At 42.3% G+C, this 72,089-nt stretch overlaps 3 protein-coding genes across 5 annotated transcripts; all 3 read right to left on the reverse strand.

Moving 5' to 3' along the window:
- Positions 1–11,471: 11,471 nt before the first annotated feature.
- On the reverse strand, positions 11,472–18,554 carry LOC127291801 (uncharacterized). Its single transcript, XM_051321124.1, has 3 exons — positions 18,064–18,554; positions 12,607–14,398; positions 11,472–12,489 (listed from the first exon to the last, which is right to left on the reverse strand). The coding sequence occupies exons 1-3, from the start codon at positions 18,157–18,159 to the stop codon at positions 12,002–12,004; spliced, it is 2,376 nt and encodes a 791-aa protein (XP_051177084.1). The 5' UTR covers positions 18,160–18,554; the 3' UTR covers positions 11,472–12,001.
- Positions 18,555–25,968: 7,414 nt separating this feature from the next.
- Positions 25,969–32,284, reverse strand: LOC127291802 (cyclin-dependent kinase F-3). The gene is made up of 18 exons (XM_051321125.2): positions 32,147–32,284; positions 30,722–31,026; positions 30,551–30,632; positions 30,216–30,284; positions 30,033–30,122; positions 29,496–29,634; positions 29,308–29,410; positions 29,184–29,236; positions 28,856–28,922; positions 28,634–28,742; positions 28,495–28,560; positions 28,018–28,086; positions 27,875–27,935; positions 27,688–27,780; positions 27,065–27,099; positions 26,927–26,972; positions 26,507–26,594; positions 25,969–26,418 (listed from the first exon to the last, which is right to left on the reverse strand). The coding sequence occupies exons 2-18, from the start codon at positions 30,727–30,729 to the stop codon at positions 26,292–26,294; spliced, it is 1,305 nt and encodes a 434-aa protein (XP_051177085.1). The 5' UTR covers positions 30,730–31,026; positions 32,147–32,284; the 3' UTR covers positions 25,969–26,291.
- Positions 32,285–36,723: 4,439 nt separating this feature from the next.
- Positions 36,724–38,219, reverse strand: LOC127291803 (uncharacterized). 3 transcript variants are annotated; one of them, XM_051321129.2, is made up of 5 exons: positions 38,040–38,219; positions 37,750–37,933; positions 37,580–37,649; positions 37,187–37,385; positions 36,724–37,070 (listed from the first exon to the last, which is right to left on the reverse strand). In XM_051321129.2, the coding sequence occupies exons 2-5, from the start codon at positions 37,881–37,883 to the stop codon at positions 36,829–36,831; spliced, it is 645 nt and encodes a 214-aa protein (XP_051177089.1). In that variant the 5' UTR covers positions 37,884–37,933; positions 38,040–38,219; the 3' UTR covers positions 36,724–36,828. The 3 variants fall into 3 exon arrangements, with proteins under 3 accessions (XP_051177089.1, XP_051177088.1, XP_051177086.1); XM_051321128.2 differs by having other exon boundaries at positions 37,750–37,969; XM_051321126.2 differs by having other exon boundaries at positions 37,750–37,949; positions 38,040–38,218.
- Between the last annotated feature and the right edge of the window lie 33,870 nt (positions 38,220–72,089).

Genomic DNA, 72,089 nt, shown 5'->3' on the forward strand with positions numbered 1-72,089 from the left:
GATGCACGAGAGGTAATCCCTCTCGATACAAGGTTTAGGCTAGCAAGGCTTATTTGAAACAAACACAAGGATGAACCGGTGCAGCAAAACTCACATAAAAGACATATTGTAAACATTATAAGACTCTACACCGTCTTCCTTGTTGTTCAAACTCAATACTAGAAATTATCTAGACCTTAGAGAGACCAAATATGCAAACTAAATTTTAGCATGCTCTATGTATTTCTTCATTAATGGGTGCAAAGTATATGATGCAAGAGCTTAAACATGAGCACAACAATTGCCAAGTATCACATTACCCAAGACATTTATAGCAATTACTACATGTATCATTTTCCAATTCCAACCATATAACAATTTAACGAAGAAGAAACTTCGCCATGAATACTATGAGTAGAGCCTAAGGACATACTTGTCCATATGCTACAGCGGAGCGTGTCTCTCTCCCATAAAGTGAATGCTAGGATCCATTTTATTCAAACAAAACAAAAAAACAAAAACAAACCGACGCTCCAAGCAAAGCACATAAGATGTGATGGAATAAAAATATAGTTTCAGAGGAGGAACCTGATAATTTTGTCGATGAAGAAGGGGATGCCTTGGGCATCCCCAAGCTTAGACGCTTGAGTCTTCTTAGAATATGCAGGGGTGAACCACCGGGACATCCCCAAGCTTAGAGCTTTCACTCTCCTTGATCATGTTGCATCATACTCCTCTCTTGATCCTTGAAAACTTCCTTCACACCAAACTTAGAACAACTCATTAGAGGGTTAGTGACAATAAAAATTAACATGTTCAGAGGTGACATAATCATTCTTAACACTTCTGGACATTGCATAAAGCTACTGGACATTCATGGATCAAAGAAATTCATCCAACATAGCAAAAGAGGCAATGCGAAATAAAAGGCAGAATCTGTCAAAACAGAACAGTTCGTATTGACGAATTTTATCGAGGCACCAGACTTGCTCAAATGAAAATGATCAAATTGAATGAAAGTTGCGTACATATCTGAGGATCACTCACGTAAATTGGCATAATTTTCTGAGTTACCTACAGAGAAAACAGCCCAGATTCGTGACAGCAAAGAAATCTGTTTCTGCGCAGTAATCCAAATCTAGTATGAACTTTTCTATCAACGACTTTACTTGGCACAACAAAACACTAAACTAAGATAAGGAGAGGTTGCTACAGTAGTAAACAACTTCCAAGACACAAAATAAAAACAAAGTACTGTAGTAAAAACCATGGGTTGTCTCCCATAAGCGCTTTTCTTTAACGCCTTTCAGCTAGGCGCAGAAAGTGTAAATCAAGTATTATCAAGAGACGAAGTGTCAACATCATAATTTGTTCTAATAATAGAATCAAAAGGTAACTTCATTCTCTTTCTAGGGAAGTGTTCCATACCTTTTTTGAGAGGAAATTGATATTTTATATTACCTTCCTTCATATCAATGATAGCACCAACGGTTCGAAGAAAAGGTCTTCCCAATATAATGGGACAAGATGCATTGCATTCAATATCCAAGACAATAAAATCAACGGGGACAAGGTTATTGTTAACGGTAATGCTAACATTATCAACTTTCCCCAAAGGTTTCTTTGTAGAATGATCAGCAAGATTAACATCCAAATAACAATTTTTCAGCGGTGGCAAGTCAAGCATATTATAAATTTTCTTAGGCATAACGGAAATACTTGCACCAAGATCACATAAAGCATTACAATCAAAATCTTTAACCTTCATCTTAATGATGGGCTCCCAACCATCCTCTAGCTTTCTAGGAATAGAGGCTTCGCGCTCTAGTTTCTCTTCTCTAGCTTTTATGAGAGCATTTGTAATATGTTGCGTGAAAGCCAAATTTATAGCACTAGCATTAGGACTTTTAGCGAGTTTTTGCAAGAACTTTATAACTTCAGAGATGTGGCAATCATCAAAATTCAAACCATTATAATCTAAAGCAATGGGATCATCATCCCCAATGTTGGAAAAAATTTCAGCAGTTTTATCAGTTTCGGGCAGTTTCTCGCGCTTTGAATTAGAAGTGGAAACATTGCTAACACCAATTCTTTTATTATTAATAGTAGGAGGTGCAGCAACATGTGAAGAATCAACATTACTTGTGGTGGTAATAGTCCAAACTTTAGCTACATTCTTCTCTTTAGCTAGTTTTTCATTTTCTTCTCTATCCCACCTAGCACGCAGTTCAGCCATTAATCTTATATTCTCATTAATTCTAACTTGGATGGCATTTGCTGTAGTAGTAATTTTGTTATCTAAATCCTCAGGTTTAGCAGCCATTTTATTAATTAAAGAAGATTGTGATGCAGACATGTATGAGATTCGGTTTTCAGCATTAGCAAGTTTAGTTTGCAACCCCGAGATCTCCCTATTCAGATTTTCAAGTTGATTCCCTATATTCTTCAACAAGGTAGATTGCTCATTCATAGTTTTAGTAAACAATTTATTTTGCTCATATTGTGATTGCATAAAGCTCTTGGTGGATTTTTCAATTTCTAGCATATTTTCCTCATTAGGTGAAACATATCTACCATAAGAGTTACCATTAGCAGGATATGGCCTAGAATCATTGTAATTTTTATTTTTAATGAAATTCACATCAACATATTCTTTTTGAGCAACCAATGACGCTAACGGAACATTATTAGAATTAACATTAGGCCTACCATTCACAAGCATAGACATAATAGCATCAATCTTATCACTCAAGGAAGAGGTTTCTTCGACAGAATTTACCTTCTTACCTTGTGGAGCTCTTTCCGTGTGCCATTCAGAGTAATTGATCATCATATTATCAAGAAGCTTTGTTGCTTCACCAAGAGTGATGGACATAAAGGTACCTCCAGCAGCTGAATCCAATAAATTCCGCGAAGAAAAATTTAGTCCTGCATAGAAGGTTTGGATGATCATCCAAGTAGTCAGTCCATGGGTTGGGCAATTTTTAACCAGAGATTTCATTCTTTCCCATGCTTGTGCAACATGCTCAGTATCTAATTGTTTAAAATTCATTATGCTACTCCTCAATGATATAATTTTAGCAGGGGGATAATATGTACCAATAAAAGCATCCTTGCATTTAGTCCACGAATCAATACTATTCTTAGGCAGAGATAGCAACCAATCTTTAGCTCTTCCTCTTAATGAGAAAGGGAACAATTTTAATTTTATAATGTCACCATCTACATCTTTATATTTTTTCATTTTACATAGTTCAACAAAATTATTAAGATGGGCAGCAGCATCATCAGAACTAACACCAGAAAATTGCTCTCGCATAACAAGATTCAGTAAAGCAGGTTTAATTTCAAAGAATTCTGCTGTAGTAGCAGGTGGAGCAATAGGTGTGCATAAGAAATCATTATTATTTGTAGTTGTGAAGTCACACAACTTAGTATTTTCAGGGGTAGCCATTTTAGCAGTAGTAAATAAAGCAAACTAGATAAAGTAAATGCAAGTAACTAATTTTTTTGTATTTTTGATATAGTAAACAAGATAGCAAATAAAGTAAAACTAGCAACTAATTTTTTTGTATTTTGATTTAGTGCAGCAAACAAAGTAGTAAATAAAACTAAGCAAGACAAAAACAAAGTAAAGAGATTGGGAAGTGGAGACTCCCCTTGCAGCGTGTCTTGATCTCCCCGGCAACGGCGCCAGAAATTTGCTTGATGCGTGTGGTTGACAAGTCCGTTGGGAACCCCAAGAGGAAGGTGTGATGCGCACAGCGGCAAGTTTCCCTCAGTAAGAAACCAAGGTTTAATCGAACCAGTAGAGGTCAAGAAGCACGTTGAAGGTTGATGGCGGCGGGATGTAGTGCGGCGCAACACCAGAGATTCCGGCGCCAACGTGGAACCTGCACAACACAACCAAAGTACTTTGCCCCAACGAAACAGTGAGGTTGTCAATCTCACCGGCTTGCTGTAACAAAGGATTAACCGTATTGTGTGGAAGATGATTATTTGCAGAAAACAGTAGAACAGTATTGCAGTAGATTGTATTTCAGTATAGAGAATTGGACCGGGGTCCACAGTTCACTAGAGGTGTCTCTCCCATAAGATAAACAGCATGTTGGGTGAACAAATTACAGTTGGGCAATTGACAAATAAAGAGGGCATGACCATGCACATACATATTATGATGAGTATAGTGAGATTTAATTGGGCATTACGACAAAGTACATAGACCGCTATCCAGCATGCATCTATGCCTAAAAAGTCCACCTTCAGGTTATCATCCGAACCCCCTCCAGTATTAAGTTGGTAACAACAGACAATTGCATTAAGTATTGCGCGTAATGTAATCAGTGACTACATCCTTGAACATAGCACCAATGTTTTATCCCTAGTGGCAATAGCACATCCATAACCTTAGAGGTTCTTGTCACCCCTCCAGATTCACGGAGACATGAACCCACTATCGAGCATAAATACTCCCTCTTGGAGTTACTAGCATCAACTTGGCCAGAGCATCCACTAATAACGGAGAGCATGCAAGATCATAAACAACACATAGACATAACTTTGATAATCAACATAACAAGTATTCTCTATTCATCGGATCCCAACAAACGCAACATATAGAATTACAGATAGATGATCTTGATCATGTTAGGCAGCTCACAAGATCCGACAGTTAAGCACAATGGGGAGAAGACAACCATCTAGCTACTGCTATGGACCCATAGTCCAGGGGTAGACTACTCACACATCACTTCGGAGGCGACCATGGCGGCGTAGAGTCCTCCGGGAGATGATTCCCCTCTCCGGCAGGGTGCCGGAGGCGATCTCCTGAATCCCCCGAGATGGGATTGGCGGCGGCGGCGTCTCTGGAAGGTTTTCCGTATCGTGGCTCTCGATGCGGGGGTTTCGCGATGGAGGCTTTAAGTAGGCGGAAGGGCAGGTCAGGAGGCGGCACGAGGGGCCCACACCACAGGGCCGCGCGGCCAAGGGGGGGCCGCGCCGCCCTAGGGTGTGGCCACCTCGTGGCCCCACTTCGTCTCCTCTTCGGTCTTCTGGAAGCTTCGTGGCAAAATAGGACCCTGGGCGTTGATTTCGTCCAATTCCGAGAATATTTCGTTACTAGGATTTCTGAAACCAAAAACAGCAGAAAACAGCAACTGGCACTTCGGCATCTTGTTAATAGGTTAGTTCCAGAAAATGCACGAATATGACATAAAGTGTGCATAAAACATGTAGATAACATCAATAATGTGGCATGGAACATAAGAAATTATCGATACGTTGGAGACGTATCAGTGGCCCAAGAAACCTGGTGCGTGCTAACTCCATACGGGGAGTAGCAGCCCTGTAAGGAAAACGGGTCTCTTTTACCTGCGTTGGTAACGCTCTGGTAACATAGCCCCGGGAAGGCAAAGTACATCCTGACCATTGGATGGTTTGATTGGACGGTTAAAAGCTTCAAAACGTTGTGGAGGCTCCTAGGTGGTTCCATTATACTGTTAACTAATGATGTGTGTAGGACTCCTTCTGTGATGACTTTAGCCAGGCGCTTTTCTGCATTGGGGACTCTCAGATCCCTTCGCAAGCTCCTGATTCACGGCCCTCCTGTGACTCCAAGGTGGCGGTCACCCCTATGCATGTGTCTGACCTGGTGGCTCAGGTAGCGGCAGAGGTCGTGGCTAGGTTGGCCACCACAAAGAAGAACAAGAACCGCAGGGAAGCAGAGAGGGCTTTGAAGACCGGGCAGAAAGGGAGTTCCACCATCAAATGGCTTCCATTCATATCCAGCTTCGTGTTTGAGAAGATGTCCGGTTTGATCCTGAGCGGAGTGAGAACTGACAAAGGATTCAAGGAAGTTCATCTCAATTATGTGGCGAATGGCCTTTTTTTACCACTGTGGTGTGTCCGCGTGCTCCACTCAGGTGTACAACCACCTGAGGAAGTGGAGGCAGATGTGGCTCACCATTAGCAGGCTCCGCGATCCAAGCGGGGCTTAGTGGTGCGAGGATACCAAATGCATCATCCTTGAGGGTGAGCACTATTGCGGGCACGTCGCGGTGAGCACCCCACTAACTCAGCCCACCTCGCTAACTCTTTTGATCCGCCACTAGGAGAACTAACATCATTGTCCCTTTGTATCATAGGATCACCCAAAGGACGCGGAGTTCCTGAATGTGACCATTGCCAACTACAACGAGATGCATACCATCTTCTCCTTCGGCCTCTCCACCGGCATGTATGCCATGGGATCCAGTGAGCCCCTAGGCTCGGCTGCAGAAAATCCTGCACCTGAGGATGCTAAAACCCAGGAGTCCTACACGGTCAACCTTGATGGGGCACCTGAGATGGTTGTTGACGCGCCTGAGAAGGTGAGCACCGGCAAGAGGAAGAGAGGCGCCTTCGCCGACGACGAGTTGGTGGCCTTCACCAACATGTTTGTTGTTGAGAAGGACGTCGCATAGGCCATCAGGGACAACAAGCCCACGGACATGCACCCTGACCTTTACAAAGCGGTCATGGAAATGCTTGGCTTCGCCGAGGATGATCTCATGGCCGCCCTCAGCCACCTCATCGACCACAAGGCCTAAGGTTTCAAATTAGTCGGCATGATCGAGTCACACCGCGTCCTCTGGCTGAGGAACTACCTTGGCAAGTAGCACTCAAAGGTGTAGTGATGCCCCTGAGGGGGTGGTTCAGGGATGCATGCATGGAGTTGGTGATGATGATGATGTAAATTCTGACAGTAGCTAGGAATGAAAAACAATTGATGGCCCCCTTTTGTAACTATGATGAGGTGGTATATAGTGACCCCTCGGGTGATGGTGAACCTGCGGTGTTAGGATGACACCCACTTTTGTTGTGGTGGTACGATGACGCCATGGTAGTGTAGGATGAACTTGTGATCCACTTTTGGAATGATCATGCATGCCCCTGTTAGTTTATCATTTTATGTCAACACTTGTGTTGTTCTATTGTTATTTTCTGAATTGCTTTCATGGTTGTGATTGATTACTTGTTCTTCTTATGCCGTGCTAGTGGTATGTGGTGTTTCCCGGACGGGTTCGACGAATCTACAGCTCATGGAGGGTGTATCAAGACCAGGTCAGTGGCTACTCCAACATCTACCGAGGGTATGAAATATTGGAAGAGGCACAACAAGAATACCTCACCTTCCTGGAAGAGGAGTTCCTAGAAAATCAGGTCATCGATGAGGCATTAGCACAACTGCCGTCGGAGGAAGTACATGCTCTACAAGGAGCACCGCCGGAGCTACGTCTCAGTCAGGTCAAAGATTACATCATCGCTTTCCTCATCGTGGTGATCGTGAGAATCTTGTTCTTCTGAGTGGTCTCTGATCGTATGTAACATGCTATGGCATGGTAATCTCATCATATTTGAATTGTGGTAAGGATATGGAACTGTCATTTGAGCAACCAAACAGTTAATTCCTATTTTTCTGCATGCAAGTTGGGATGGAAACGGGCAACCAAACGATGGGGCATGGATTCCTTTTCCGGCGCGCAAAAGGCCTACAGGCTACCAAACGACCTGGCTTTCATGGTCCATGCCCCCTTCGCGACGCGCAGGTAAATACATCTCGCTGAGCATAGTGAACCACGAATTGGATGCAGGTTACCAAAGACGCGTATAGTTTCGCTTGTCACTCGCGCTCGCAAGGACGGGTCAGCGGTGGTTGTGGTGGGGGATAACCACGCGATCGCATCATGGAATTTGCACCGATCACACGACAGTGAGTAACCACCGCTTCGCCCTTCATTTTCTTCCTTCCTTTGTCTACGCGCGTGCGACCGTGTGTCCACGGGCGGGATCGGGAGGACAGGCCAGCCTTGTTTTTTAAACGGAGCAGAATCTTTACCTTAATCTATGAAATAAGAAGAAGATTTTGATAAGAAATTCATTGCAATCCTAATGATTGAAAAACTACTCTCCTTGCATAATTTCATCCAACCCATTTGCACCTGCGGTGACCCAAAGATGCGCTTCTTCCTTAATTTTATCTAAGGTAACAAAAGGTGGCACGTGTTTATCATGAATGACTGTTGTGTTGCGCTCGTCTCAAATCTTCTAAAAGTGATCATAGTGAGAGAAGCGATTGGATTACGATTTGGGACTGAGCCATCCTTCATCATCTCTTTTATGAAGCCCCTAAGTTGTACGGCACATCGGAAATTGACGAAGAGATATGATTGACCGGTCTCGTGGCTTTCTTGAGAAGAGCAATACAGTCCATAATTTGGACAACCTCTCTTTGCCAACTTACCGCCGTTCGTATTGTACTTTGTGTCGCATGCCATGTGAAGATTTTAACCTTAGCAGGTGCCCAAGCTTAGCCTTCCATATTATCTTGTACATGATAGAGATGATCATCAATCCCAAAATTTGCAACTCATAGGTCTCGAGTATTGTCCATTCAACGGGCCAAGCCTTTATGTCTTATTTCCAAGTCATTGAAGATTCTTAGATGTCGTTTAGTATCCATCATTTTGGCCTGAAATCCTGGAATTCATTTTGGAATTTCATAGGTGGGTTGTTTGGTTGCCACAGAATTGGACCGTCATTTCATTTAGAAAATCCAGCAAAATGACGCCATAGGTAAACATGATTCCAAGCTGAGACCTATCATTTGCATTTCTCTATGGAAGCCATTTACAAATTCAATATTGAATTATGTTGTCATTTGCAATTCATATGGCAACCAAATAAGTGTCCATTTCTGGAATTACAATGTAAATGAAATGAATACATGTATTCATTTCAAAATGCTACAAACGAAATGAAAGTCTGACTTCCAAACGACTTCTTAGTTTTCATGGATATAAATATGGTCCATAGAATCTCTAGCAAAGACAACGAAAAAAACAGTTAAGGATCATCAAATTGAAAAACGAAATAGAGTAAAGTACACCGCAAAAGGCAGTTGCCCGTGAGAATCATCACCTGAACCAGGGCACATCTGAACCTAACTTCTCGGCTAGGCGGCGGCACACCCAGTTACTTTGAATGTTTTTCGTGGCAAAATTTAAACACAAATTAGCATCTAAAGTCTATAAGGATTAAGTTTTGTCCAGGCTTTTAAATGTTCTTGGGTCAAACACTATCCCTCTCCCAGTTTTTTAATTGAAGTGTGTCGTCGGCGGTTCTAATCTCGGAGAGCAGTTTTAGTCGAGCTTTAACTGGTGCAAATCATGCATTTTCTCCTCCTTCCTCTCCTTTCTCTGACCATAAATAAATCGACCCTTCTTCTTTTCTCTCATTTTTTCGACAAAGGAAACATTTTAGTATAGTCTCCACAACAACGCAGTGTCCTAATGGCAATACGGATGCACAAAGCCAATGAAAGAAAAAAAATATAAAAAAGAAAAAGGTCCCACTAGAGTGACCTATTTCTCGTAGCAGCGGACCAAACACCACCAAGACAGTACCAGATATTTAACTTCTCCAAAAGCGACACCTCCAAGAAGGAGACAACGCAAAAGCACCATCATCGCTCTAATCAAAGATCATAGGTTTTCACCCAGGAGAACGTCCGCGCTCATAAAACTATACCCTTGACAAAATTATTACCAGACACAACCACTGAAGGCGAGACCTTGGATCTTCATCCTGCAAGTTTAGACTCTGAATTTCTCTTGTGATGCCACCCCCACTTGTCTATGCCATTTCTCCAAATCACGAATAACCAAGCCAAAATCTCATCGCCACCTGGACTCGAACCACCATCACTAGTCCATAGATTTCGGCTATTATGCGATTCTCCGCAACTGACTTCATCATGGAACTAAAAACATGTCCCATGATAGCAACAGACCGGAGATCTGCGCATCGCTCCCTCTGAAACCAAACGATCAGAGAAAAACATGGTTGCGCTTGACCGAATACCATCTGATCTGGAAATCTTTAGGCATGTCGTCCATCGGAGTTCGCCGGCGAAGCCTTCTGGGACTCGACACTCTGTCTAGATCAATGAAGGCAGGCATCAAGCAGATCTTCATCATGGCGTGAGAGGGGTTCTAGGATCGCCTCCTTTATTCAAGTCGTGCCAGCTGCCCCCACACCACCCGCCGGCAACTTGCAAGATCCATCGCACCAAACCCTGCTAGCGACCCAGAGGGCTAGGCCAGCAACGAGGGAGGTGACGACAGAGCAGGGTCGATCCCCATCGGATCCGGCCCAAAACCACGCAGCAAAGAGGGTCGGGGAGGAGGCACGGGAGACATCCAAATCGTTATCTAGGGTTTCCACCACCACCCGTCCGGCCCTACATCTCCACCGCTGGTCATGGCGCCACCAGAAGAGGATGTCCGCCACCGCCCCGACTAGGGGCACTACCCTAGTCGCTGCTCTATGACGTGCCGGCTATCACCGCCCTAGCATCCATGGCGGCCGTCCCCAAACCATGTTTGGCGGCTAGGCCCGTCACCGTGGTGAGGGCCATCGGCAATGGTGTCGGGGAGATTATGGCGGCGCTCGGTGACGCCACCGATGTCTCCCTAGGGTGCAACACGCGGGGATAACCTTCCCTTTTTCCTCTCCTATTTTCCTCCTAGACTATTTCTCTTGCTGCCATGGCTATGAGGACAAAAGGGAAGCATGTAATTGACAGCGAGGAGCAGAGCGGATTTGTGCCCACCCTATTCTCTAGTCATTTCTAGAGGTGTGTGCTCGAGGCCAGGGGCGTCGACACATGTTGTTGAGGCACACGTCGTTACGTGTAAAGCAAGATGTCTTCCTTGGTGTACCTCCTCCTCACTTAGACAACACCCAGACGGCGGCATCAAGGAAAAATGCTACTCTCTTCGTCTAAAATATGTATCTCAACTTTATCTAGATATAGATGTATCTATAACTAAAATACATATGTATCTAGATAAAATTAAAACACCTATTTTAAAATAGATGGAGTATTTGACAAGATAAGTTTATATGAATTGTACCCCCCTAAGATAGCCAGTAGGGTTTAGGGTTTTGTCTAAGATAGCCAGAGGATTCTAGGGGCCTCCATGAACAATATGCATGTTTTAAGATTATGATCAGTGCATAATGTCCCATTTTCCTCAAAATTACCAAATGAAGTGCCATTTTTAAGGAAGATCCGTAAAAAATAAATAAACAGGGTCTAAAGAATCTGCTAGAGTAGGTAAACTTTGAAGGTGATTTAAGGAATCTGCAGAGCTGTTTTCCACACATATGTCGGGGCGCTGAGATTATTATTCAAGAATCTCGCAATACATGTGCTACCAACGGTTAAGCACAAGAAAATCTTGATCAATCAGAAACACATCGTGCCCATGCAGAAGAGCACGGAACAAGCCACTATTTTACTTCGCCAATGATACCTCTCATACCGCGCAGTGACACAAATGCCGTTACAAACCTCAGGCAGCGAACACCACCACCACATCATCATCTATGTAAAACTAAGAGAGGGTTACTACCATATACACAAAGACAGGTCAAGGTAACGAGCCAACTTTCAGAACAAGAATAAATCAGGCAAGGAGCAGATCATGTGAGCGTCTCACCAACCAATCCAACTATATAAATGAATCTCTCAAAGTCTCTTCCTCCCTCTCCCCCTCTGTCTCTCTAATGTACATGTTGGTTATAAAAATGCTTTTACACCGTACAGATCAAAATTGTGCAGCGGCAGCAGCAAAGGATAGCTGTTGACCCCACTGTTCGCAGGATCGACGAGGACGGACAACCAATGAACTCTCTTCTTCTCCAGGCAGCCACTAGTCGGGATAAACAACTCTTCAGCTGCCAGCCATGCCAGACCAGACCAGCTCTCACACAAGTCCTGCAATTGTCATGCACCAGTCTACAGGGGTGCACACAAGCTATGGGGAAAAGCTACCCGTGGATGGGTGAGTCACCCATTCCTGCCGAGCTACACAAATTGCAGCAAAGCAGTGGCAGAAAGTAGTTGCAAACTTGATGTTCTGAGTACTGAGTTACTTCAGAGATATCTTTGCTCACTGGGTATTCAGGAAGCACCATATCAGAAAGGAATGACATAAGGCAGAGCAATGACATCGGCCTGGTCGATTCTCACAGCCTCAGCCCACACTTGGGGCACTCCATCGGCCGCAGCCTCTGTCTTGTGCTTCTCTGAATGGTTGCTAGATTGGTCGAACAGCCAGTCCTGGTCCTCAAGCTCACATTCCATCATTACTTGAGGGGCTTCAGGAATGCTGTATATCTGTCCCAGATACTTGAAGTCTGGGTGGGGCGACAACTTCCTAGAAGGTGCGCCATTCCTAGATGCTGCCAGAGGATCCCAAAGCCCAGCATCGACTGGAGGTCGCTGAGCTTCTTTGTTGCCATTGACCTTCTCTTCCTTCTTAGGGAGCCTTTCAGCCTTCTCAATTTTTATGGCTTCTGGCATGGAAGAGAGTGGCGCGGCTACATGAGATGCTGTACCATTCTCCACATGATTGCTGGAGGGGGCTGGTCTCGGCAACTTTGTAGGCCGCATTTCATGATGGTCTGTACATCATCAGAAGTCTTATAATATAAAGCACCATAAAAAGGTATAATGGTGTTCTACAAGACTATGTGTAATGCTGGTAAGTGCAAAAAAAATAAGAAAAGCTAGGAACTCACTTTGTTGGTAACCATTCATCTCGTGGTTCTTTCGCTTCTTCAGGTTTTCATCCGCTAGGATAGCTTCTGTGTCATCAGCTGGAGGGGCTAAAGGAGAAGTTAAGAGATCCGTGAGAATACTATCTATCTGATCATTTACACTCTTTTCTCTTAGCTTATCATGCTCTTTGTGATTATGTTCCCCTTTCTCCTTCTTTGCCTCCTTTTCTTTTTTCTTCTCTTTGTGTCTATCTTTATCTTTCTCTTTCCTCTTCTTTTTCTCATGCCGTTCACGTTTTTTGTCCTCTTTCTTCTTATCATCAAGTGTCGCGTCTTTGACCTTCTCCACCCTTTCAGCTCTTCCAACTGCAACTTTCTCCACTGCTGGGGGTTTAGAATCAACAAGTTTCTGATCAGTTGACACATCAGTCTGTAGCATTCTTCCGCCCAGTTCCTTTTCCCTGCCCACAACTGGGAGTTTAGAACCAACCAGTTTCTGATCAGTTGAAACATCATTCTGTAGCATTCTTCCGCCCGATTCCTTCTCCCTGACCACAGATGGGGGTCTAGAACCAACCAGTTTCTGATCAGTTGAAACATCATTCTGTAACATTTTTCCGACCGGTTCCTTTTCCCTGACCAAAGATGGAGGTCTAGAACCAGCCAGTTTCTGACCAGTTGAAACATCATTGTGTAGCATTCTACCACCCAGCTCCTTTTCCCTGCCCACAGCTGGGGGTTTAGAACCAACCGGTTTCTGATCATTTGAAACACTATTCTGTAGCATTCTTCCACCTGGCCCCTTTTCCTTGCCCATAGCAGGTGAAACACCTCCAGCATTGGGCTTATTAATGGAAATGGAATTGCTTTCAGATGGCCGAACCATACCATTTGGCCTACGGATTGTAATGCTTGGGCTTGGGATAGTTGGCCTTGGTAGACTTCTATCCATCCCTGTTGCTGCGCTAGATGTTGATGGACTCCCAAACCTCTGCGTGGATGTTGGTGCGCTATCCATTGGCCGACCAACCTTACCATTTCCCTTGTGCATAGCATTAGCAGGGCTTCGAAGCAACGGAGAACTGGTACCAATTTCTTTCTTCGCAATCTCCTTATTTGGGCTCTCAGTTCTCTTCTGCACCAGTATGCTAATGTTACTGATACGCTGCCCCGTCCCCTCTTTCCTTGGCGCAGAATCAGTAGAGTTGGAGAGAGGTCTTGTGACTTTGACTCTTCCCTTCTCCACCATAGGTGCTGTACCAAAGCCATCAGCAGCTCCTTGAGATGAACTGTTGAAGCTCTCGACACGTCGAATTGATGTCCCATTCCTCTGCTGATTGATACTGATGGTCTGTTGCCCCAAGCCCTCATTTTTCCCTGAAGTATCAATAGAGTGAATACGCATTCTATTAACTGCAGTCCTTTCCTTCTCCAATGCAGGTGCAGCACCAAAGCCTTCACGACTTCGTTCATTTGGAACAGGAAACTTGTCAACAGTTCGGTTCTCCACCCCTTTCTCATCTTGTGACTTTCTGACCTGTTCTTCCCTGAATATATGATCCTGAATTTCTTCGGACTTCCTGCTGCTCTCTCCAAGATTCTGACCAGGGATAGCATCGCCATGTCTTTCAGTCCCCTCTGATTCCCTACTTTTATCTTTGCTCTTGTCCTTTTTCTTGTCTTTGTGCTTTTCTTTTCGATCTTTTTTATCTCTGTGCTTATCTTTACTCCTGTCTTTATCCTTCTTTTCTTTACCTTCTTTTTTATCTTTGTCTTTCTTGTCCTTCTTATGCTTCTTCTCCTTGTGTTTCTCCTGAAAAAAGAAGGTTCACCGCTTCCAGTCAAAAAAATTGATAGAAGAGGTAGAGCATAAAGAAGTACCTAGCAAATGCCAAGCATAAAACATTATGATTGAATAATAAACTGCAAACAACAGTAAAAAAGAACTACCAACCAAAATATGAGCTGTTAAACAGTGAATTACCAGAATGGTCAATGCAATAAAACATCTACTCCACATGACTATTCAGGGTGAACTCCTAGAGGTGCAAACAATTGCTAACATAGGTGTCAATAAAAAAAATTGCTAACACTAACACATGCAATAAAACATCTACTCCACATGACTATTCAGGGTGAATTCCTAGAGGCATACTGCAAACAATTGCTAAAATAGGTGTCAAAAAAAATATTGCTAACATAGGTGTCGAAAAAAAAAACAATTGCTAACACTAACACGATGATCTTTGAATTACCCTACCTAATTGTCCTACAGTGCTCTATATTTGTTGAATATGTATCTGGAATGTTATTATATGTACTCCCTACATCCCACGAAAGATGTCTTGAATTTATCTAAACTTGTATGTATCTACACACTAAATAGTGCCTAGATACATCCAAATTTATATAAATCTGGGACATCTTTTGTGGGACGGAGGGAGTACTTATGAACTCACACTACATAAACACACAATAACGCCCTGCATGCTTGTGAATACTAACTAATTCGCCTACAGCATTCTGCAGTAGTTAAATATGTATCGTAAAGGTTATTTTAAAAAAATTGAAACTCATACTACATAAACAGTCAGTAAGACCCAAGCAAACAAGCTGGCTCTCTGACTGTAGCTTCTGCTTATTTTGCTAACAGCCTGACTTAAAACAATTCTGTACAGCTACAAATCCAGTATGCTAATACCATGTGCTGTTGAAGCTTTTGCCTTTGACAATAACCACATTAACGAAGTTGCCAATATATTCTATGCAGAGCATTGGATGGATTACTAAATTTTGGAAGGACATGCAACTCTATTTAATAAGGAAACAAATGCCTGAGTTAAAATCACCAACTTTCTCACATCTAAACTTGCGCCAGAAAACGTGATGTTATGGGCAAGAAAATGGCATATCATCATATCCATTCAAGGAATTACATTTGACGATGTAATTTACAGGCTATCAAACTTAATTCTCCATTTCCCCCTCAAGCTTGATAGTATTGGAAATTAAAATCGAGTGTTATAGAGCTATGTGGAGAACACATTATAACTAAGAAACGTAAAATGAGTTCTACAAACAAACATAATCATTCCCCAGATTTTAAAGGCCACCTAATTAATGTCCAGATATGATTTTCCATAAAACAATGATAGGAAAAATCTGCTGAAATGCTCAGGTCACAATATTCAATATATCTGATAAGCTATCAGAAAGTGTAAACAATATCTAGAGAATACAGCATTTGTCATATTTGATAATCTTTGGCTATACTAAGGGTTTTATACCAAGAATATGGAAGAAAATGATAGAACTAAATCGATGTGTCATATATACACATAAAAACATGCTTTACAGCAAACACAACCCAAAAGGCACACAAACATGCCACGCATATGCTTGTTTTAAACACCCAGGTATAAATACTTTCTACATATTTATACTATTAACAAACATGAATGCATGTTTACCCATAATTAGCATCGTCCTATAACAGAAGAAAATAGGGAACCAGCAAAATATACAAACAGATGAATCATGAAATGTCCTTCGAGTTTGATTTGACAATCAATCCAATCATAGGACACCAACATATATAGATTATATCAGGTATTAAAAAGATATAGTGGTAGAATGAAACCAGCTGTTAAACCAGCCATTTGACACAGAAAATGCAACTGAACAGGACAGTGAAGACATTTAATAGAAGAACTCAGAGCTTGTACAGTAGATAATCAGGTAAGAAAGACCAAGCAAGCTGTTCCTAAAAGGGCTGAGGGAGGGGATGAGAATGTATTAACAGCCCTACTAGTAGCATGGACATATAATGATGGTCATTGAGCAAGTTGCACACACATTAAGTGAACACATAATTACCAGTCCACCCCAAAATATCCCATCTTTCTCATAAGATTAATACTGCAACAAAAGAGGCTCTCTTTTGCACTAATGCTGTATTCCCAAGTTCCCAGCCACAATAGATCCTATGATTATTATGTATAATCTGGTAATAATTATAGGGGTACACTTGGAAGGGACTAAATTAAAACCATAAATTACACCTAACTGCAGAGAGATGATTCAAAAAAAGTAAGCTAATTAAATGTACTATACAACAAAATTCCTACATCAATCCAACCCACCCCCTCCTGTATGGACCAGACAGCACAAGCACAACAGATTTCACTGATGAGAAACAAATGGAATAAGACCAGCAATTAACAAAACTGGTTTCATCAGAGTGATTATCAACTTACACCGTACTGACTAATCCATATTTACACGGGCAACTTCACGCAAACCTACACCGTGCCCTCGTGGCAATTTTGACCAGGACCAGGACACATACCGACCGCATAGAAACAGAACGTTCTTGCTAAATACTAAATCATGAACCGTCACACAATAGGAAACCGGTAATACAGCCATCCAGTCAGGCCCCTCCTGTATGGACTAGACACCACAAGCACAGCTCATTTCACTGATTAGGAACAGCTGGTATGAGACCAGAAATCGACAAAACTTGTTTCATTAGAGTGATTATCAACTTACGATGTACTGACTAATTAATATTTAACAGACAACTTTACGCTAACCTACACCGTGCCCTCGTGGCAATTTCCACTAGGACCAGGACCCATACCAATCGCATAGAAACAGAAAGTTCTTGCTAAATACAAAATCCTTAGCACAATAGGAAACCGGTAATACTAGCGCCTAACATTAACTTCAACCATAGTAGCATGATATTCACGGAAAGTAGTCCTATGACAGACAAATAAATTTCCCGGCGATAGCTTCCAACAAAAAGAGAAATCCCCAAAACATTATTCGCGCCCTTTTTAGCAGCACGCAAACGGACAAACCAGAAACTCTACGTTTTCTCCCTAGCAAGCAGCAAGTAAGCCCCAAGCACCAACCCGACATATACACTAAATCTGCCGGCGCCTTTTAATGCAGCGGAAGCTTGCGGGAACGTACTAAGCGACAAGAACGCCGCAAACCAGCTAGCATTCTCCCAACATAAACCGCCCGCCGGCCTTTTCCCGCGCTACTAAGCGGAGGACCAAATCGGGCCAAATTTTGAGTTTTAAGTTGTGGAAAGCACCCTCTAGGAAAGCATTGGCTCAGCCCTAGATTTTGTTCTCTGGCTCCCTACCAATCAGGGAAGGAAACTTCCCTAAGCAGCGAGTATAACCGCATCACTTCTCACGCCTGCGGTTGGCTGAACCTGAGGAAGCAAGATTCCTCCTTGGCACCAAGCAGCCACACCTAAACGACCTGTATGTGAGCTATGAAAAATTCTGTCCCAAAATTTTGCAACCAACGAAATAGCAGAGCACACATAATGCCACGGCGCCTGCTCCCGCGAGACGGGGAGCAGCCAGAGAGCGCCGAACAACGGAGCAAGATGGGCGATCAATATGATGAGGAGGGAGGTGGTGGGGTGGGAGGATTCGGATTGGGGAGTGTCTGGACCTTGTCGCCGGCTCCGAGCAGGTGCGAGGCTAGCTGGCCGTCGGGGCGCAGAGTCTTGTGATATCCCGGGGGCGGAAACGGGAAGCAGCGAGACATGGCACGGCCGCCGCCGGATCAGCACCCTCGAGCCCTCCTCCTCCCTCCCTCCACCCCCAAGAAAACCACCTCTTTCCCCCTTGCCGCAGCCCTGGGGTCAGTGGTGGTGGGTGGGCGCCCGCGGGGTCCATGTGGCCGGGGCTCTCATCCCCGCCGCCGCCGGCGCCGGAATCGCGGGGATCTGGGGGCGGGGCGGCGAGGGGGGATCCGAGGATCCACCCGATCGGGGAGTGAGAGTAGATGATTCTTGCGGTGCGAGCGATCTCTCCCTCGGCTCGGCTCTGTTTCGTTTTAGTTTCTTTCTCCGCTGTTTCGCCGCTTTCGTGTGCCTCTGCCGGGTTGGATTTGGATTTGGAGAGAGAAGTAGGGTTGCGATGGCGGACGGAGGAGGAAGAAGAGGAAACCGAAGAGAGGAGACCCGGGATGGGTATATATAGCACAAGAAGCCTCTGCCTACTGCCGTGTTGCTCTTGGGTTTCACTAGGCCCCACCTGCAAGAGCAAACCTGCGGTGGACATCGCACATGGGGGTGTGGGTGGTGTGCTTATTTTTTTCCTCCTAATTTTTATTTATTTATTTTTGCTTGTTTATTATTAGGGTTATTAGTAGTATTCCATTTCTTAGGCTCATAGTTTAAGGGAGTTCTCTTCTCCTCTTGGTCTACCTTATTCATTGCATCTCACCTTATCTTTCCAAATTTTGTCGGTACCCGGCCTTTTACGGCTCCGTTAATGTGCAAGTTTGAGTAGCTTCGGAAAGATTCCAGTAACGTTACGCTTCAATAAAGTCGTCGCTTCCGTACAAATGTGGCATGAGTGTCGGAGTTCGCGTCGGAAAGGACGATTCCCAAATCGTCGGCGATCTGGTGCTGAAACTGTTGTGGATGGTCTTATCTACCGGGCTTCAAAAGCACAATACTGCATTCACGCACGCGTGATCGTGAATGGATAAGAACTTACGACCGTGTGTACTCGTAGCAGATGTCACGTGACACTATGATCCGGAGCACATTTTCACGCAAAAATCAAGTCCTCGATCGCCAAATGGGAAAAGTATAACAGAGACAAATGATCTGTATCACATTTTCACTATAGTTTAAGGGAGTTTTCTTCCCCTTTTGGTCTACATTATTCATTGCATCTCACCTTATCTTCTCAAATTTTGTCCGTAGCCGGCCTTTTACGGCTATGGCGTACAAGTTTGAGTTGCTTCGGAAAGATTACACTAACGTTACAGTTCAGTAAAGCCATTGCTTCCGTACAAATGTGGCATGCATGTCGGAGTTGGTGCCAAAAAGGACAATTCCCAAATCAGCGGCGATCCGATGTCATAACTATAGCGTACAGTTTTATCTACTGCTGTTAGAAAGCAAGATACCATATTTACACAACCGCGATCGCAAATGGATAACAACTTACGCCTGTGTGTACTCGCAGCAGATGCCATGTGACATCATGATCCGGAGCACATTTTCACGCAAAACTCGGGTCCTCAATCACCAAATGGGAAAAGTACAACAGAGACAAAAGAATACCCAAGGCTCCACGTAATGCCACGTAATTCATTCAAAAAAATAAAAAAATAGTGGCATATATACTACTATGGAAAAGTTATACAGTATAGATATAGATACTCATCCAAAACACGCGCCTAACACAACTTGGCACACGTGGTCGGTTATAAGCGTGTGAATGGTACTAATTAGGAGTACAATTTTCCTTTCATTTATGACGGAGTACTTGCTAATGTATGCTAATTGGTTACTATACTACTCGGAACGATTATGCCTGGCTTCGCCATGTTGGTTTTAGCCCCAGTCCCACCTGCAAGAGGAAACCTATGATGGACATGGCACATGGTGGTGTGCCGTCGTTGTTTTTTCCTAACTTACATTTATATTTCTGTTTGTTTAGGATTTCCTATTAATCCATTTCTTAGGATCATCGTTTATGGAAGTTGTCTTTTCCTTGTGGTCTACCTTGTTCGTTGCACCCCATCTTATCTTTATGTATGGGTTTTGCAACTTTTGTTCTAGCAGCCCGTTACGGCTTGACATGTGTGTTCTGAGTTGTTTCACAATTCAACAAAGTTATCTCTTCCATACAGATATATCATCCACGTCAGAGTTGGTGCCGAAAAGGACGATTCCTGAATCGCTAACGATGCAGTGATGTACATGTATCTTATTGTCTTATATACTGGATCTCGAAAGTACGATAACATATTTACACACGTATGATCGCGTACGGGTAAAAGCTTTACGCCCGTGTGTACGTGTGGTAGATGTCATGACATCATGATCCAAAGCACCTTTTCACCGTTGTTTCGCCGCTTTCGTGTGCCGGTTTGGATTTGGATGAAGAAAGAGTAGGGTTGTGAGAGGAGGAAGAAGAGGGGGAGGAAACCGAAGAGAGGAGACCCGGGATGGGTATATATAGCTAGCTGCCCTCTTTCGTGTTGCTCTTGGGTTCAGCCCCGGTTTTGGCACTACTAGTAGGCCCCATCTACAAGAGCAAACCTGTGGTGGACATGGCACATGGGGGTGTGGTGTGGTTATTTTTTCCTACTAATTTATTTATCGTTGTTTGTTTATTTGGATTATTATTAGTATTCCATTTGTTAGGCTCATAGTTTAAGGGAGTTCTCTTCTCCTTTTAGTCTACCTTATTCGTTGCACCTCACCTTGTCTTTGCAAATTTTGTCCGTAGCCGAGCTTTTACGGCGGAGCCGTATAAGTTTGAGTAGCTTCGGAAAGATTTCAGTAATGTTACGAGTTAATAAAGTTGTTGCTTCCGTACAAATGTGTCATGCATGTCCGAGTTGGCGTCGGAAAGGACGATTCCCAAATCGTCGGCGATGCGGTGTCGTAACTATTGTGTATGGTCTTATCTACCGGGGTTCGAAAGCACGATACCACATTTACACACACCACATAATTCATTCAGAAATAAATAGTGGCATATACAGTACTATGGAAAAATTATACCATATGGACATAGATACTCTTCAAAAGCACACGCCTAACACAACTTGGCACACGTGGTCGGTTATAAACGTGTGAACGGTACAATTTAGGAGTACGGTTTTTCTTTCATTTAGGATGGAGTACTTGCTAATGTATGCTTATTGGTTACAATACTACTCGGAACGGTCATGAACGGTACCGTCGTGTTGGTTTCGAGCCCGGTCCCACCTGCAAGTGGAAACCTATGGTGGACATGGCACATGGTGGTGTGTTGTCGTTGTTTTTTCCTAACTTACATTTATATTTTTGTTTGTTTAGGGTTTCTTATTATTCCATTTCTTAGGCTCGTAGTTTATGGGGGTTTCTTCTCCTTCTGATCTACCTTACTCGTTTCATCTCATCTTATCTTTATGTATGGGTTTTGCAAATTTTGTTCTAACCGGTGCGGCTCCGATATGTGTGTTTGAGTTGCTTGGGAACAATGTTACGACTCAACAAAGTTATCTCTTCCATACAGATATATCATCCACACCAGAGTTGGTGCCGAAAAGGATGATTCCCAAATCTTTGCGATGTGGTGATGTACATGTATCTTATGGTCTTATCTACCGGATCTCAAAAGTATGATAACGCATTTACACACGCATGATCGCGTACGGGTAAAAGCTTTACGACCGCGTGGTAGATGTCATGACATCATGATCCGAAGCACATTTTCACACGAAACTCCGGTCCTCGGCCCATTCATGCCTCAACCTCCAAATGGGAAGAGTACTAAGTAGGGGAAAAACATCAATGCTACGTATATATTGTTGTACAATTGATGCAAAATATTAAACTAAAATAGTGTCATATACAATGGAAAGGTTATACAGTACAATGTAGATGCTCTTCCAAAACACACGCCTAACACAACTTGGCACGCGTGTCTTCCATTATCAACGTGTGATCAGTGTTTATTGTGAGTACGATTTTCCTTTGATTTAGAGTGTAGTACTTGCTTAAGTATGTTTATTGGTTACTATATACTCGGAACGGCGTGCACCGGTTCTACTCCAGGCAGCAGCAGTGTGCTAGCTGTTCATTATTTATTGGTGCCTTCTTATCTTAGCTAATCGCAACGGTCCGAATCAGGCAAGGCAAGTGACGGAAGCTTCTGGTAGCGGCCAGCGACACGCCGAGCTTCACACTCGACACCACTCGCTCGCACGCGTTGAGTGCCAGTCCAGTACAGTACTACTACTCCTTAGCTTTCTTTTTTTACTTCGAATCGAGATATTCTCTTCCAATCTACTTTTACTTACGGAAATATTTACATGCCGCCAACAGTACGCTGTATATCTTTACAGCTTGCTGGTTTGCGGAATTTGTGTTTATCTCCACGTATTTCATTAGTAGAAAATCAAGTTACATGATCAAATAAACATAAAAACCAGAAAACAGATCAGAAAACTTTGCGAATAGACACCTAAAAATTAGAAACTTAGGTTTCGTGCACTCGCCTAAACTAGCGGCCACAGCCAAACTCCAACGCCGCCTAGACGCATGTTGGAAAAGACTTCAAATCTCCACCATTGACGGATCGAAGAAAACACCATCATCTGCAAGGTTCTTTGAGTTGATGAATAGACCTGTTGCAAACCGGCTCCAGACCATACCTAGGCAAAACTCAGGCTGGGTTGGGCTTCAGGCCGAGCCAAAAAAAAAACCAAGGATGAAAATCTAGACCCGAACCCGATTTGGTGCGATAGTCGGTCCTAAAAATTGGGACCGAGCCCAGCCTCATGCTCGAAAAGCCTGGCCCTAATGTGGCTAAAATCATGTTTCGTAAAGGCCCAAAGCCCAACCTAGCCGTGTCGAGCTCAAAATCGGCCCGAGCCTTACCTGACATAGAATCTTGGCTTGGCCCGTTCTGGAAATTTCAAGTCGAGATGTCTAGGCCGGGCTGCCCATGCCCAACTATTCCATACACATGTCTTTGTGTCAAGTCGTCCGGGGAACGTCCCCGTACTATTTTAGACCAAAAGTCACTACATCCCATTTGACGAATTCGTGAAAATAACGATATATCCACCGCCTCTAAACCAAAGGCCTAGCTCCAGAGCATCCACCTCGTCCCGATCCCAACGCCAATGTGGGTAGCGACGAACACCTAACGACACGCTACTTGCTTCTTTTAAAGCGTGCATTATCTAGTACTTCTAGTATATTATTTTTTCTTTTGGAAAAACAATTTTTTTCCTCGGTGAGATAAAAGCTCACGACGCCGGGATACACTACGGGTGCATATTAATTGGCACAAGTAGCACTCGTCCGCGTTGAACACATGTCCAGCTTTAGTTGAGGTCCAGTGTCGAACACGGAAAGATCGTCGTACTGGACACAACACAACTGTCTCGTTTCTCTCCACCGAGAGTTTGCTTCCTGGTACGGTTACTACCGGCCTCTACCAAACCTCTTTTCTTAAAAAAAAAGCTACAACTAGTAGAAACTAATAATATGATCATATATAATAAATAACTAAACTTGTTTTTTTTAATAAAAAACGGGTATAGATAAACTTGTATTTTGTTGGTTGCAGAAAATAGAGAAGGAATCGTGACACTGAAGCCAAGTGCAGTCTTCTTTTACCCGTTGTCAGTGACATTCACTGCAGAGTCGCCAGGAGTGAGTGCAAGCTCATTCAATGGTGGCAGCATCTTTACCGCTCGGCAGGCAGCAGCTTCCATCGTCGAACTTTGATGGTCAGGTCAGGTCAATTCAGAGTTTCAGACCACAGGCCAGCTAGGATACAGCTTTTTTTTTTCCTGGCTTTATTACTTGACCATCATCTACTGGACGTAGCTGCTGTCGAGCCAGAGTGTGATAGTGACACGCCCTGCTGAAAACTCGTTAGCACGTTTTCCGAAGATTTTGAAACTCTCACTTTTCAGTCTTCAAATAATTTCCAAAAATTATCGTAGCTAGATGTATACATCAAGAATTGTACACCAGAAATTTTGGTTAAAAATAGTTATACATTGCAAACACAAAAAAGATAAATTTCCAACAAAAATACGTGTATGTAGCTCCTAAATATTGTTAGAATTTTTTTATAGCACAACAAATTTAAATAATTCTACTAAAACTTCGCCCGGCTATACGAACCATGCATATGTCTCAAAATAACAAAGCTTAGATTTGGGCACCTAAATCCGCGTCACATACCCTGCGTGCAACATCCCATGCCCTTCATGCACCGTAGTCATACATGCCTAAAATGGGTCCCATACCATGCATGCATCATACATGCCTAAAATGACTAGAATTGACCATTTTCTGAACTTCAGCACAAAATAAACCAGATTTATAAAAGCATACACACAATCTGACTCTTTCGCATGTCGCCCGCTCGTGGAACGCCATTCTTATATTGCAAGGCACCATGTGGTAAGGTCGACATGGTTGCAAGACGCTATGGTGTATTGCAATTTTCGACCCAATGTGAACTTCAAGCTGCCAGCACCATGGAATGTAACCATGACGTCCTACCCATGGCACCTTGTGAAGAAAGGTCAGGTTATGAAAATTTTCATATTTGGTTTATTTTGTGTTGAAGTTTTTGAAAAGGTCAATTCTAGCAACTTTCACCACATAGGCGGAGCTACTTATACTATGAACAAAGTGCCTAGACTCACCGTGTAAAAAAAGGTGTGTACGTCACGTTATCACACATTAGGGCCTATATGATTCACATGATTGGTAAAACGTACGCACGGAAAATGTAGGATTGCAATGACATGCCTACTGCAATCCAAAATTTATATGAACCAATGTTTGTTTGATTCCATCACGGAAAAAGCAATGTACAAAAGATTGCTTGGAGAAAGTTCCTATAAAAACCAATCGTACAAATAGAACAACCATTATAGAGAATTTTCCTATAGAATTTTTAGTCCTGCAAAATTTCTATATAAATCTTTGAATCGTTAAACATGCCCTTATTAAGGTTTGGTAATTTCGACCGTGGTGAGCCGGGATCCTAATCCCTGTCAAAGACTCACTTGTGAGGTCTAGTGCGTGTGCGTACCTCAACGAGCATGTCTCAAACGGTCAATCCTGTGCAGGATAGACACACAAATGGAGCAGGATACGAGTTCCACGTGCAGCGCGGCGTCATCGGCTAGGCCAGACCAAAGCAGCGTGAACAGTAGTACCCACCACGCAACCTCGTTTCCTCCAGGTCAGGTTACATTACATCCGTGTCAGAAACTTTACTGCTCTCGTCTTGCTTTCCTCCCATCTTTCCACCGTCATGTCGTCAGGCAGGCGCCCATGCCCTGCAACACCGTACGCCGTCACCTCAATTCAATGCAAAGCGTTGCCTTCCACCATGAAGATCTGCCTCTGATTGTCAGGTGCACCAAGACAACATCAAGAATTCAAGACTGTTGTCAGGTCATAAGACTGCTCATAGTGGGAGTAACATAGCTAGTAACATCACACATTTCAAGGCATTTTGGTGACATGACATGCTAATAAATGAAGCAAGAGAGTGAGGTGGTAACTAGCTATGTTACCATAACATCACACACCCCAAGGCAAAATGAGTCTACAACATAATAAGTGACACAATGTATGACACCACATATAAGTTACTACCCACTATGAAGGTAGTAACATAGGCTAGTAACATGGCATATGTTACTAGTCTAAGTTACTCCCCACTATGACCAGCCTAACACGTACTTACTTCAAGCCTCAGACACGACCATCAGACTAGTATCAAAGAAGAACATGGAAGATATCACAGAATACAGCAAATCAAAGAAGCACATGTGCGTGGCTCAGGAAATCACTAACAATGATCTTCAACTCATCACTCGCTCAATGATATATCATATAAAATCGAGAAGAATCACGCTCGTACAAAACTGTTGTTTGGTGGGTATGTACAGGGAGGGAGGGTGTAACGGAAGTCTCGCAAGCTGAACTTCTAGTAAGAAGGTACTTGGGGAACCTAGGAACGAATATGTATGTACATTTTTGTTGTCTGCTGCCACCGCTTATTGTTCGAGTCTAGCACTCGTATAGAAAAACCAAGAAGAATCCAGGTGTATGGAGCGGAAAAAGAGCTCGCAAGGTGGATGATGATCTGTTAACCGCACCAGGTGTGCGGCCGGTCAGGTCAGAAGAAATTGACCTGCCGGATGGGCGCCGGCGCCAATGATCGGCTCTCCATCAGGTTCGGCTGCAAAGGGAACAGGCCGAAAGGAGAGCCTGAGAATCCTCCAACAGCTGGCAGCGATGCTTGGCTGCAAAGCACAAAAATCATTGGAAGCAATGAGTGGTTTAGTATTACAAGAGTAAACCGTTCTGTGTATAAAATATGCTTATGCTTACCTGTCAGCCATATATGCCTGTTGCCAGGATGGCATGGCCTGAACATCCCCCAAGGGGTGATGTGATGATGACATGAGAGGCCATAACCCTGTTACAACATGTAGAAACAAACCACGTTTGAGCAAACACGATTGTCTTGGCTGTCTCTAGAATAATAGAACATCTAAACACTTCAGAAAGTCGCTAATGGGAATCAGAGGAAGTCAAATAAATTCAACTAGCTTCACATTTGAAGTTCCTGCTAATCTTTTTCTTAGACAAAGTTCCTCCTAATCTTTTTTACCCATTTATTTGAGTCTTCTGTGTATAATAGATGCACTCGGATGTGGTAGGAGATGCATATATTTCTCATGTGGGGATATATAAGCAATAAATAAACAACCCAAAATTATGATACAGCAACAGAGGAGAATGATATACCTGGCTGAACAGGAGGATTCCCAAATCCTGGATATAGAAGATTTTCCTGCAAGTTTATAGTATAGCAAACTTAGCAAAACACCCATTAATTTTCATGCATGCAGATATAGGCTTCCATGTCACATAGACAACGCTTACCTCTTCTCTATGTTCTGGAACATGCTTATTAAGATCTACAAGCAAATATAAAATAAAAATTAAAGTCAGGGAAAACGGAACTCAAATACATCTGGCACATAGATTTTGAAATATAGACAGAGAAACATAAGTTAATAAAGTTGCCCGCGTATGACTGCATGTAACCTGTTTTCACTTGTAATTTCATACGATTTGTTTAAATCTCATGCGACTCTTTGATAGCAGGAGCAGGTCTAGCACATTTTCTTATCGTGCTTGTAGCACAGAAACTCTGAACCAAATAGTGGCTCCAGGCCGTTTCCATCTAATTGGGTTTTAACTATTAACATGCAAGAGCAAACATATAGTGCAGATTAAGATATTCCTTTCAAGTTCCTTAATGTCACACGACAATATTACTTTAGTCACTAATTTTGTTATTTCAACCAAAGGCCACCGCTGATATCTGTTTCATTACCTACATAGCTTTCACAACACTAATTCACATTGTCAAGTCCACTGTGCCGAATTTCATTATAACTAGCTAGCTAAGATTCAATGTGATCAATAATTATTGTGAAACAATTGTGGACACACAAAATAATAACCAAAGGAATTTGACAGGGGTGAAATATTGTAGGCACCTTTTAAAGAACTTGGCTTTAGACTGAGAGTTAGATCAAGGTCATCAGATTCTGTACCGAAGCCCAGGCCCAATTCCAGCCTTGGATATGATCCTGCAGAAGAAAAGGTAAGCTCGATCAGAAACCCTTCAATGTAGTAGCTTTTTGTAATAAAATCCCAGCCAATGAATTGTGATAGAGAACTCACTAGATTCATCCATCCTTGAGTAGGAATTATCATGGAGACCCCTTGGTGCACACTTGCCAACCTAGACCACTCAAATGTGTCAGGTATGCAGAGAAAAGCATAGATAAGTACCCACAGACAACCCAATGTGTAAATTGTATTACATTAAAGAATGGATGGTGTAGTGCTTGCTCAGCAGTTGGCCTTCTCTGTGGATCCCAGGAACAAAGTTGCTATCAAAATGAGAACAAAAGAGTGCCATGTTAAAAGGGAGAATTATTATCAGATAAATTACGTCAAGCAAAAGATGTTCAGTTTAAAAAGCAAGAAAAGCTTCACTATTCAGAACATAAAAAACTCCTAGTAGAACCATTTGTGACAATCTCACCGTTAATATAATTTATCAAAAACAACATGATACAAGTCCCAGTAAGTAGTTAACTCAGAACTGAAACTTATATGCTAGTGTTAACCTCTTTCAGTTTTCTGGATTAACAGCAGGTTGTTCAAACAGATGTACAAATAGCAGGTTGTTCATATAAACAGACATCAACACTTGGGGCATCTACAATGTTAATACTCATGCTAAAGACAACTTTCATCCAAAACCAAACAACAAGTAACAAAGTTCAGCACCGTACCTTAATCAAGTCAATAGCTTCCGAGGAAGCATTAGGAATAAGCTCCCACAGATTTCTGGTTTGATTCTTTGGAACAAATGAAAAATATTAGCGCCACAAAAGCATTCAATCCAATGAATGTAGACAGAACTCAGTTCACCTGGCAAAAACGGAATCTACTTGAGCCAGGCAGGTTCATCCCCTCTGGCCAGACAGAGTGATCTGGGGTCCCAAGCACAGTGCATATTTTGGATAGCTGATCAATCTCACTGGTAAAAACACAAACTAAATATTAGAAACAATGCAAATCACCATAATATCAACAGAATTAAAAGTAATCTGGTCTATGTTTATGCTACAAAAAGTACAGGTCAATACATACTTTTCACCAGGGAATAGTGGAGACAGTGTGAACAGCTCAGCCAAAATCGCACCAACAGCCCACATATCTGAAAAATCATGTTTATTCATTAATGATGATATCATTAAGTCGTAAAGGCTCATAAGGGGAAGCTATAAAAAGTTAAAAACACAAAATGATATCATACACATAAACACGACAAGATGTTGTTCATTTTGTATTATACGGAATTTGTTATGTGTTAAACTAAATAATGATTTAGAATGTAAGTGAAATTCTTTCTATGCATATTTACTAATTGAATCAACAAAAGCTTCAAAACTTAAGGGCCAGGGACATAAGTAATCACCTATAGAAGGTGTGTAAGCTGAAGCTTGCAGCAGCACCTCTGGAGCACGGTACCTTGAAAATAAAAGGTAAGTTTTAGGTAAATAATCAACAGAGTAACATGGCATTTTCATACAGAAACTCACCATCTGGTAGACACATAATCCGTGTAAGGAGGACTGGAACATACTTCTCTTGCCAACCCAAAGTCGGCAATTTTAACAACGCCATTTGTCACCAACAGATTTTCTGAAACAGAGGTCTTGTTAGATATTAGAAATTTTGATGATACAGAGGCAGAGCATAATTCAATCACAAGACAGCACCATATTACCAGGTTTCAGATCACGATGGAAATATCCATTATTATGCATATACACAAGTCCTTGCAGTATTTGGATCATAAGCTTCCGTATCTCCTCTTCAGTGAAAGGAACAGGCCTTTCTCTTATAAGATCATATAAATTACAGTCCTGGAATGGAAATAAAATCAATTACACTTAAGTAGCACACAAGTCCAGTTGAGAATTTTTTTTTTACAAAACTCAAAAGCGCCAGCCGACAAGTGAAAATGGATTTCTCACTAACAAACTAAGAAATAACGACCTAAGCAAATGTAGTGATGTTAATGACCCAACCAGTGAACAACATTCGTAACTAATGAGATGGCCACGAATATTGCGAAATGTCAAAAAAAGAGGATAGACACTACAGCAGATGTAGTAGATGTAATTATAACAATGATTATCCATTTATCTCTGAGGTGCATGTAGATGTAGTTATAACAGTTGGTACAAAAGTCCACAATAGCATAGCGCGGGGTGGAATTGCCAGTAATATTATGCAACTGATACCAAGAATAAAGACCTACCATGTGTTCAAAAATAAAGAACAAATGGTGATTTTCCATCGTCACCTCCTTAAGCTCCACAATGTTAGGGTGGTTGAGTCTCTGGAGGGCCTGCACAGTTCTCTATTTTTAAGTATACAAAATTCAAAAAAAAAGTGTGGTTTGATCACATATTGCAATATTCCCATTACTGAGAAATATTACCTTTACTTCTCGCAGATTAATGCACTCTTCCCAATGGTAAAAATTTCTCTTCATTCTTTTAATAGCAACCTGAATGTATTAAGAAAACATATTAAAATTGTTAATCTGGAAAAGGGGTGTATCCATATGTGCAATTGATGGCTCTTCATCATCAGTACATAAAGGTGCAAACTCAAATCAGAACAACAGGAATGAAATAGAAAAAGGCAAAATACTATATTCGGTAACCATCCACTGCTTGTGCTTTAGAAAAGCAGCAAAGTAAAGCTAAATTTGATATGCTGAAAGCATAGAAGCTACAAGCAGCCAGAGTGTCCTGACAAGTTTGCACTTACAATTTCATTTGTTTCTGTCTTAACAGCCCTAAAAACGTTTCCACAAGTTCCATCACCTATCTCCCTTATGACTCTATACCTGCTAAATTTCAGAATCCATGTTAAAAGTTAGTTCGTGCATATATATAAAGCGCAAAGCATATAATTGGCAACATAAATTACACAGCTCACCTGTCCATGGTCGCGAGCTTCACCACAGATGCTTTGCTAGTAATCACTGAACGCCAATAAAAGTCAGAACTGTAGAACCCGCACCACCCTTAGAACTCATCGTACAAGGTTGCATAAGGAGAAGAAAGTTCCAGACGGGGGAGTCAGAACATGAAGGGCTATGCATCCTTGTCTGCCCAACTGTCATGCTTATTGCAGCCTGCGCCAAACTTCAGCAACGCAATATCCTAGATCTGATGATACCATCTTTGGCCGCACAGAAAGGCCCCATTATTTCCAGACCCCCAGCGCTTTCAGCGGAAAATCTGCAAAAGGTAGAGAACTGACTTCAGAGCCTGGAGACAAAAATGCCTCCCTCCCTTGGAGGAGGCCTACCGAGCAAACCAACCATGTGGTCATGCGCGAAAACATGCAGACAGAAAGTAACCCTACTACACAAATCAGTGTTGTATGGAAATTCCCTACATACAAACACAAAGTTGACCTCCACACTCGGCTTGCTTTCTATTCCTTTCGAGACAGCACAGTTCCTCTATTGGGTACCCAAAATCATCCACAGGCTTTCCAGATGTGACTAAAGTCGAATTTACATGGTGAGACAGGCTATACAAACGAGAAGGTGCAGTTCACCGGTTAACGGACAGACGCGTGCGTGATCAACGCAGCAGCAACAGAAACTCAACAGAAACCACTAGGAGACAAATATAAATTTCCGGGAAACAAACAAAGCGTAATCGGAACAGACATGGCCATCCCTTGGCAGAGGGGACAAATCGACGCAGCATGAACAGTGGTTCATGTGCGTAGGTAGAGGCCCAGAGATCTGCTCTAGAAGATTCGAGAAGGAAGTGGTAACATAAGGACCAACGGATTCAGGTAGTACATTAAAATAGACAGAAGAATCCAGACGCGGTGGGGGGAGATTATGCCCTACGGAATTCGTTCCAAATCGGTTGAATCGCAACTGCGCCCCTGGAATGGAGGGATTGAGGTTAACCCGAGAAGGAAGCAACCGAACCAAACCAAACGCACGCGAAATTCCAGCAGCCCACAGATCACACGGCTGCGATTAGGCGCCGCGGGATCAAACGAGGAAACCCCGGAGGTACAGCCGCATTATACGATTCCGCACGCAACAGCAGAGGAGAAAGAAAAAAAATCCCCAACCCACAAAATAGAAAAACCGATCTGAAAACAAGCGATTCGGAGGCAGAGATCATCGGAAACCGAAACGGGGCCAACGCTGCCCACCTCAATCGGGAGCAATTCCTGTCTGCCTAGAACCCGGAAAATTCGTGCAGTACCCGACCAGAAAATTAAAATTCCGATTCGCTTCACGCGGTTCGTGAGGCGGCGGTGGCTAGATTACGGGGGGGGGGTGACGAAGGGCGGAGGAGGACGGCAGGGGAGGGGGAGGGAATTCACCATGATCGGGGCAGCATTTGCGGGGCGGCGGAGGCTCCCAGCGCGCCTGGGGATCGCGGGCGATACTCCGTAGGGAGGGAGATAAACTTGGGCAGCAGGAGGAAGGGAACGGGGGAGGAGAGAGAGAGAGAATGAGGGTTGGGGGAAAAAAGAAGGAGAAGATATCGCGACGCGGCAGTGCGAATCAGGGGCGCCGCGCGGGCGGAAAGACGCTCCTGCCCTTCACGGGCTCGGGAATTCACCAAGGAACCTCGCGGCCGGTGGCGGGCCGAGTGGATAAGCGCGCGCGGGGGCGGGGAGGTAATTTGGCCGCGCGCCCGCGCTGCAGCTTGGTGGTACAACAACCGTGGACGCCAAGCTCGCGAGGTGTGGCTGCGGGTTTGAAATTTTTGTCGTGTCGGGTGACTTCTGCTGCACGCCGTCGCTGCGCTCGGCTCGCGGTTTACGCCATCATCTTCTGCTGCTCTGATAAATTTCTGCACTTCCAGATTCGATGATGATTTGATCCATGTCCATCGAATCGGAGTTTCCATCTTTGCCATGATTTTAGTATCCCCCTCCATCGCCTGGCAGATTCCAAATTAGTTGACAGCGTCTGCTACAATACCTTGATTTGATCTAGTAGATAAACACGTTTTAGCATGCAAAATCTATATCTATATCTATATCTATATACCTACTAATAAAGGAAGGAAGGTTTCTCCCTAATTTTTTCGTCCGTTTTATTAGTACCCTTATTAGTCAATCAAAATTACTTATACTACCACCGCTTATACGAACGTGAAACGTTTTCCGTAGCGATTGGATTTTTCGGGACAAGGCGAAATCGTTTAGCGACCTCAGCGAGTTTGGCTTGTCCAGGCTAGCACCGTACTGGGCCATGTAGAACATAGCTGGGCTGCTGGGCCACAAGAGTTACTTGCGTTTCAGAAATTATCTAATGGTCAGCAAGCCACGCAAGTGCCGTTCAATAATCCCACCTCGTTTCCACAAGCTGAGTCATGCCAATTTATATACCTTACTTTCCTACAATCAACGAGCCATCCCAAGAACAAAAAAGCAGCCGATTGGTTGGTAAACGATAAAGGAACAAAAATGGAAGAGGATTTTACAATATGCTGCATGACGTTGGAACCACGCTGCGTGTAGTCGCCGGTCAAAAGGAAAATACATTTCGAGACGGGAGAGCCTTGGATTGCTCAATGCGGCCGCGAGTGGACCAGCCAAGAAAACGTAGCAATGTCACTCAAGTAAGTTTATATTTTTGTACAAATATTTTTTTCGTTCAACATTTTTTCTTACTTTTTTATACACTTCTAATTTCATTATACTTGAGAAAATGATTAAAAAAACAACAACCACATTTTAGGCACTTATGTCAGTAAGCTACCACTTTTAAATAATTTTTTGCACTTTTAAATAATTTTCTGATTGTCGACGTGGCAAATATAAACAAAGAGAGGCTAAATAGGAAAATTTAGGGACTTATGTTCAATTCATATACATCCGCAAACGATTTTGCAGAAACATCCCGTGCTACCGATCAGGTCGCTGGAGCCACCGCTGCTCCGAGGGGCGAATAGTGTCGTGCAGGCTCTTGGCTACCTCCTCGGGCCAGGGTCGCGTGCTCTTGCTGGCTGGCGCATCCAGACAGGCTAAGCGAGCAAGAGGAGAGGCGGGCGAGCTTGTGCCACCAAAAGGAGTCTGGCCTGGGGTCATTGCCGCATTGCATCTCACGTTTGCAGGGGCGTAGGCGGGCGGTGTTCTAGCACCGGTGGTCGTGCTCGTCGTGCTCACACTAGGGGTGCAGCCATGGGCTGGTGGGTGGGGAACAGCCCTAATACTCATGCTTATGTGAATAAATATTTTCTATCCCGGTGCAACGCACGGGTATTGTACTAGTTATTTTAAATTACAAAAGGCCGTGTCGACCGCTACTCCCTTCCGAAACGCAGTTGAATGAAACCACCTATTTTTTAAACAAACTAAAACCTAGCCTAATCATCCTCACTCGGGGCGCAGCCTCGTCGTCGATCTTCCCTTGCCATGATGTGCCTACTCGCCCCGGACAACTTCATCTGACTCATCATTGTTGAGTTGTAGGTGCTGGAAGATATCATCTACGTCGTCGTCGTCCCCCTTACTAGCCGATCCAGTCGCCCCGCCATATCCCATCGCCACCATGTCTAAGCAAAACAGTTGGTTTTGGATCCCGGATTTTCTCCACCCAAACTCACCAAGATCAAGGCCAGGCAGATAGGCTAGCTATCCCCTTTAGGGCACGTACATATGATGGAGTGATGTCAGCCTTCCCACATAGTATGACACTCGCTGAGTTGGAGAAGAGAGAATGGGGAGGGGGGGGGGGGGGGGGGGTGGGGGGTTGTCTTCTCAAAGAAGATGATTTCTTCCATTGCACCACATGCCTTCCTTTAGCAGCCTAATTTCCTACCCAAATTTAATTGATTCTCATTAATTATAAATGATAACACTAAGAGATAATGCATTGTACATGGTATAGTTGTTGTTGTCTTCTCTAGGTGACGTGGAGGGCTAAGAGAAGATATGCCCTCTCTATCATTGCACACGCCCTTAATCAACCCAAATCGAAGGCCGCGAGGGAGATGATTCGCCAGAAGCCACCAGAAATCTCAAAGTGGGAATTAGATCGCCACAGGAGCACTAAACCCTATCAGAGAGGGTCAAATTGACATGAATGGCTGGACGTGCAAATTCCTAATCAGGTCATTAAGACTTGAAGTTTCTGTCACGGTGAGGATGTAGCCAAAACGAGCTAGCAAATGCGCCTCATCATTGGATTCTCTCCTTTCGTGACTGAAAATAACTTCAGTAAATTGTGTAGCCCAGAAAATGACCTTGCTGTGTTGAAGTCTCCAGCTACAACCCATGCCCCATCTATCGTGGGCTGTATTTGGTTAATGCCCTAAAAAAAATCATCTCTTTCCTAGTCATCTGGCAGCCCATAGACATTGGTAGCCCATATATGAAACTGTGATTTTTCTGAATTTAGGTCTACAGTCAAAGAAATATCTTTAGCTGAAACTTCCAGGCAACAAACAAAGCTGAATTCCAGGCAATTAGAATACCACCCGCAGTCCCCACAGCATGAACATGCTCGAATTCATCCATGTAAGCAGGCAAGAAGGAAGCCAGCTGAAAAGAGAAGATGCAATGCAATTTTGTCTCTGTTAGGCAAATGACATCAATCTTGTGCGAGGACAGAGATTAAGTGACTAACTCACATTTGTCATCATCGTTGAGGGCCCTTACATTCCAAGATGCCATACTGAGACTTTTAAGTTTTGCGACATGGCAAACCAAAGCAGCAGGAGATGGCTCACTCGACTGAACTAACACTGGAGCTGACTGAGTGACGCTAGCACTGAACTGACGAAGAAACTGAACTAAGCTGACACTCACAGAAACTAGGAATACAAAGACAGCAGACACACTTGAAACTGACCCAAGGCTTAAAAGCTGATGACTCCAATCAAGTTTTCTGGGCTTGACGCTTCACAAAGAATCTGTTGGATGAAAATGGTAAGAACAATGGGAACTGTAAATTATGGGCTATTTTTTATTTCGAAAAAGCTGAGACTGGAATGATCTATTGGGTAAAATAATCCTGGCTAAAATAATCCCTGAAAATCTCAAATTGGAAAGATATAAGAAGAAAAAGCTGAGACTGGAATGATCTGGGTTCTTCCGTTGCCAATAATAAGAAGAAAAATGAACAGGCTATAGCACATTGATATGGACGGAGATGACAAGAACCATAATAGTGTGTTGCCAACAGAACCCACGTAGACCTGTTGCTCAATGGTTGAACTTCCCGTCACGCTCTGACCTCAACGTGCTTCTCTCACCACGATGTGCCATTGGAGCACAACTGGACTCACCTGCAGTGATCGTGACGGTGCATCAGGACCTAGAGCCGCGTGATGAGGCTATGCCGCTTGGTTCCATGCCTGGCAACCACTTCAAAGGCTTTGCTCCTTGTTTACCATACTGAGGCAGAGTACCCACAACCAACAAGAATCTGGTATTGCTTTGCCTGCAACAAAAGTCGAGCAAGCTTGACAATGATCGAGCTCGGCTCAAGAAAGTCAGAGTGTACTATGGAAAAATAATGTTCACCCATATAAAAATTAATATTGGTTAGATCAAACTCGAATATGCTCGAGCTTGACTTGAGATAACTTCAAAAATACGAGAGATTGAAACTCGAATAGGCTTGAGTTTGCCTTGAAATAACTTGAGAGACACGACTGCATATAATTGAGTCGAGCTTCATAGGTTCATGAGGGGGGTCAAGTCTAAACTCAGGGCTCAGCTAGTCTGAGGCTCCAATAGAACCTAAGCAAGCCGAGCTCGTCAGCTACACGTTGTACCATGTAAACATGTTCACAACCTTGGTCATCTACTATAAATTGAATTTCTTTATCGTTGTGAGGTTTTATTTTCCTAAGAAAACACAAGACAGAACATGTGGCCGATGCATTGGTATAGATAGAACAAGCCAAAACGCAGTCCATCGCAACAGAACCCCCACACCATTGGAATTCAGATATTCTTTTCTTTTTTATATCTAAAAAAGTATATTGATGTGTTGGTCTACAAAGTAAACACGGATGGAAAGCTAGGAGAAGAGGAAACATAAATCATGGTCGATCCACCAATCTATATCGAGGCACGCGTCCACCTAACCAGAAGGGCACCTCTAGCATGTCACTCTTGCTAAAGACTGTTTTATCGTGCCCATCCCACTCACACCTCTCGCGGAAGAACTCCTTTTCCTGCCCCGCCTTTCCGCACCTAAACTGAGTATCGTCGCTCGGGTGCAAAATCTTGGATTCCTCTGGACAGAATGCACAGCTGCTTCTAAAGCAGCTCAACGGGTTATCTGTAGAGAGAGAGACAGATAGAAACAGATATAGTTAGCTAGCTATAAAGGATCAACCAAGCTGCAGATCACGGTGTTTCGACGATTAGGTGGCGAGAGCCAGCAGTGAATTATACCTAAGACGGTGCATGTCTCGACCGTCAGGATGTCGGCACAGGGATCGAAGCGTAGCTCAGCGAAGAACCTCTGGGTATTGTTGTTGTCGTTTTTGCGGGTCGCAGAGAAGCCGACGTGGTACCAGAGATCTCTCCTGAAACCGACGCAGGCGGCCTTGGTATCCGCGGCAGGCTGTTCAAGATACTGGAACTCGGCACCCTGTATCTCTCATAAGTAAGTACACGGATGCATATGCAAGATCAGGAACTTAATAATTTGATGAGAAGATTAGTAGCTAGGGAATAAGCAGTTGGTGGAGTACCGGGTGAGTGGAGTTGTAGTGTTTGAGGATCAGGAACTTAATAATTTTTCGAAAAAGAGGAACTTAATAATTTGATGAGAAGATTGCGTACCGGGTGAGTGGAGTTGTAGTGTTTGAGGACCCAGTTGGCAAGCCTACAGATCAAGTGGGCGTCCTTTTCTCTGTCATCAAAACAAACATGATCGATCATCCAATCTCTACTACACATTCCGGTGATTGGGGAATTAATAAAGAAGCAAGGTATATATATGCATTACATACTCTCGTGTGCGCGGGGGTGGGATCGCAGATCGGCCCTCCATGCGTTCAAGTAGGGCGGCCCAATCAGACGGGGATGGTTTCAACTGGTCCGGCATCTGACATACATAATCAGGGGAAGAGAACCAGGACCCCATCGATCGATCGATCGATTTACTCCTAGGTCGCCACTTGGTCTAGTAGGTTTCTGCTAGAATCCAGAACTGAAATCGCCGAGTAAATCCTAGGAAAAACAGTACGAATTCGAGCAAGCAGCCACAAGGGAGATGACCCAAATTGGAGAAATAGCTTACCCAGGTCTACAGGACGGGATGGAGAGGGATCTAGAAGAGGAGACGTTGGAACTGTACTGCAGCCTGGTGGAGGGAGGAGGCGCCGCTGCAGATCTACAGCCAGAACGGAGTAAATTACATAAAATCGGGCAGTATTGATTTTGGTAATTTTTTCGAAAAACTACACTCTGAAATCCAATCTGACCAATGGGGGTCATTTGCAAGCATACCTGGCCATGGGCAGCCCGGCCCGAGGCCCGGCCCGAAAAACTCGGGCCTGGGCTGATAAATGTTGGCCCGACTGCCGGGCCGGGCCGGGCCTGGGTAGCCCGAAAACAGCGTTTAACACTATGGCCCGGCCCGACACATGTCGATGTATATTTGCAAGGCCTGAGATGGCAGTAGCGGGTCGACCTAAATCTATATCTATACCTAATAATAAAGGAGCTAAGGTTTCTGCCAGAATTTTCGTCCAACTTTTTATTTGACTGTTTTGCCCTCCCACCAAAATACATAATACTGCAAATGCCATCCTATACTAGCGTACCGGTTCGCTAATTTCAATCACGTGCTTGTCGCTTCGGTAGGCGCCATGTACTGGTTCGGGGCCTGTATTGGCTTCTATGTTGGGCTTCTTTGGTCAAAATATCATAACCCTGCCTCACGCACGGAATTTTTGTGTCAACAATAGTCCCACATCGCTTATATATACCGAGTTCTAGCGATTTATATGCCTAAATTTCCATCGAGAAAGGAATCTGATTGAGGAAGGAAATCAGAAAATATCGGAAGGAATCCATTGATTGGTTCTACAAAGGAAGGCAAGCGAGAGGGAGCACGCAACAGAATCCCCCATGCTCAGATGGAAAGTGAAGGAACGGAAATCCAAAGCAAATCAAAATCAAGCAGCCGGCCGAGAAGGTCGCGCGACTGTGTGTGCCACTACTTCTCTGTCGACCGCGCGGCGCGACGGCCGTTGCGGAGGCGTGGCTCAAATTACTGCCTCGGATGGCCGGCCGCGGGGATCCTAGATGCAAAGGTCGGCGCAGGGATGGCGCACAAGACTTGATGCGACCGACCGTGGAGGGGGACTGGGAGCGAGCGGCTCCTGGCGGCGCTCGGAGGAGAGATGACCGAGGTTCTAGGTTGTTGGGTTGGGTAGTTTCGGGAGTCATCTTGGGCTGCTGGGTCTGGGTAGCGGGCCTTCCTGGAGCGGCAAGTTTAGTGGGGGCTTCTACCTTTTTTATTCTTAATTTTTTAAAATTTTCATTTGAGAAAAAGATAGAAAGGTTTGGGGGTTTAAAAAGGTTTTAAACACTCGAGATTTTTTAAAATCTTGCTTACTTAATTTAAACTAAACAATTGAAAATATACAAATCATTTGGGAAAGATTTAATTTTAATCAGGTCCCAACCATGAACCATGGCCTAGGAAGCCCAATGTAAATAATTTGAGTGAATTTTTAAAACTTCTAAACTTTTTTTTGTGTAACTTTAGTTAATGGACATTTTATTTTCATTGCCAATATGAATGAGGCAAAATAAAATACTCTCATAAAAAACACAACATAGAATAATTTGATGGAGCGTTTGAGTATTTGTTTCCCGATGCAACGCACGGGCACTTCTGCTAGTAATTCTAAAATTGGGATCCTGTGGTCGGACAATTCACACTTCTTCCCTTGTCCTCTCAAGAACATCATGGTGCCTCCCGCCAGTGAAAGCCAGCGGAAGGGATCGATTCCGCCGCCAAGTCTGCCAAGGCCACCGTTGGGAAGAAGCAGGCGAAGCCGAAGAAGGCCGCCAACGATACGACGGCAAACGAGCGCCGGGTCAAGTCTGACAAGCGCGCAGGTCGGAGAGAAGCTACCAGAGTTCGAGCGGTCGTTGTCAAGATCGAATCGAAGTTTCCATCTCCATCCTGATTTTAGCATTCTCTGCATTTCGAATTTCAAATTAGTTGCCACAACTTCCTAAAACATGTGTCGAGCTTTTCGGCTAGGCCGGGTCCGGACCTAGTTCTAGCGTGTCAGGCTTTTCCCGGCCTGGCCCGAAGGATGCCTAGGTATACTTTGTACCATGGCCAACCAATTTTTTAAAATAAAATGTGTCGAATGTAGCGGAGTGACGACGAGAGAGGGTTAGAGATGGTTACTCTTCCACGTGGTTCGTCATCATGGCCTTGAGAACACGTGTCACATATTTCGGTACCACATGTTCAATTCATCGGATCTTTCTGACGCAAGTAGAATGGGCACTGTCGAGACCTCTCTTCTTTGACAGCATTTCAAGCATAGTGGGTTGTGGTTCGGAGCAAGCAGTTCGATTGCCCCCTCTAGAAGAGGAGTGCCTAAAATACAGTACTAAAGATTACCATCAACACCTATACTATTCCGCATCTTGTCTAAGTGACTATTACTATAACAAAAAAACATCAATTAATGGGAGAGATTCCAATCGACTGGAGTAGCTAGGGTACCATCTAGGCACTATATGTGTGAACTCTGACTTTCATAGTACAAACTGTAGTTGAAGCTATGTTGTAATCGCATTTCTATCATGATGAAAGCTCTGGAGTTAAGTCTGAAAAAAACCCTGAAGTCGTATATGGTGTCGAAATTGAACCCTATATTGTCAATCCCTGAAATAAGCACCCTCAACTCACTAATCCCGGTTAACCTTGCGTGAGACTTGTTTCTGCGCCAAATTTGCTGACGTGGCAAGGGTCAACGCTGGGATTATTGACTGGGTTGGTTAAGTAGTGTGGAACTAGGCAGGTTCTTCGTTATATTGACTTCCCTCGTTCTAATCGAATCGACCAAGAGGGAAACGAAATAAGGGTTCATCACAGGGGATCGAGGGATGAGATTGAGCAGGCTGAGGGCGTTGGGGCTCGGCGGAAGAGAGAGGATTGGCGACGACGGCGAGGTCGTCCTCATCTGGCACATATTCCTCGCGCGAGAGACGCGGAAACTGCTCAACTTCGCGGTCGCCGGTGCCAAGCTAATAGCGCTGGACAACGGCGGCGGCTGGGTGCCGTATCGGGAGAACGCCATCGCGTACGAGCTAGTGCCGCCGACGGAGGCGGCTGGACGTATTGGTCACTGTCCCGCAGCGTGGAGGTTGCAGGGCAGGCAACAGGGGAAGTTGCAGCTTGACATGAAGTAGACAGAGCTGGTAGCGTCTTTGCTGCATTAGGGAGCAGATTGATCAGAAGAACGCCCATATAGATGCAATTAGAGCAAGATTGGAGAGAAGGGTGATAAATGCAATATATAAATGTTTTTTTTGTATGGGATTGTCATATTTCTTACAGGCTCAGTTGCACGAATTGTAGTTTCAGGTTTGTAAGAACAAAAACGATAGCCCTTTGTTTGCAATGTAATGCCATAACTTGTATGCATGTTTCTGCAGTGGAATGAATTGAACATTTTCCAGAAAATAGCAGGTTCAATTACTCTATCTTCTCATGACTTGAAAATAGCAGGTTCAGTTACTCTATCTTCTCATGATTTGAAAATAACAGGTTCAGTGCCCATAATTTCACGGAATATTTGAGCTGTCTCCTTGTTTTAAAGTGAATCGCCTTTGACTAAATGTTTAGTTTCAGTACTGCATGAGAGGAAGATATAGTGCCAGCCTACCACTAGCACTCAATTTTTATTGCAAGTGAAAACTTCGACCAAGAGAAATCAATGTGCAAATGTATAGTTGAATCATTAGAACTCAGAGCTACAGACTGTCGAAACTAATCTGTTCCGAAACTCAAAGAAACCATGTTTTCGGACTGCTGATTATGCATACTCTTGCTTACGCCATGTGGAGATGCAGCATAGCTAGAAAGACTATCTGGCTGATTTGGTTGCAAGGTATCCCAAACTAGCTGATAAAAAAATTCAGGTTTTGCCTCAATAATAAGCACACCTTGATCAGAACAACACTTAAGAATTTGTAGGTTACTGCAGCCATCAGAAACCATCGCATCTTGGCAAGTTTGGTGAGAATCATCCCTTACCTTGCAATTGCTAACACAATGTGAAAGAATTGCAATAAGATGACAACAGCTAAATCTGGTTCAATGCACATAAATAGCACCTATCAAAATATCAGGTTCAGTTTCATGAAAGTACTCGTTTACTAAAGCATTACATAGTGATGACAGGTTTGTTTTCCTGGAGCTAACAAAATATGACAAATTTTAGGATAAAGAAAATAAAATATGAATAGTATGAGTTTGTCTAGTAGTTTCCAGATGCAGTGAAGTATCCCTTCATTTTTCCAGTAAGTAACTCTCTTTTGCTTCCTCTTCGAGGGCCAGTAGTAGATTGTTGGTTGCTCGAACTAGCTGCTCTTGGTGGTGCAGATGGGGCTCTTGGTGTTGCTGCTTTCCTAGGACTAGATCTGGTTGGTGCTACTGGTGGTGCTTTTGGTGTTGCAGGTCTTGGAGGCTTGAAGTGCTTTGTAGAATTAGCTGCTGGAGTAGAAGTAGCAGCACATGTAGAACTAGTTGCGACTTTTGCTGCATCTGTCTGAGCTTGCTGCAAATGGAAACACAAATCAGTTTTGTTCCACAATGGAAATACTCAATTAATATGTATTAAATAGTTATTACCTCTGCTTGTTTCATTTTCTTGCCAGACTTAACAAGATGTGCATTTTTCTTCTTTCCCTTCTCAGGATTTTTGGTACAACCTGATTTGTTATGCCCAGTGACACCACAAAATGAGCATGTGATAACTATACCAGCCCTGCTCATTTTCTTTCCTTTTGGTGCTTCACCTTCTTCCCTTCTCCTATCATTTTTCTTAGGCCTGCCAGGCATCCTGACATATCCAGGTGCTTGTGGCCTTGGTTTTGGTGATACTGGCCACTTCTCCTCTCCTTCAACAGGTTCAAGGCAGTGCTCATATATCCTGTTGAATACTTCAATGGAATAGCAATTGTCAATGAGTTCGTCAACTGTTTTTCCACATTTGTAGATGGCCGAAATTGCATGACAACATGGTAGCCCTGCCAACTGAAAATAGCCACATGAACAAGTTCTCTGCTCCAGGTTTACAGTATACCTTCTCTGTCTCCCTTTAAGATGTTTCACTTCAAATCCATCTTTCCCATTCCACATTACTTCTAAGAATTGAGTCATTTTGGTGCTCACTTTGAGCTTTTTGAAGATGGCTGGGCAGATACTGCCATGGAAATTTGCACCTTTCTCTCTTTGTTCCTGTACTCTTACAAGTACTTTCACCCTGATCCTCTCAAGCATGCTTATAATTGGGTAGAACCGAGCATCAATGATGGCATGATTGAACGACTCACATAGGTTATTATCCACTGATTCACACTTCACACCAAGTTGAAAAAAAGGATCTGGCCCAATGTTTAGGATCGATTTTCATGATATCTTTAGCACCCTCTGGAGTTTTTTGTGCAAGCTTTGCCTTGTTGTACATGAAATCTTCTCTATTACAGGACTTGGCAATTGCCCAGAACATTTTCTGAAATTCATGATGTCTATGTTTCTTTCTCCAATTTGCATAGATATGTCTGGCACACATTCTATGTTCTGCCTTAGGTAAGTATGTTTGCATGCTTTTGATTAATCCCTACAATAAAAAAGAGAAAATAAATAAGACAAGATCATCATTTCAATAGTGCTTGCTCGACTACAAACAAGAGGTAATAACAAGGTCATAATTTAAAGAGATGCTTGCTCCACTAACCTTCTGCTTGTCGGAAATAAAAACCCACCCTGCTCCACTATCATTTATATCCAAGTCTTTTATCAAGAGCCCAAGAAACCATTCCCAAGTATCTGTTGTTTCTTGCTCAACTACAGCCCAAGCAAGAGGGTACATTTGATTATTTGCATCCCTTGCAATGGCACAAAGCAGCTCACCCTGACATGCTCCTTTGAAAAAGCAACCGTCAAGTCCTACGACTTTTCTGCAACCAGCTTTGAAACCCAACTTCATTGCATTGAAACATACATAAAAACTCTGAAATATATTTTGTTCCATTATAGTTGGATCAAGGCAAACAGCTATTGTTGTTCCGGGATTACTCCTTAGCAATTCTAGTTGATAATCAAATACTTTGTTGTATTCTTCTTTCATTCCACACAACAACTTGTCCATGACAAAAAATTTCGCTGCTTTGCACTTAGAAGTTGATACATCAGCAAAGAAATCTTGAAGTACAGTGGATTTCATGCTATCAATTTTCCATGTTGGGTTTGCAAGTATGAAATGCTCATATTTCTGTGCTATAACCTGGGCAGTTACTAGATGATTGTCTCTGTTCTGCGCACAGTGATGGTCATCATTGAATGTGATAATCTGAAATCTTGAACATCTAGTAGTTTTAGCTACATACACTAGCCAAGGACAATTAGGCCAGTCACACTTCACCCGCACCCTGTCCACCTCTGACTTCTTGAAAGAAAGACTCCTTTTGGTGGCAAGGCCGTACCTTTTTACCGCCTTACACAACTGTTGTTTGCTTCTAAACACCATTGACAAACAGAATAGTGGTATTTCAGTGTCCGGATCAAATCTTGGATATTTAGTCTTCTTTCTCACAATGTGGCCTTCTTCTTCCTCATCATAAGAATAATCCTCATCAGAGGTTTCAAATTCAGCTTCTTTGTTGATTTCTTCCAGTACTTCCTCGACATTAGCTACAAGGTCAATAGGAACTGCACCGGTAGCATTTTCACCATCTACCCATCTTTGAGAAGCTCTCATCTTTGACTTGAACTGTTTTGCTTTCTTTCTTAGATCCACAACCTCCGACTCCTCTCCACTATCATCACTATGTGGCACATAGTCACTATCTTCTGAAGAATCTGAATATTCTTCACCTATTTCTTCAGTTTTGTTAGTGTCAGCATCCCTCAACACTATATCTTGACAAAAAGGTGTATACACTTGAGATTGCATTGTTGAATTGATAACTTGTGAACTTACAGTCATAACTTGTGAGCTTGTGTCAATATCCCTTCTCATATAATTCTGTCCAAATGATCTTCCACTAACATTCTTCCCTAGACTGCTCATCACTTGTGTGATAAGACAATTATCATCTGGCACCAACACATTGTCTAGCTGACCAACAGAAGCCGGGAAAGCAGAAGTGGGCACACTCTCATCATCATCTACAGTCATAACTTCAGGCACATCAGATACATCACTGTCAGCTAAACCAACAATTTCATCTTCAAAATCACTACCACTAGATACACTCACAACATCCTCCTGACCATGATATTCAACATATATATCTGCAATACCTCCAGCTGGTGTGTGCTCAGATATCTTCAAACATCCTGGATCATCATACACAAACACCAAGCCATTGACAAGCTCTGTACCAGGATGTAAAAAATATAGCTTCATCGATTCCTTGACTTCCATGTGATCTTTCAGAAACCCTAGCACCTCCTGTAGTGACAGCTTGTCTCGCTCGATCTCAGAAATCGCCTCATCGCCCCCAACGTAATCCAACTCCTTCCCAATGTGGACGAACTCCCCACCAAAATGGAACCGCACTGTAAGAATTTCCGCAGGATCCATACTAAAAGAAGATGCAGATGTTCAGTTCCTAGTTCAACATCTAGTAACCAGAACTGAATTATTCATGTCATAAATTTTGCAGATTTTCCCCCTTGCGACTAAACCCCAAAACCCAAAATTTACAGAATATATGCAGGGAATTTGAACCCTAAAAACTGAACCATCTTTTACTGATTGGAACCAATGTGAATGGGATTCGCTGGAGGGTTTACCTTCCCTCGGCCGTCCGCTGTAATCGTCGCCGGCAGCCACGATCATCCACTCTGCGCCATCTTCGTTGCCACGGAAGTAGGGAAGAGAAGTTATGGCAGGCACGGCTAAAACGGAGCGATTCAGGCAGAATCGTGGCTGGACATTATACGTATCTAAGAAAAATGGGCTGAACAGGCTCTGGCCCAATAAACAGGCCTTCAGCTCCAAGCCCACCCGGAAACTCCCTTCACATCCTCAAATTTGCCACGTCAAAATCCCAGTGTTTGGAAACAGCATCATGCAAGATTAAACCGGGATCAGCGAGTTGAGGGTGCTCATTTCAGGGATTGATAGTTTAGGGTTCAATTCCAACACTATATACGACTTCAGGTTTTTTTTCAGACTTAACTCAAAGCTCTGGGTCCGTTGTGACCCTTTTCTGTTCAAAAAGATAAAAGGAATAAAACAATCCGGTTAGCAGTTGCAAGTTCAGTTTTGTTGCTAGTCTCTCCTGTGCATGGATGCCCTACATGCAAATTTACACAAAATGTATTTTCATGTCTAGTTTTCTAAATAATTTTTTTTTTGATAAAATAGGAACGATGCTCATATACACCATATGATACATAGTGCATCATGGTGAGTGTATTTTTGTGTAGAACTGTTTGTAACAATTTTGGCCGTTAGGTCGCGCTGTGGATTTTTTTTCCGTTTGATCTGCATCATGTGCAGGCCTAATGTCCATTAGGGATTCTACTTTGGAGCTAAAATTGGCCTGATGTGGCTAATTGTGCCAAAAAACTACTAAAGACAAAGTACTCAACTACAAGGAAATCTGATTCCAATCAATCTACACATCCAATGGTGGCCGACATGACGGAGCTAGTGACCCTAATTCCGATTGAGAGAGTAAACATCACAAGGGGAGGGATTTGTGAGGAGACGATTCGGCATAGAGGAGGGCTTATACGACACAACTAACCATGGAAAAACCATGCGAATATTCCAGAAGTTTTTGTAAGTTCGCTTACTTAGTCATACTACACATTACTATTAAGATACTTATTATCGGGCCCTATGATTTTGAAAACTATGCAGCTATATCTAGGAGTACTAAAATAGAGGATAAACCACACACAAAAATGTACAAATTATTTATACTATATAATTCATCCAATTTTCAAAAATTAATGCATGGAACAATGTCACTTTGTTTTTTCTTCCATTTAACGTTGCTCCTAGCTTGTTAGGAAGCAATGCCTCAAAAAAGAGATATGTAATGTATAACTTTTATAAGATGGTATATTTTAATTTTTAGAAAACCTTCATGTATTTTAATAGATATACATTGCAACTATATAACAACACCTTTTGACAAAACAACAATATAACAACACAATAATTAACAAGATGAAACATACTTGTACGGTTAACAATGCCAATTAAGTAATGTATATGACACATTGTCTTTGGTATTATAGTATGATGAACTTTCTATAATTAAGTACAAAATTTTAGTATAAATGTATCCATCATCCCAGCCCTCTCGATAAACACACTCTTCGTCCCAGTGGTCTTTGGAGTAGCTCTTGTTGACGCGCAGCGACGCGATGATGGGCCCCGAATCGGCCGACCAGTCATGCTGCTTCAAGTGGCGGACCATCTCTCTCCTATTGAACACAAAGCATTTTTTCTGATGGGAAGATGACATGGTCACCAACCGGGCACATGTTTTGTCCTTAGGCCTTCAGGCAGCTCATTCATGACAGATTGTGGATATGTGCCATGACCGTCTCAGGGCTGCTAAATCCATGTCGTTTGGCAAACACGTCTGAGATAATCCACATGGCTCAGCTCAATTGGGAATGAGCCTGGTCCATAGCGGCGCTTGAATTCCAACCATTGTTGCGCGTGGATGCAGACTACACAAGCATATATGCAACAAGATCCTATGTAGTAAGTATTCTCAGGCAGCCAGCCAACCAATGGGTTCACACGAACCCATGAAAATTGAGGTAGATTGTTCAACAGGTGAAACTACTCACCATCTGAAAGGACACGGATGTCACCTAGGGGGGGTGAATACGCGGTTTCAAACTTTTACGAGATGGGCTTAACAAATGCGGAATAAAACTAGTGTTTACTTTGTCAAGCCCAAAGACTATATACTATGATTCACCTATGTGCACCAATAACTCATGCTAAACAATACAAGCAATTATGTGATAGTAAGATATATAACTTCAAGCACGATGAATATCACAAAGTAAAGTGCATAATAACAGATCTCGGATATAGAGATAACTGGGGCACGCGGGAGACGATGATTTATCCCGAAATTCAAACTCTTGCGAGTGCTAATCTCCGTTGGAGAGGTCGGTGGCTTAGTGCTCCCGAACGCCACAAGAGGCCTTACCTTGAGATGTGGTTGCACGATGCACACCAACGCCACAAAGGCCTCACCCCAAAATGCGGTAGTCACACCACACACCGAGCTCCACGAAGACCTCACCTTATTCTCAAAGGGCTAGGTCACGGTTCCACTAAGGGATTTCCTTCGAGTCGAAAACCGGGCCTTACATAAAGGTTGGGGCACACATCTAAAACTTAATTGGAGGCTCCCAACAAATCACCACAAAAACCTAAAAGCCGTCTAGGGTTCCAAAAACCCAAGAGTAACAAGCTCCTCACTTTCACTTCCATGAATCACCGTGGAAAGCTCAAGCCGATGCACCAAATGCAATGGCAAGAACATAAGGATGCTCAAATTTTTCTCTCTTAAATTTCAACAAAGCTACAAAAGCTATCGGGGGAATAGAAGAGGAAGAACAAAAGAAGAGAAACACCAAATTTCTCTCCACGATCTAGATCTAGTAATTCCCTCACAAAAGGGGGGATTTGATTGGTGAAAGTGTAGATCTAGATCTCCTATCTCTTTTCATCAAATATGATCAAGAATCATGCATGGATGTGAGGAGAGGGAGCTCTCAAGATGCAACAATTGTGGAGAGCACGAGGAGGAAGAAGGGGGATATTTATCTTCCCCCACATAAGATGGCCATTGGGACATTCTAGGCTGGAATTTCCGGCCTAACCCCCCCTCCCGGAAATTTCCAGCCAAATTTCCGGGTGCCATCCAGGGGTCCAGATCCTTAAGTCGTTAGCCGTTTTTCAGGTGCCAGAAAATTCAAATATTTCGGGGGGGGGGGGGGGATTCCAGTCCCCCTGATACGTCCAATTTGCATCACTATTTTATATCATAATTTGCTGTTATTCATTGATATATTTCATATTGGGACACAATACTTATGTTATTTCATCTATTTTGCATGTTTCATCATTATTGGAGGATCAAGCACCGGAGCCAGGATTCTGCTGGAAAAAGCACCGTCAGAACGCAATATTTCGGAAGATCAACTGTGGAAGGAAATTATACCAAAAATCCTATTTTTCAAGATGACGAAGGAAGCCAGAAGGAGGAGCTAAGAGGGCCCAAGGTGGGGCCAGACCACAGGCCGGCGCGGCCCATGGCCTGGCCGCGCCACCTTGTGGTGTGGGGGCCCCACAGCCCCTTTCGCCTCCTTTTCTTCGCGAAACCCTTCGTCCCGAAGACCTAAGCCACAGAGGGTACCTCGCAAAGAGTTACAGCCGCCTCTGCGGGGCGGAGAACACCAGAGAGAAAAGAGCTCTCCGGCGGGGAAATTCCCTCCCGGAGGGGGAAATTGACGCCATCGTCACCGTCATCGAGCTGGACATCATCTCCATCACCATCATCATCATCTCCACCATCATCACCACCGTCTCCACCGCTGGACACCGTCACCGCCGTAGCAATTTGGGTTTGATCTTGATTGTTTGATAGGGGAAACTCTCCCGGTATCGATTTCTACTTGTTGTTGATGCTATTGAGTGAAACCATTGAACCAAGTTTATGTTCAGATTGTTATTCATCATCATATCACCTCTGATCATGTTCCATATGATGTCTCGTGAGTAGTTCGTTTAGTTCTTGAGGACATGGGTGAAGTCTAACTGTTAGTAGTGAATTATGGTTGAGTAATATTCAATGGTATGATATTTAAGTTGTGGTGTTATTCTTCTAGTGGTGTCATGTGAACGTCGACTACATGACACTTCACCTTTATGGGCCTAGGGGAATGCATCTTGTACTCGTTTGCCGATTCTTGGGTTGCCGGAGTGACGAAACCTAAACCCCCGTTGGTATATCGATGCGGGAGGGATAGCAGATCTCGAGTTTAAGGCTGTGGTTAGATTTATTCTTAATTACTTTCTTGTAGTTGCGGATACTTGCAAGGGGTATAATCACAAGTATGTATTAGTCCTAGGAAGGGCGGTACATTAGCATAGGTTCACCCACACAACACTTATCATAACAATGAAGATTATCTAGCCGTATGTAGCGAAAGCACTAGACTAAAATCCCGTGTGTCCTCGAGAACGTTTGGTCATTATAAGTAAACAAACCGGCTTGTCCTTTGCGCTAAAAAGGATTGGGCCACTCGCTGCAATTGTTACTCTCGCACTTTACTTACTCGTACTTTATTCAACTGTTACATCAAAACCCCCTGAATACTTGTTTGAGAGCATTTACAGGGAATCCTTCATCGAAACTGCTTGTCAACACCTTCTGCTCCTCGTTGGGATCGACATTCTTACTTATCGAAAATACTACGATACACCCCCTATACTTGTGGGTCATCAAGACTATTTTCTGGCGCCGTTGCCGGGGAGTGAAGCGCTATTGGTAAGTGGAATTGGTAAGGAAAACCTTTACTGTTTGTGCTGATTTTATTTCTGCCTGCTGCTATAAGTCATTATGGAGAGATCTTCTCTTCAATTTCTATTTGGGAAATCTACTACTACTGCAACGGTAGTGGATGAGGCGCCAGGTGAGGAAGTGATACCATATAAAATACCTATGAAAATTATTGAACGTGTTATGGATAACCGCTATGAAGGGGATGTAACTGTCCACCCTGGAGATCATTTATTGTTCTTGCATGAATTATGCGGTTTATTCAAATGTGCAGGTATTGCTATGGATGAAGTGAGGAAGAAACTATTCTCTATATCGCTGTCTGGTAAGGCGGCGCATTGGTATAAATTACTGGATAATGGGGATTCACTTGAATGGAATGATATTGTGCCCTGGTTTTATTCTAAGTTCTATCCTCCAAGTGAAATTCACAAGGATCGGAATCGCATATATAATTTTTGGCCTCATGATGGAGAGAGTATTGCCCAAGCTTGGGGGAGATTGAAGTCTTTAATGCTCAAATGCCCCATTCATGAGCTTCCTGGTAATGTTATTATTGATAATTTCTATGCAAGACTTTCTTTTCAAGACAAGACCTTGCTGGATACTTCTTGTTCTGGATCATTTACACGCAACAAAGAAGAGTTTAAAAGGGACCTTCTTGATCGGATCCAAGAAAATACTGAAGGTTGGGAGAACGATAAGGACAGAGAATCAGGTATAATTTATGATTATAAATGCATTGAAGCTTTTATGGATACTGATAAATTTCGTAATATGAGTGCTACATATGGTCTTGATTCTCAAGTTGCTGCAAATCTTTATAAAGCTTTTGCCTCTCATTATGAATTGCCTAAGAAGAATTTTGATAAGTATCATGAACCGTATAAAGATAAAATTGATTCATCTATTAATAAATGTGTTGTAGTTGAAACTGCTGATCATGTTATTCCTGAAGCTTATATTGAAAAAACTCCTTTCCCTGCTAAAATGAAGGAGTACTCTGTTATAAATAGTGCGGTTCATAAAAGTGAAAAGAAACCTGTAGAACCTGAAGAACAAATAAAAGTTGAACTCTTTGTTGCAATAGTTAAAGATCTTGTGACTGAAAATGTGGAGGATGGTCATATTATTTTCTGTGAAGATGCTTCTAATATTGTTTCACATCCTAATAAACCCAAACAAGTTAGTGTTCCTATGCTATCTGTTAGAATTGGTGATCATTGCTATTATGGTTTATGCGATATTGGTGCAAGTGTTAGTGCTATTCCTTATGAGCTTTACACGGAGATTATGCACGAAATTGATTCTTGTGAACTTGAAGATATTGATGTGGTTATTCAGCTGGCTAATAGAGAAACTATTTCTCCAATTGGTATTGTTCGAGATGTAGAAGTTCTATGTGGTAAGATTAAATATCCTGCTGACTTTTTGGTACTTGGTTCTGCTGCTAGTGATTATTGTCCTATCATTTTCGGTAGACCTTTTCTAAATACTTGTGGAGCTATTATAGATTCCAAGAAAGAGAAAATTTTGACTAAATTTGCTGGTGAATCTTATGAGTTTAACTTCTCTAAATTTGCCAAAACTCCTTATAAAGCTGATTTGCCTAGTGGTGATTTTAAAATGGAGCAGTGTGCATCTATTGTTCTTGTTCCTAATAATCCTTTGCAGCAACATTTGGAGAATAGCGAGAGTGAAGTTTTTAGGAAAGAAAGAGATGAGCTTGAGGAAATTTTTCTCCGCCAACCTATTCTCAAGCATGATTTACCGGTGGAAGATTTGGGTACAACACCGCCACCAAAGGAAGATCCTGTTTTTGAATTAAAGCCTTTGCCTGATAATCTTAAATATGCTCATATTGATGATAAGAAAATATATCCTGTTATTATTAGTTCTAAGCTTTCAGAGATTGAGGAAGAAAGGTTATTGGAAATATTGAAGAAACACCGAGGAGCTATTGGCTACACTCTTGATGATTTGAAGGGGATTTCTCCTTCTATTTGCCAACATGCTATTAATATGGAAGATGATGCAAAGCCTGTTGTTGAACATCAGCGTCGTCTAATTCCGAAGATGAAGGAGGTGGTAAGGAATGAGGTATTAAAACTTCTTGAAGCTGGTATTATATATCCTATTGCTGATAGTAGATGGGTTAGTCCTGTGCATTGCGTTCCCAAGAAAGGAGGAATGACTGTTGTGCCTAATGATAATGATGAGCTCATCCCTCAAAGAGTAGTTGTAGGGTATAGAATGTGCATTGATTTTCGAAAAGTTAATAAAGTTACTAAGAAAGATCATTACCCTTTACCATTTATTGATCAAATGCTAGAAAGATTGTCTAAAAATACTCATTTTTGCTTTCTTGATGGTTATTCTGGGTTTTTACAAATTGCTGTTAAAACTAAAGATCAAGAGAAAACCACTTTTACTTGTCCCTATGGAACTTATGCTTATAGGCGTATGCCTTTTGGTTTATGTAATGCTCCTGCTACTTTTCAAAGATGCATGTTGATACGTCCAATTTGCATCACTATTTTGTATCATAATTTGCTGTTATTCATTGATATATTTCATATTGGGACACAATACTTATGTTATTTCATCTATTTTGCATGTTTCATCATTATTGGAGGATCAAGCACCGGAGCCAGGATTCTGCTGGAAAAAGCACCGTCAGAACGCAATATTTCGGAAGATCAACTGTGGAAGGAAATTATACCAAAAATCCTATTTTTCAAGATGACGAAGGAAGCCAGAAGGAGGAGCCAGCTGGACCCAGGGTGGGCCCACACCATAGGGTGGCGCGGCCCATGGCCTGGCCGCGCCACCATGTGGTGTGGGGGCCCCACAGCCCCTTTCGCCTCCTTTTCTTCGCGAAACCCTTCGTCCCGAAAACCTAAGCCACAGAGGGTACCTCGCGAAGAGTTACAGCCGCCTCTGCGGGGCGGAGAACACCAGAGAGAAAAGAGCTCTCCGACGGGCAGGAATCCGCCGGGGAAATTCCCTCCGGGAGGGGGAAATCGACGCCATCGTCACCGTCATCGAGCTGGACATCATCTCCATCACCATCATCATCATCTCCACCATCATCACCGCCGTCTCCACCGCTGGACACCGTCACCGCCGTAGCAATTTGGGTTTGATTTTGATTGTTTGATAGGGAAAACTCTCCCGGTATCGATCTCTACTTGTTGTTGATGCTATTGAGTGAAACCATTGAACCAAGTTTATGTTTAGATTGTTATTCATCATCATATCACCTCTGATCTTGTTCCATATGATGTCTCGTGAGTAGTTCGTTTAGTTCTTGAGGACATGGGTGAAGTCTAAATGTTAGTAGTGAATTATGGTTGAGTAATATTCAATGGTATGATATTTAAGTTGTGGTGTTATTCTTCTAGTGGTGTCATGTGAACGTCGACTACATGACACTTCACCATTTATGGGCCTAGGGGAATGCATCTTGTATTCGTTTGCCAATTGCGGGGTTGCCGGAGTGACAAACCTAAACCCCGTTGGTATATCGACGCAGGAGGGATCGCAGGATCTCAGAGTTTAAGGCTGTGGTTAGATTTATCTTAATTACTTTCTTGTAGTTGCGGATGCTTGCAAGGGGTATAATCACAAGTATGTATTAGTCCTAGGAAGGGCGGTACATTAGCATAGGTTCACCCACACAACACTTATCATAACAATGAAGATTATTTAGCCGTATGTAGCGAAAGCACTAGACTAAAATCCCGTGTGTCCTCGAGAACGTTTGGTCATTATAAGTAAACAAACCGGCTTGTCCTTTGTGCTAAAAAGGATTGGGCCACTCGCTGCAATTGTTACTCTCGCACTTTACTTACTCGTACTTTATTCAACTGTTACATCAAAACCCCCTGAATACTTGTCTGTGAGCATTTACAGTGAATCCTTCATCGAAACTGCTTGTCAACACCTTCTGCTCCTCGTTGGGATCGACATTCTTACTTATCGAAAATACTACGATACACCCCCTATACTTGTGGGTCATCAAGACTATTTTCTGGCGCCGTTGCCGGGGAGTGAAGCGCTATTGGTAAGTGGAATTGGTAAGGAAAACCTTTACTGTTTGTGCTGATTTTATTTCTGCCTGCTACTATAAGTCATTATGGAGAGATCTTCTCTTCAATTTTTATTTGGGAAATCTACTACTACTGGAACGGTAGTGGATGAGGCGCCAGGTGAGGAAGTGATACCATATAAAATACCTATGAAAATTATTGAACGTGTTACTGTTCACCCTGGAGATCATTTATTGTTCTTACATGAATTATGCGGTTTATTTAAGTGTGCAGGTATTGCTATGGATGAAGTGAGGAAGAAACTATTCTCCTTATCGCTGTCTGGTAAGGCGGCGCATTGGTATAAATTACTAGATAATGGGGATTCTCTTGAATGGAATGATATTGTGCCCCAGTTTTATTCTAAGTTCTATCCTCCAAGTGAAATTCGCAAGGATCGGAATCGCATATATAATTTTTGGCCACATGATGGAGAGAGTATTGCCCAAGCTTGGGGGAGATTGAAGTCTTTAATGCTCAAATGCCCCATTCATGAGCTTCCTGGTAATGTTATTATTGATAATTTCTATGCAAGACTTTCTTTTCAAGACAAGACCTTGCTGGATACTTCTTGTTCTGGATCATTTACACGCCCCAACGACGAGTTGAAAAGGGACCTTCTTGATCGGAACCAAGAAAATACTGAAGGTTGGGAGAACGACAAGGATAGAGAATCAGGTATAATTTATGATTATAAATGCATTGAAGCTTTTATGGATACTGATAAATTTCGTAATATGAGTGCTACATATGGTCTTGATTCTCAAGTTGATGCAAATCTTTATAAAGCTTTTGCCTCTCATTATGAATTGCCAAAGAAGAATTTTGATAAGTATCATGAACCGTATAAAGATAAAATTGATTCATCTATTAATAAATGCATTGTAGTTGAAACTGCTGATCATGTTATTCCTGAAGCTTATATTGAAAAAACTCCTTTCCCTGCTAAAATGAAGGAGTACTCTGTTATAAATAGTGCGGTTCATAAAAGTGAAAAGAAACCTGTAGAACCTGAAGAACAAATAAAAGTTGAACCTCTTTGTTGCAATAGTTAAAGATCTTGTGACTGAAAATGTGGAGGATGGTCATATTATTTTCTGTGAAGATGCTTCTAATATTGTTTCACATCCTAATAAACCCAAACATGCTAGTGTTCCTATGCTATCTGTTAGAATTGGTGATCATTGCTATTATGGATTATGTGATATTGGTGCAAGCGTTAGTGCTATTCCTTATGAGCTTTACACGGAGATTATGCATAAAATTGATTCTTGTGAACTTGAAGATATTGATGTGGTTATTCAGCTGGCTAATAGAGAAACTATTTCTCCAATTGGTATTGTTCGAGATGTGGAAGTTTTGTGCGGTAAGATTAAATATCCTGCTGACTTTTTGGTACTTGGTTCTGCTGCTAGTGATTATTGTCCTATTATTTTTGGTAGACCTTTTCTAAATACTTGTGGAGCTATTATAGATTGCAAGAAAGAGAAAATTTTGACTAAATTTGCTGGTGAATCTTATGAGTTTAACTTCTCTAAATTTACCAAAACTCCTTATAAAGCTGATTTGCCTAGTGATGATTTTAAAATGGAACAGTGTGCATCTATTGTTCTTGTTCCTAACAATCCTTTGCAGCAACATTTGGAGGATAGCGAGAGTGAAGTTTTTAGGAAAGAAAGAGATGAGCTTGAGGAAATTTTTCTCCGCCAACCTATTCTCAAGCATGATTTACCGGTGGAAGATTTGGGTACAACACCGCCACCAAAGGAAGATCCTGTTTTTGATTTAAAGCCTTTGCCTGATAATCTTAAATATGCTCATATTGATGATAAGAAAATATATCATGTTATTATTAGTTCTAAGCTTTCAGAGGTTGAGGAAGAAAGGTTATTGGAAATATTGAAGAAACACCGAGGCGCTATTGGCTACACTCTTGATGATTTGAAAGGGATTTCTCCTTCTATTTGCCAACATGCTATTAATATGGAAGATGATGCAAAGCCTGTTGTTGAACATCAGCGTCGTCTAATTCCGAAGATGAAGGAGGTGGTAAGGAATGAGGTATTAAGACTTCTTGAAGCTGGTATTATATATCCTATTGCTGATAGTAGATGGGTTAGTCCTGTGCATTGCGTTCCCAAGAAAGGAGGAATGACTGTTGTGCCTAATGATAATGATGAGCTCATCCCTCAAAGAGTAGTTGTAGGGTATAGAATGTGCATTGATTTTCGAAAAGTTAATAAAGTTACTAAGAAAGATCATTACCCTTTACCATTTATTGATCAAATGCTAGAAAGATTGTCTAAAAATACTCATTTTTGTTTTCTTGATGGTTATTCTGGGTTTTCACAAATTGCTGTTAAAGCTAAAGATCAAGAGAAAACCACTTTTACTTGTCCCTATGGAACTTATGCTTATAGACGTATGCCTTTTGGTTTATGTAATGCTCCTGCTACTTTTCAAAGATGCATGTCTGCTATTTTTCATGGTTTTTGTGAGAGTATTGTAGAGGTATTCATGGATGATTTTTCCGTCTATGGGAATTCTTTTGATAGTTGCTTGCGAAACCTTGATAAAGTTTTGCAGAGATGTGAAGAAACTAACCTTGTTCTTAATTGGGAGAAATGCCACTTTATGGTTAATGAAGGAATTGTATTGGGACATAAAATTTCTGAAAGAGATATTGAAGTTGATAGAGCTAAAGTTGAAACAATTGAGAAGATGCCCTATCCTAGGGATGTTAAAGGTATTCGTAGTGTTCTTGGTCATGCTGGGTTTTATAGGAGATTTATTAAAGATTTCTCCAAGATTTCAAAGCCTCTTACTAATCTTCTTCAAAAAGATGTACCATTTGTTTTTGATGATGATTGTAAGGAAGCTTTTGAAACTCTAAAGAAAGCTTTAACAACTGCTCCTATAGTTGAACCTCCTGATTGGAACTTACCATTTGAAATTATGTGTGATGCTAGTGATTTTACTGTAGGCGCTGTTCTTGGACAGCGAGTAGATAAAAAATTGAATGTTATTCATTATGCTAGTAAAACTCTTGATGCTGCTCAAAGAAATTATGCTACAACTGAAAAAGAATTATTAGCTGTAGTCTTTGCTTGCGATAAATTTAGATCTTATATTGTTGATTCAAAAGTTACTATTCATACTGATCATGCTGCAATTAGATACCTTATGACAAAGAAAGATGCTAAGCCGAGGCTTATTAGATGGGTACTTCTTTTGCAAGAATTTGATTTACATATTGTAGATATGAAAGGTGCTGATAATCCTGTTGCTGATAATTTGTCTAGATTGGAAAATATTGCTTATGATCCTGTTCCTGTTAATGATAGTTTTCCAAATGAACAATTGGCTGTAATAAAGGTGAGCTCGCGAGACAGTCCTTGGTATGCTGATTATGCTAACTTTATTGTTTCCAAGTACTTGCCTCCAACCTTTTCATTTCAAGAAAGGAGGAAATTATTTTATGACTTGAGGCACTATTTCTGGGATGACCCACACTTATATAAAGAAGGAGTGGATGGTATTATGCGAAGATGTGTTCCCGAATATGAACAACAAGAGATATTGAGTAAATGTCATGGTAGTGCTTATGGAGGACATCACGCCGGAGAAAGAACTGCGCAAAAGGTTCTACAATCAGGTTTTTATTGGCCAACTCTCTTCAAAGATGCGAGAAAGTTTATTTTATCTTGTGATGAATGCCAAAGGGTTGGTAATATCTCCAGACGTAATGAAATGCCTATGAATTATACTCTTGTTATTGAACCGTTTGATTGTTGGGGATTTGACTTCATGGGACCCTTTCCCTGTTCAGAAGGTAACATTCACATACTTGTTGCTGTTGATTATGTTACTAAATGGGTGGAAGCCATACCTACAAAAAGTGCTGATGGTGATACCTCTTTAAGAATGCTTTTAGACATTATTTTTCCTAGATTTGGAGTGACTAGATATATTATGACTGATGGAGGTTCTCATTTTATTCATGGAGGTTTTAGAAAAACTCTTGCTAAGTATGGTATTAATCATAGAATTGCTTCCGCTTATCATCCTCAAACTAGTGGTCAAGTAGAATTATCAAATAGAGAGATTAAATCTATTTTGGGAAAGACCGTTAATAAAACTAGAAAGAATTGGGCTAGTAAATTGAAGGATGCACTATGGGCTTATAGAACTGCTTATAAAAATCCCATGGGAATGTCACCTTATAAAATGGTTTATGGGAAAGCTTGTCATTTACCTTTAGAACTAGAGCACAAAGCTTATTGGGCTGTTAGAGAATTAAATAAAGATCCTAAACTTGCCGGTGATAAGAGGTTGTTGCAATTAAGTTCTCTAGATGAATGGAGAAGTGAAGCTTATGAAAATGCTAAACTCTTTAAAGAGAAAGTTAAAAAATGGCATGATAGAAGGATTATTAAAAGAGAATTTAATATTGGGGATAAAGTCCTATTGTATCGGTCTCGCCTCAGATTCTTTGCAGGGAAATTACTCTCGAAATGGGAAGGACCATATGTTTTCGAGGAGGTGTATCGTTCAGGAGCAATCAAAATTAGCTCTCTCCAAGGCAATGCTACGCAAGTGGTGAATGGACAAAGACTCAAGCATTATATTTCAGGTGATTCCTATAATGTTGATGTTGATATTATTCAAGTGGAAACACCGGAGGCTTTCATCAAAGGGCAAATTGACAGTCCGCCAGAACTCGACTTTGAATAGGTAACAGTACTGGTAATGAAAAGTACGCAATTTACTTTCTGAACAATATTTTTGCTGTTTTTGGAAAATATGAAAAATTACGAGTTCGAAACGGAGTGGAAAGGACGCACGAGGGCGTGCCACCATAGGCCGGTGCGGCCTGGCCTGGGCCCGCGCCGCCCTATGGTTTGGCCGCCTCGTCGCCCCTTTCCGACTCTGGTTCGATCTGGTACTTTCCTTGTGTCGTGAAAATATTTGCTATATAATCCCCCGGACCCCTGGAAGTTCGTATATCGTTTTCTCGACGTGTTTTGTTTCGAGCTGTTTCTGCCAGGATCTGTTTTCAGTTTAGAAGCACCATGGTCTCCAAGAACAAGGGCAAGGAGTTTCCGGACGAAGATGATCGAGATCTTGGGTGGAAAGAGGAAGACAAGGACGTCAAGGAAGAGGATGAAGAAGAGGTGGAGGAAGATTCGCGCGCACACCCGCGTGCTACCATCGCAAGCATCAAGGTGGTGGACAACCCTTTTAGTGCAAACAAGAGCGCAAGAATTCGCACTGGAGGAGCGGTTCCACGTCATTACCTAGCTCCGAAGACATCCTTATCAGGCACTCATCACCCCTTCCACAATCTAATTTTCAATAATCAAATTGAAGGGACTCCCAAGGCAGCATTGCCTAGCCAGTGGGATATAGATCGCTCTAACACTGCAGGAAGGAGGGAGCCTGAGGCTGAAGAGTGGGGAAATAACTCCAAGAGTTGGGACTCGCCGTCGGACAGACTCCTTAACCGCGTCGAGCACAATTCGGAGATGATTCGCAATCTCACATACAGGATTGATGAGCTTCAGGAGCTTATTGAGAAGCTTGTCAGGAATTCATCACCACCATCGCCAAAGGAGTAATTCATCATCGGTATTGGCATCCCCTTGGTTTGTTCCAAGCTTGGGGGAGTGCCGCGGTATCACATCATCACTACCTTTTACTTTTATTGTCAAGTAGTGTCATATCATGAGTAGGGAAGTTATCATATAAGATGGGTTGCAGTTGGAAGTATCTCTCCTTTAGTTGGTTGTCTATGTATCCCTTGGTGTGAGTTATCGTTATGGAATATTAATGAGAAGTCTTATCATTTACATATTGCACATCTTATTTTAGTTTGCAATCTCTATTATATGATTTACCTTGTTGTTAGTATTGGTATCACTTTGGGAGCATTGAATAAATCTATTTGGTTTTGGCAAACTTAGCATTGGTCAATAGCAACAACACTTTGAGGTTTAAGTAGAAAAGAGAAATACATGTAGTTGTTTCATTGTCTTTCTTTCTTGTTAGCTCATAGCTTATTATTCTGAAGTTAAAATTGTTTGTGCTTACAAGGAAGATGCATGATTGTTTCTATCACATGTATATTTGTTTGTTTCCCTCAACTCTTATGCTTGCTAATTAACCTTGCTAGCCAAAGACCTGTACTGAGAGGGAATACTTCTCGTGCATCCAAACCTTAACCCAAACCTATGTCATTTGTGTCCACCATACCTACCTACTACATGGTATTTTCTGCCATTCCAAGTAAATACTTCATGTGCTACCTTTAAACAATTCAAAACTTGTTATCTCTTATTTGTGTCAATGTTTTATAGCTCATGAGGAAGTATGTGGTGTTTTATCTTTCAATCTTGTTGGGCAACTTTCACCAATGGACTAGTGGCTTCATCCGCTTATCCAATAATTTTACAAAAAGAGCTGGCAATGGGATTCCCAGTCCCAAATTAATTAAACTAAATAGACACTCCTCCATGGTATGTGATTGATGGACGGCACCCGAAGGATTCGGTTAGCCATGGCTTGTGTAAGCAAAGGTTGGGGGGAGTGTCATCATCATAATAAAACTAAAATAAAAAGGCACTCCTTCATGGTATGAGATTGTTGGCAGGCACCCGAGGATTCGGTTAGCCATGGTTTGTGAAAGAAAGGATGGAAGGAGTGCCACATAAAATGAAAATAATATGGAAGCCGCTCTTTGAAGGTTGTCTGGCAAGGGGGTTAGAGTACCCGCTACCAGTCGTTGACAACAACAAACACCTCTCAAAATGTTACTTTTATTCTCTTTATATGATTTCAAAACTGAAAAAGCTCTAGAACATGATTTAATCCCTGCTTCCCTCTGCGAAGGGCCTGTCTTTTACTTTATGTTGAGTCAGTAAACCTATTTCCCTCCATCTCAAGCAAGCATTTGAATAGTTGTGATCAAACCATTATATTGTGATTTGCTTCATCATGTCTTTTATTCTTCCTTGTTTAGTACAAGTTTTACCTGAATGAATATAGCTTTGCAAGTTATCAATGATCATGAGGAGACCATTATGATTGAGTATGCAAGTTGTGCCATATAAACTTTAACATGAGAGCGCTGCTCAATGAGATAAATATAATCTGTTAATTGTTCTCTGACCAAGAACGAAGTTTGCCATCATCAACTATGATTTCTTATGCACCTTTATTTGTGATTACCTTATACTTGTTTCAAGTTGAGTTATATGAGGAAGTTGTTTACTATAATGTCTTGTGTGAATGAGTATGATGCTTCTTGTCCGTATTTTATTTATCGACTCTTCACTCCATAAACATGTGGTCCTGTTTACCGAGTTCAGTTTCGCTTGGGGACAAGCGAAGTCTAAGCTTGGGGGGAGTTGATACGTCCAATTTGCATCACTATTTTGTATCATAATTTGCTGTTATTCATTGATATATTTCATATTGGGACACAATACTTATGTTATTTCATCTATTTTGCATGTTTCATCATTATTGGAGGATCAAGCACCGGAGCCAGGATTCTGCTGGAAAAAGCACCGTCAGAACGCAATATTTCGGAAGATCAACTGTGGAAGGAAATTATACCAAAAATCCTATTTTTCAAGATGACGAAGGAAGCCAGAAGGAGGAGCCAGCTGGACCCAGGGTGGGCCCACACCATAGGGTGGCGCGGCCCATGGCCTGGCCGCGCCACCATGTGGTGTGGGGGCCCCACAGCCCCTTTCGCCTCCTTTTCTTCGCGAAACCCTTCGTCCGGAAAACCTAAGCCACAGAGGATACCTCGCGAAGAGTTACAGCCGCCTCTACGGGGCGGAGAACACCAGAGAGAAAAGAGCTCTCCGGCGGGCAGGAATCCGCCGGGGAAATTCCCTCCGGGAGGGGGAAATCGACGCCATCATCACCGTCATCGAGCTGGACATCATCTCCATCACCATCATCATCATCTCCACCATCATCACCGCCGTCTCCACCGCTGGACACCGTCACCGCCGTAGCAATTTGGGTTTGATCTTGATTGTTTGATAGGGGAAACTCTCCCGGTATCGATCTCTACTTGTTGTTGATGCTATTGAGTGAAACCATTGAACCAAGTTTATGTTCAGATTGTTATTCATCATCATATCACCTCTGATCATGTTCCATATGATGTCTCGTGAGTAGTTCGTTTAGTTCTTGAGGACATGGGTGAAGTCTAAATGTTAGTAGTGAATTATGGTTGAGTAATATTCAATGGTATGATATTTAAGTTGTGGTGTTATTCTTCTAGTGGTGTCATGTGAACGTCGACTACATGACACTTCACCATTTATGGGCCTAGGGGAATGCATCTTGTATTCGTTTGCCAATTGCGGGGTTGCCGGAGTGACAGAAACCTAAACCCCCGTTGGTATATCGATGCAGGAGGGATCGCAGGATCTCAGAGTTTAAGGCTGTGGTTAGATTTATCTTAATTACTTTCTTGTAGTTGCGGATGCTTGCAAGGGGTATAATCACAAGTATGTATTAGTCCTAGGAAGGGCGGTACATTAGCATAGGTTCACCCACACAACACTTATCATAACAATGAAGATTATTTAGCCGTATGTAGCGAAAGCACTAGACTAAAATCCCGTGTGTCCTCGAGAACGTTTGGTCATTATAAGTAAACAAACCGGCTTGTCCTTTGTGCTAAAAAGGATTGGGCCACTCGCTGCAATTGTTACTCTCGCACTTTACTTACTCGTACTTTATTCAACTGTTACATCAAAACCCCCTGAATACTTGTCTGTGAGCATTTACAGTGAATCCTTCATCGAAACTGCTTGTCAACACCTTCTGCTCCTCGTTGGGATCGACATTCTTACTTATCGAAAATACTACGATACACCCCCTATACTTGTGGGTCATCACATGTCTGCTATTTTTCATGGCTTTTGTGAGAGTATTGTGGAAGTATTCATGGATGATTTTTCCGTCTATGGGAATTCTTTTGATAGTTGCTTGCGAAACCTTGATAAAGTTTTGCAGAGATGTGAAGAAACTAACCTTGTTCTTAATTGGGAGAAATGCCACTTTATGGTTAATGAAGGAATTGTATTGGGTCATAAAATTTCTGAGAGAGGTATTGAAGTTGATAGAGCTAAAGTTGAAGCAATTGAGAAGATGCCCTATCCGAGGGATGTTAAAGGTATTCGTAGTATTCTTGGTCATGCTGGGTTTTATAGGAGATTTATTAAAGATTTCTCCAAGATTTCAAAGCCTCTTACTAATCTTCTTCAAAAAGACGTACCTTTTGTTTTTGATGATGATTGTAAGGAAGCTTTTGAAACTCTTAAGAAAGCCTTAACAACTGCTCCTATAGTTGAACCTCCTGATTGGAACTTACCATTTGAAATTATGTGTGATGCTAGTGATTTTGCTGTAGGCACTGTTCTTGGATAGCGAGTAGATAAAAAACTGAATGTTATTCATTATGCTAGTAAAACTCTTGATGCTGCTCAAAGAAATTATGCTACAACTGAAAAAGAATTATTAGCTGTAGTCTTTGCTTGTGATAAATTTAGATCTTATATTGTTGATTCAAAAGTTACGATTCATACTGATCATGCTGCAATTAGATACCTTATGACAAAGAAAGATGCTAAGCCGAGGCTTATTAGATGGGTACTTCTTTTGCAAGAATTTGATTTACATATTGTAGATAGGAAAGGTGCTGATAATCCTGTTGCTGATAATTTGTCTAGATTGGAAAATATTGCTTATGATCCTGTTCCTGTTAATGATAGTTTTCCAAATGAACAATTGGCTGTAATAAAGGTGAGCTCGCGAGACAGTCCTTGGTATGCTGATTATGCTAACTTTATTGTTTCCAAGTACTTGCCTCCAACCTTTTCAGCTCAGCAAAGGAGGAAATTCTTTTATGACTTGAGGCATTATTTCTGGGATGACCCACACTTATATAAAGAAGGAGTGGATGGTATTATGCGAAGATGTGTTCCCGAATATGAACAACAGGAGATATTGAGTAAATGCCATGGTAGTGCTTATGGAGGACATCACGCTGGAGAAAGAACCGCGCAAAAGGTTCTACAATCAGGTTTTTATTGGCCAACTCTCTTCAAAGATGCAAGGAAGTTTATTTTGTCTTGTGATGAATGTCAAAGGGTTGGTAATATCTCTAGACGCAATGAAATGCCTATGAATTATACTCTTGTTATTGAACCATTTGATTGTTGGGGATTTGACTTCATGGGACCTTTTCCGTCTTGTTGCTGTTGATTATGTTACTAAATGGGTGGAAGCCATACCTACAAAAAGTGCTGATGGTGAGACCTCTTTAAGAATACTTTTAGACATTATTTTTCCTAGATTTGGAGTGCCTAGATATATTATGACTGATGGAGGTTCTCATTTTATTCATGGAGGTTTTAGAAAAACTCTTGCTAGGTATGGTATTAATCATAGAATTGCTTCCGCTTATCATCCTCAAACTAGTGGGCAAGTAGAATTATCAAATAGAGAGATTAAATCTATCTTGCAAAAGACTGTTAATAAAACTAGAAAGAATTGGGCTAGTAAATTGAAGGATGCACTATGGGCTTATAGAACTGCTTATAAAAATCCCATGGGAATGTCACCTTATAAAATGGTTTATGGGAAAGCTTGTCATTTACCTTTAGAACTAGAGCACAAAGCTTATTGGGCAGTTAGAGAATTAAATAAAGATCCTAAACTTGCCGCTGATAAGAGGTTGTTGCAATTAAGTTCTCTAGATGAATGGAGAAGTGAAGCTTATGAAAATGCTAAGCTCTTTAAAGAGAAAGTTAAAAAATGGCATGACAGGAGGATTATCAAAAGAGAATTTAATATTGGGGATAAAGTCCTATTGTATCGGTCTCGTCTCAGATTCTTTGCAGGGAAATTACTCTCGAAATGGGAAGGACCATATGTTGTTGAGGAAGTGTATCGTTCAGGAGCAATTAAAATTAGCTCTCTCCAAGGCAATGCTACGCAAGTGGTGAATGGACAAAGACTCAAGCATTATGTCTCGGGTGATTCCTATAATGTTGATGTTGATATTATTCAAGTGGAAACACCGGAGGCTTTCATCAAAGGACAAATTGACAGTCCGCCAGAACTCGACTTTGAATAGGTAACAGTACTGGTAATGAAAAGTTCGCAATTTACTTTCCGAACAATATTTTTACTGTTTTTGGAAAATATGAAAAATTACGAGATCGAAACGGAGTGGAAAAGACGCACGAGGGCGTGCCACCATAGGCCGGCGCGGCCTGGCCTGGGCCCGCGCCGACCTATGGTCTGGCCGCCTCGTCGCCCCTTTCCGACTCTGGTTCGATCTGGTACTTTCCTTTTGTCGTGAAATTTTTTGCTATATAATTCCCCGGACCCCTGGAGGCCCGTATATCGTTTTCTCGACGTGTTTTGTTTCGAGCTGTTTCTGCCAGGATCTGTTTTCGGTCTAGAAGCACCATGGCCTCCAACAACAAGGGCAAGGGGCTTTCGGAGGAAGAAGTGAAGAGGGTGCCATCAAGACAAGAGCAGCAAGCCGTTGGGAGCAAGCAAATCTTGGTGGGATCTGTTGACACTCGACGTTCTTTTTCTCATAACTTGCAGGGACCTTTACCACCCGCTCTTAGCCTCGACTCCTTCCCTGTGTTGGAAGAAGCTCTACGGACTACCGATGAGTTTTGTGATCAATATCGGGCTCTAAGAAGAGAAGTGGAGATACTCCAGGAGGAGAATTGCCGTCTCCGAAGAATGCTGGAATACCACTCGATTCACATCACAAGGTCATCATCGCCAACTTCAGATAACAATGAATCTCTTCGAGTCTTAGTGCAGAATTGCCAAGCTGAGAAACTGAAGCTGAAGGAGATCTGTAAGAAGCGCGGGAGGAGTTCATCACCATCATCGCCAAAGGAGTAATTCATCATCGGTATTGGCATCCCCTTGGTTTGTTCCAAGCTTGGGGGAGTGCCGCGGTATCACATTATCACTACCTTTTACTTTTTATTGTCAAGTAGTGTCATATCATGAGTAGGGAAGTTATCATATAAGATGGGTTGCAGTTTGGAAGTATCTCTCCTTTAGTTGGTTATCTATGTATCCCTTGGTGTGAGTTATCGTTATGGAATATTAATGAGAAGTCTTATCATTTACATATTGCACATCTTATTTTAGTTTGCAATCTCTATTATATGATTTACCTTGTTGTTAGTATTGGTATCACTTTGGGGAGCATTGAATAAATCTATTTGGTTTTGGCAAACTTAGCATTGGTCAATAGCAACAACACTTTGAGGTTTAAGTAGAAAAGAGAAATACATGTAGTTATTTCATTGTCTTTCTTTCTTGTTAGCTCATAGCTTATTATTCTGAAGTTAAAATTGTTTGTGCTTACAAGGAAGATGCATGATTGTTTCTATCACATGTATATTTGTTTGTTTCCTTCAACTCTTATGCTTGCTAATTAGCCTTGCTAGCCAAAGACTTGTACTGAGAGGGAATACTTCTCGTGCGTCCAAACCTTAGCCCAAACCTATGTCATTTGTGTCCACCATACCTACCTACTACATGGTATTTTCTGCCATTCCAAGTAAATACTTCATGTGCTACCTTTAAACAATTCAAAACTTAGTATCTCTTATTTGTGTCAATGTTTTATAGCTCATGAGGAAGTATGTGGTGTTTTATCTTTCAATCTTGTTGGGCAACTTTAACCAATGGACTAGTGGCTTCATCCGCTTATCCAATAATTTTGCAAAAAGAGCTGGCAATGGGATTCCCAGTCCCAAACTAATTAAACTAATTAGACACTCCTCCATGGTATGTGATTGATGGACGGCACCCGAAGGATTCGGTTAGCCATGGCTTGTGTAAGCAAAGGTTGGGGGGAGTGTCATCATCATAATAAAACTAAAATAAAAAGGCACTCCTTTATGGTATGAGATTGTTGGCAGGCACCCGAGGATTCGGTTAGCCATGGTTTGTGAAAGAAAGGTTGGAAGGAGTGCCACACAAAATGCAAATAAAATGGGAGCCGCTCTTTGAAGGTTGTCTGGCAAGGGGGTTAGAGTACCCGCTACCAGTCGTTGACAACAACAAACACCTCTCAAAATGTTACTTTTATTATCTCTATATGATTTCAAAACTGAAAAAGCTCTAGCACATGATTTAATCACTGCCTCCCTCTGCGAAGGGCCTGTATTTTACTTTATGTTGAGTCAGTAAACCTATTTCCCTCCATCTCAAGCAAGCATTTGAGTAGTTGTGATCAAACCATTATATTGTGATCTGCTTCATCATGTCCCTTATTCTTCCTTGTTTAGTACAAGTTTTATCTGAATGAATATAGCTTTGCAAGTTATCAATGATCATGAGGAGACCATTATGATTGAGTATGCAAGTTGTGCCTTATAAACTTTAACATGAGAGCGCTTCTCAATAAGATAAGTATAATCTGTTAATTGTTCTCTGACCAAGAACGAAGTTTGCCATCACCAACTATGATTTCTTATGCACCTTTATTTGTGATTACCTTATACTTGTTTCAAGTTGAGTTATATGAGGAAGTTGTTTACTATAATGTCTTGTGTGAATGAATATGATGCTTCTTGTCTGTATTTTATTTATCGACTCTTCACTCCATAAACATGTGGTCCTGTTTACCGAGTTCAGTTTCGCTTGGGGACAAGCGAAGTCTAAGCTTGGGGGGAGTTGATACGTCCAATTTGCATCACTATTTTATATCATAATTTGCTGTTATTCATTGATATATTTCATATTGGGACACAATACTTATGTTATTTCATCTATTTTGCATGTTTCATCATTATTGGAGGATCAAGCACCGGAGCCAGGATTCTGCTGGAAAAAGCACCGTCAGAATGCAATATTTCGGAAGATCAACTGTGGAAGGAAATTATACCAAAAATCCTATTTTTCAAGATGACGAAGGAAGCCAGAAGGAGGAGCTGAGAGGGCCCAAGGTGGGGCCAGACCACAGGCCGGCGCGGCCCATGGCCTGGCCGCGCCACCTTGTGGTGTGGGGGCCCCACAGCCCCTTTCGCCTCCTTTTCTTCGCGAAACCCTTCGTCCCGAAGACCTAAGCCACAGAGGGTACCTCGCAAAGAGTTACAGCCGCCTCTGCGGGGCGGAGAACACCAGAGAGAAAAGAGCTCTCCGGCGGGCAGGAATCCGCCGGGGAAATTCCCTCCCGGAGGGGGAAATCGACGCCATCGTCACCGTCATCGAGCTGGACATCATCTCCATCACCATCATCATCATCTCCACCATCATCACCGCCGTCTCCACCGCTGGACACCGTCACCGCCGTAGCAATTTGGGTTTGATCTTGATTGTTTGATAGGGGAAACTCTCCCGGTATCGATTTCTACTTGTTGTTGATGCTATTGAGTGAAACCATTGAACCAAGTTTATGTTCAGATTGTTATTCATCATCATATCACCTCTGATCATGTTCCATATGATGTCTCGTGAGTAGTTCGTTTAGTTCTTGAGGACATGGGTGAAGTCTAACTGTTAGTAGTGAATTATGGTTGAGTAATATTCAATGGTATGATATTTAAGTTGTGGTGTTATTCTTCTAGTGGTGTCATGTGAACGTCGACTACATGACACTTCACCTTTATGGGCCTAGGGGAATGCATCTTGTACTCGTTTGCCAGTTGCGGGGTTGCCGGAGTGACAGAAACCTAAACCCCCGTTGGTATATCGATGCAGGAGGGATAGCAGGATCTCAGAGTTTAAGGCTGTGGTTAGATTTATTCTTAATTACTTTCTTGTAGTTGCGGATGCTTGCAAGGGGTATAATCACAAGTATGTATTAGTCCTAGGAAGGGCGGTACATTAGCATAGGTTCACCCACACAACACTTATCATAACAATGAAGATTATTTAGCCGTATGTAGCGAAAGCACTAGACTAAAATCCCGTGTGTCCTCGAGAACGTTTGGTCATTATAAGTAAACAAACCGGCTTATCCTTTGCGCTAAAAAGGATTGGGCCACTCGCTGCAATTGTTACTCTCGCACTTTACTTACTCGTACTTTATTCAACTGTTACATCAAAACCCCCTGAATACTTGTTTGAGAGCATTTACAGGGAATCCTTCATCGAAACTGCTTGTCAACACCTTCTGCTCCTCGTTGGGATCGACATTCTTACTTATCGAAAATACTACGATACACCCCCTATACTTGTGGGTCATCACCCCCTCCCCCAAAATTTGGTTGGAAATTCTAGGGACGCTAAAACAGGTGACCTCGCCGGCACGGCACCGCTGGAAAAAGTATTCCGGCGAGCCACCGACATCGTGGCGGAAAGAGTCCTCCCTGCCGTAGACCCGATATACATGCTTCATTGCCTGAATCTGGAGGGCCAGGATGGTCTGGTTTGCTGCTCTCTTACTTTCTTGGAGCCGTGGGGGCGGGGGGGGGGGGGGGGGGGCGAACGTTGTGGTGCGGTGAGTATACCCATTGCCATGCTTCTCTCCCTTCTCTCAAAGCCCAACAACCAGGCCAGATGTAAAGGTTAGCTGAGATAAGGCCAACACGGTCTGAGCGCCAGAGGTTGCGTGGTGCGGCGAGTATACCCCTTGCCCTACTTCTCTCCCTTGTCTCAAAGCCCAACAACCATGCCAGATGTAAAGGTTAGCCGAGATAAGGCCACACGAGGCCCAAGTAGGGACTAAAACGAGTCCTGTTCGGGTGAAAAAAACACAATAAATAGCGGCACTAGTAGCTTGGCGATTCAGCTCAGAAAACTGTTTCAGGCAGATTTCAAGAAGCAAATTAACTCTAGTGCAGGCTTGAAAAATCAAAAATAATGTTAAACTTTTAAGAAATCTGAAAACAAATCTAGGTGTACAATAGTGAACAGTACAAACTCTTACAGTTTTGAAATCTGTCAAATTTTATCATTTTTATGCAGCCTCGAATACCATACATGCACATACGGTTATATAGAAATATCAGTTGTCTAACAGGCATTGTTGCAGTCCTTGTTAACCTTTGTTGTTAGTACACTTGGGTTTCTACACCACCAATAAAAGAATACCAACATCATTTTCTTGTTGCTGCATAAAGAAACCATGTGATGGTCGTGAATGACATTTTGAGGAGAGTACATTGGATGGATAGTTAGATATTAATCGGGTGATGTTTGGTGTTGATTAACGTTCCATATGCTTCCAATGATAAAGGCAAAGTGCGTTGACTGGCGACGTACCATCACCAACTCAAATATAATAAAATTTTAATCTAAATATTAGTAGCTAATATTTGTTTCATTTTCGGATTGTCTTAAACATACAATAGTATAATTATGAGGTTCTTAGATTGTCTAAGCCGTAGAGGCTACAGGTGTGTTCTCTCATGACTGAGGACCGGCCGCTGTACATTCGAGCCAAGTACTGATATTGAAGCAGATTCTACTCACAAGCTATAAATTGCTACATATACCAATCAGCATGAAGGGAGGCACCAGCATAATTCTAACATTTTTTCATTCATCTAGACCTGGGCGGTGCTGACTACATACCTAGACTCGACGACCTGGTCGGGGGTGATTGTTGCTTCTGTTCGAGGGTGTTTGCTAGCAGCAGCTGCTTGGGTGCGGCGGCGGGATATGGAGGCTGCTGCATCAACGTTCTTGCTTGCGTGGACGGTATAGGAGCACCATCTTGAGATTTGTTAATTCGGGGTAAGGAAAGATTGATTGTGATTGATTTTTTTGCAGTTATGGTTGCTTAAGGAAAGATCAATCGTGAATTCATGATTCATTTTCTCGTACCACTATGCAGTCGTGATTAATACTACTGCTCATAGTGAGAGTAACATAGCTAGTAACATTACACATCTCAAGGCATTTTAGTGACATGGCATGTTAATAAATGAAGAAAGAGAATAAGGTGGTAACTAGCTATGTTACCATAACATCACACACCTCAAGGCAAGATGAGTCTACAACATAATAAATGATACAATGCATGACACTACATATAAGTTACTACCCACTATGAAGGTAGTAACCTAGACTAGTAACATGACATATGTTACTAGTCTAAGTTACTCCCCACTATGACCAGCCTAACAACGGTAAGGAGTAGGGCTGGCAATGGGGCCCGTTTCGAGCAAACCCGTGAGGAATTCTGGGATGGGTATGTGGTTTTCCTATGCCGGTGGTTGGATGGGCTGATGCATCCCTGCCCGCCCAAGTTCGAATCTTTGGCGTTGTGCACACAATCATTTCTAGTAAAAACACAACGCTTTGGGTTTCTTCCCCTTAAGGCCTTGTTTGGTACTAGTGTTTTAGTGGGGATTAGTGGGGATAATACTCTAGAGTATTGGGTGAATCTCTGCTGTCATCCAATCCCCACAAAACCCCAT

The sequence above is a fragment of the Lolium perenne genome, chromosome 4, assembly GCF_019359855.2.
Source record: "Lolium perenne isolate Kyuss_39 chromosome 4, Kyuss_2.0, whole genome shotgun sequence".
Classification (NCBI taxonomy): domain Eukaryota; kingdom Viridiplantae; phylum Streptophyta; class Magnoliopsida; order Poales; family Poaceae; genus Lolium; species Lolium perenne.

What these genes read in the sequence shown, in the direction of transcription:
- LOC127291801 (XM_051321124.1), bottom strand. Translation starts at nt 18,159, where the DNA reads ATGTCTCGCTGCTTCCCGTTTCCGCCCCCGGGATATCACAAGACTCTG. An exon ending in TGCTCGGAGCCGGCGACAAG is followed by an intron (nt 14,399 to 18,063) that starts GTCCAGACACTC and finishes TTCTTTTTTCAG; the next exon opens with GAGAAACACAAGGAGAAGAA. An exon ending in GATGAATGGTTACCAACAAA is followed by an intron (nt 12,490 to 12,606) that starts GTGAGTTCCTAG and finishes GATGATGTACAG; the next exon opens with ACCATCATGAAATGCGGCCT.
- LOC127291802 (XM_051321125.2), bottom strand. An exon ending in CCATCGTGATCTGAAACCTG is followed by an intron (nt 29,411 to 29,495) that starts GTAATATGGTGC and finishes CCTCTGTTTCAG; the next exon opens with AAAATCTGTTGGTGACAAAT. An exon ending in AAAGCCAAGTTCTTTAAAAG is followed by an intron (nt 27,100 to 27,687) that starts GTGCCTACAATA and finishes ATTTGCTTGTAG; the next exon opens with ATCTTAATAAGCATGTTCCA.
- LOC127291803 (XM_051321129.2), bottom strand. Translation starts at nt 37,883, where the DNA reads ATGGGGTCCTGGTTCTCTTCCCCTGATTATGTATGTCAGATGCCGGAC. An exon ending in CCACCCCCGCGCACACGAGA is followed by an intron (nt 37,650 to 37,749) that starts GTATGTAATGCA and finishes TTTTGATGACAG; the next exon opens with AGAAAAGGACGCCCACTTGA. An exon ending in ACTACAACTCCACTCACCCG is followed by an intron (nt 37,386 to 37,579) that starts GTACGCAATCTT and finishes TGAGAGATACAG; the next exon opens with GGTGCCGAGTTCCAGTATCT.